Genomic DNA, 72,089 nt, shown 5'->3' on the forward strand with positions numbered 1-72,089 from the left:
TATAATAACATTTGGGAAATATTAAATATTTTATGTAATTTAAAATACATGAAATACATGAAATCTATTTTATTTTTCTATACAAAATTAACCATCCACAGCATTGTAAAAATGAAACCGCATTTAATAAAGTGGCGCTTTAATCGTTACCACAGTGTGTGACTGTATTGTTCTATTTATTATAAAAGAGTTGCAATATTTTTGAGAGATTATAGAAAATTAAGAAAATATTTTTGAATTTTTTTTTTTGCTTTTTTGTTATTTTGGAATTGTCATTGTTTTGTTTTTTTTTTTTTGCTTTACTTTTTCTTTTAGAATTTTTCTCTTGCATTTGTTTATTTTAAGAGTGACATTTCTTTTTAGGGATCACATATGACAATATTAAATTTTTTGTTGTTCTTTTTGTTTCTGGTTCTTCTTTTCTTTTTTTTTAAATAGAAGGGTGACACGGATTTATTGAATATCGGATGGATGATTGCTGCAACTCTGTGGATATGAAAAATTTTGTATACATAAAAGCAAAAATTTTTCCCATATTTTCTTATTTTTTGTTGTTATTTTATTATTATTGTTTTTATTATTTTGCACTTTTATTTTCATAATTATATTGCTGTCGATCATTAAATATTTGTAATTCACTGTGAGTGGACGTGTACTAAAAGCGCGTATTATTCGTGTTGTTCGTCAACTTTTATTTTAGACAATTTGACATTTATAATATTCGTTCTATTATATTGCAAATATTCGCGTAATTATTTAAAGAATTTTATAATTTAAATAATTTTTATTTAGTAGCTATATTTTAAAAAAATTTGAAGTCATAGGGGCGCTTTCAAATAATAATCATAAATTTAAAAAGTCATAATATTTTTATATAAGAAAAATAAAATAAAAACGCGGTAACAAGTGTTACCAAAATCACAAGAAAAATTTCATTGCTTTTTTTTCTTTAATTTCATGAAATTTTTGTTGTAAAGTTACGGTAACAAATTTTATTTTAAAATTATCACTATAATTAAAAGTTAATAAATTGAGAAAATTAAGAAATGTTTAATAATAAAAGAATTATTAATCTTGTATAATAAAAATTTATATGGGATTTCTAATAATAAATTTAACATAAAAAACAAGTGATATGAAAATTTTAATGAAAAATAATGAAAATAAATTTTTAATATTAAAAATAACATTATGAATTTATTATTGAAAATAATATTTTACTATTAAATACAATTTTATTTTAATTTAATAATTATTATAAATTTTGTGGCAAAAATTTATGAATTTTATTTGCTCTTCTAAATTTTAATATTCAATGAGATTGGCTAAAAAACATCAGAAATCTCTGAAATAAAAAAATAATAATTTCTTTACAAAACTCAAGGAGATATACAAATTTTTATTTATAACAAAAATGTTAGAATTTTATCCCGTCCCAACAAGTTTAAATAGTAATGGCCTTATGCATCATCAACAAACACCACTTAATGGTACAATTAATATTGGATCCATAAAAACATTAGATTCAAATAATGGTAAAACTGGTATGTTTCTTAAAAATATTTGCAATTTATTTTTTTTAAATTATTAAAATTTTTTTAAAGCTGTTTGCTTAACGTCGAACGTTGTTTACTATGATTTGATTTAATAAGAATTAAATAGTTAAAATATCCGTGATTCTTTATCAATTATATTATTAATTGAATTACATTTGGTATATTATATAAAAGAAATTTGGTACATTTGGCAAGAGTAATTTCATTGAATTCGAAAAGCTGATTCTAAAAATTACACTACGATTATTATTCAGAGTTGAAAATTAACATGGATTGAGGAGAAATGGGAAATTTTGTTTGAAATAAAGAGTTTTGTATCCAAACAATTTGCTTTTCATCAATAGTATTGAAACAACGAAACAACCTTGGCTTGTAATACAAAATTATTTTTTTATCCCTGTTTTCAATTACATAATTGAATTGAAAAATTCAAACTATTCACTAAATTAGAAGTAAAATTTAACATTATTTAAAATCAAGCTTTGTTTATAAAAATGAAAATTAAATTTCAAATATTGTTATGATATTCTTTAAGATTCATCGCATGATTTAATAGAATATATTTAATTGAAAGAGATTACAGTTTTCTAAACAAAACCAATTTTTAACTACTTCGTCTTAGAATAGGTTCAAAATAACACAACACAACATCGTGGGACAACTTTAATCACATGTTAATTTGAAAAAATATAGATTTTCCATAATCCATATAGAATTTCGGCTTAGTGTACTATTTTAGACTTCGAATAACATATAAAAAAATCGTGTTGCCCTTTTTATAAATTTTTCAGATAACGTGTCTCTGTTACGATTAATTTTACATTGGAAAACATCTGAAAATTGTTGAACGAAAATAAAAGTAAATTAAAATTTTTCTTAATAAGCGAAATTTTAATTGTTAAAAGAAGTCTAACTGAAATGTGGAAGAATATTCGAATTCGCACAAACTAGGATTTCAACAAAGTTATACGATTTGGTATAGAGTAAATATTAGATTTGATTTATTAAAACAAATATTTGATGAAGGAAAGAAACACACCCAATTGTCAATTGACATAACAACCCTACTAGGGTCTTCTACTCTTGGGGTTTCAATATTTAAAGAGGTTTATAAATTATTATTTTATAAGAAACATTAATAGTTTGACTTTGGAAGATGAAATCCGACAAGTTGTTACAGAGACGAAACCCAAATAATTATTAATGTGCTGTTAATTGAGTTTGATTTTAGATTATGGTTAATTTTTCTCAAATCCTGGTAGACTTTATTAGATTAACTCTCAAATTAAAAGCACATTCAAATTAAAAGAAAAACTAGAAAGCATACCAAGAATTCTATTTGATCCTTGACAATTCTTGTTGCACTTAAATCAACAAGAATTTTTTGTTGTTCTTCAATCCTTACACTTGAACTTTTGTAGCTAGTTCGAGTTTATTAAAAAGAAAAGTATTACTAGCTTGCTATGCCATTGCCTTTAATTTATCAAATCGTTAATCTCTATAAAAATACTAAAATACAAACATATATACACATACAACTAAATATATATAGAAATATTTCCATTAAATTTGCGAATTTCTAATAAGAATTTTCAACTTCACAATCATCTTCTAACATTTTCCTTTTAAAAACGTTTTCCTTGAATATTAAAAAATAAATTTTTTATGTTTTTCTCGTTTTTAAAAAAAAAAAACAAAAACTTTGAGAACGCAGACATGAAAAAATTTTAATAATTTTTTTTTAATGAATTAAAGTAAAAGTATTAAACCTTGGCCTACATTTTTTCAATATTCATAATTAAAATGGAACGAAGAATTTGAAATTTTTAATAAGTAAAATTTCGAAATTTTCAACTTCATGTTCAATATATTTTAGTCTCACTCTGCATTCATATTAATAGATTTATGGAAAATCATTGAAATTGAAACAAAATTACTTTTGGTATTAATAAAGGATTTTTTTCCTATCTATATTACATATTTTATTTATTAAATAAAATCAGAGGGATTTGGAACTCTTTGAAAACTATTGATGATACTTTCGGCAACTAATATATAAATTAAAACCCTGATGAAGTTGTCGAACAAATCACCATACCATATACATATTTTTCCGAAATATTTTAGTCCAATGTTTAAATGGTCTGACAGTTTTGGTCTAATGCTTAAATGGTCTGACAACGTTTTGAGTTTTAGTGCAACAAAAACTTTTTCAATAAGTTGATTAAATAAAAATGAAACCTTAAAAGAAAGATTACAACTTAAGAACTAATATTAATTAAAATTATTTGTTTTCGATAGAATTCAACGTGCGTCAAATTTTGTAAGAGTTTGTCGAATTAAATTCGAGTTACTATTTATTTTGAAAACCATAACTTTTTGATAGTGAAACAAAATTAAAAACAAAAGAAAATATGAATCAGTCTTCCGAGCTTAACAAGTTGCTCGGGTTCACCAGGACGGTGGGTCAGGGGCGAGTGCTGTAGAACTTGACCCACACTTATGGGGGGAGAGCCACAATAAATCCTTATACATTCTATACAAATATATGAACAATCTGCTAATGCAAATTTTCAGAAAATTTAATTGCCCAAAACTGAAGTCTATTGTTGATCATTTTATTACTCAAAGTAAATTTCTGATTCCTTAACTCTTGAAATGGAAAAATGAAACACACAGAGTTTATAAAATATTTTTACTTTTTCAAATTAAATCTTAATCTTAAAATCTTCTCACTCCTACTTATTATCCGTTGTGCTTTTAAAGTACGTTGAATTCCAAACTATGATATTGGTTGGAAAGCATTTAGTTGAACTTCAAATATTGAACAGAAAATCAAACCAATGATTTTAGAAATTGGATATTGCTCAGTTCTCTTCAACAATTAAAGTCAGAAATTAACATTTTAATGAAATAATAAAATTAACATGCAGTGATATTTGACATGTTTTGTCAAATTATTTTACTACATTTTTTTGTGAAATATTTTGATAGAAGAGTTATAAAGAAAATGGACAAATGGTGATAGATTAAAATCTTCTTCAAGAAAAATGATTTCTTTGTTGACCTTACCGGCTTGTATAAGATTTGAAATTTCTACCTCTCTAGAGAGGGGGTGAGAAATTTAAAATGAAAAGCACACTTTCTTGTTACTTTTCTTGTTAAATGTTCTACTAAAAGCCAAAAATATTTATTTGTATTTGATAAACTAAATGGATTTGAATGAAATATCCAAGGAAAATCTTGAAACACTTTACACTTTCTTTAATTTAATATTGACTTTATTATATAGACTTTATTATACCTTTAAGAAATTTAAACAAAACAATTTTCAACTATTTAAAATTTTTTATAAAAGTTGTACAAAGAAAAAAAAAATTAATTGTAAAAATTTTATCATCTCCTCCTTTGCCTTTACGTATAGTCAGTAAACACAGTATCAGTACGAATGTATGTACGCATGTTCATAAATTTAATATACTTATACTTTCACTTCATTTGAATTTATTTTTTATACTAAAATAAAATTATTTTGAAAATCTTACCCAATTTTTAATACAAGTTTACTCTTTTTTTTTACCTTTAAAGCATAAAACCATTCGTTCTTTAACCTCTAATTGACCACATCAATTTGCAATTATCTTGATACATATATATATATGTATATATTATATGATATTTGAAGTACAATTTGAATAAATCTACACATACATATACACACAGTAGAATTCTGTTGAGTTAAATAGAAAGCGAGGACTCCATACTTCAAGATAAACGAGAATTGTTTCATTTTCAATTTTTTTCAGAAATTTTCAATTTAAATACGATGATGCTTTGATTCAACTTCAGAGAGCATCTTTTCATCAACTGTAATTGATATCGCGTTCTCTTTTGATGTTCACCTTTTCTTAATCCAACATTTTTTTTAAAACTTTATACTTTTTTGAAATTTATGGAAATTTTTGAAATTTTTCATTAATAAGTTGTGATAATTTTCACAATGATTTTTATAATTTGCAAATTTTCTCTAATATTCAGAACAGTTCCATTTGATTTTAACAGTTGCTAGAATTTTAACAGTTGCTAGAACAGTTTTTATGGCCTTACTTTACTTTAGACAAACAAATGACAGTTTGGCATTCTCATGTTCCGACCACTATATCATAATGTAATTTTTAATTTATAAAATATTAATTATAAATTTAAAAAGTATGTTAGAGTAAAAACCTTATAACACCAACTGATTTTAAAACCTTAACCGAACAAAATTTTCATAAATTTTATTACTTGTACTAGAACAAGTATAGTACCGCAAAAATATGTTTGTAATAAAATATCTACCGTATTAAGAAATAAAGCGAATTAAAACGAAATGCAACAATTTGAAAAACCCAATCACAAGTACATGTTATTTTTTTTTCCTTACTCCACTTGGACGCATTAAAGTCTTTAACTTAAATTTATATTTAAACTTTAGTTTCAAAAATTATTGAGTTATAACTAGATGGTTATCAGCCCGCCGTAGTTTTTTTCTAATATCTTAAATATTGAAGGCTATTAATAGTAATAGTGGTATTGTTGTTTATATTTAATACCCAATCTTACGGATATATGGGGTTGATCACTTTTATATTAACATTTTACTATATTTTATTGTATATTTATCTATAATAATATCATAAGTTTGTTTTTATAGTAGCCTAACCAGGTTTTAAACCTCGAGATCTCTTGGTAAAGGGTCAGTGCCTTAACCATTCGTCAGATACCATGTGGATGTTCATTTGCAAATGAGTGTGAATACAAGAAAAATCTCAACTCCAAACTATTTATTCAATTGTGACTGTTGAAAACCTCAATTTTTATTTAAAAATAAGTTCAATCTAACACAACATTCGTTAGACTCTACACTGCTTATTTACATTAATATATAACTATATAAGAATTATATAAATTAAATTTTATTTTTATTTATTTTTTTCTTATAAAATATATTTTCTCAATAATATATTTGTTATCCTATATAATATTATCCTTCAATAAATAAATACATTATTTTTTATATTTTAATATAATCATAACTAAAGTACTTACATAATATACTTATATTAAGTTGTTACTTATATAAAATTAAATTATTGTATATAGAATAAAATTGTTGTAGGCACATTAAACTATAAACAATCCAGCCAGGTTCAAATACATTTTATGCACACCTATAATAACAATTATTTATTATTATGTCATTATTTTCCTTATAAACATAAATGCATATACAAACATCTCTATATTCTTATACATTTATAATATAGGCTCATATACATTTATATTTTATAATAAAATACTAAAAAACAAATAAAAAATACACGTTGTTGTCCTTAATTTGTTATTCTAAAGTTTTATTTTTATTTTTATGTTTTATTTATTTTTTTTTTTTGTATTTATATTTTTATTATCCTTATAAGTTCATTGCACACACAATTATTGCCATTTTCTTTTTATGTCTGAATTCTCATTTCATTTTTTATGATGTTTTTAAAGTTTATATTATGAAGAAGCAAAAATGAGAACAATAAAAAATAAAAAAATAAGAATTTAAAACAGAAAAAAACCACAATTTTTTTTAAGGGAGAAAAATTTAAACTATAAAAATTATACTTTTAAATTATCCTACTAATACAGAATACGAAATTGAAGAAAAAAAAAAAACAAAAATCTTCTTAATATAAAAATTTTAGACTCAACCTTACTCTTTGACATCCTTACATAGGTATACGTAGGTTCGTATTGTTTATAATCCCCTTATTTTTTTTCGATTACTACAAACAATTCACGTTAAACCTATAAAATTCACCCCATATAATTATGTACTAAACACACATCTGCAAACATTACTGTATAGACTGGTATATTTTCTACTACTATGGGCTTACTTTACTTATATACTTATATTATTTATATTACATTCTTATTGTATATGTATATGTATGTATGCAAAATATTATAAAAATAAAAATAAACTCAGTTTTTTGTTATAGAAAAACCTAATATTCAGATTGAATTTCCAGCTGGAAATCATTATACGACCTTTCGTATATATTTGGTTGATTTGGTATAAAACGCTCGCTTGTTATTATTTTTTTTGTACCTGTAGTTTTGATAAAGTTATGATGGCGTCGTCGTCCTTTATTCCTCATAATGCTTTTTTTTTGTTTTTATCAATTTCTTACTTTCCTTTTTGCTTTTTTTTTCTTATTTTGTCTTTAAAACGCCATGTTTTCAAAAAGTCTACACGAAAAGCATTTTATATACGAAAAGAACTTTAAAAAATAAAAAACTTTTCCCAACTTTTTCTTTTTTGTTTTCCTATTTCTTTTTGTTTCTTTAACTGTACTTATTGCCCATAATATAAAGTTTGAAAAAAAAACCATAAAAGAAAAAGCCGAAGAAAAAGTTTCAAACTGTGCGAAAAGAAAATCGATCGATAAAAAAATTAAACTTAAGAAAAAATCAAGAAAAGAAAATGAAATTATTTAAAATTCAATATTATAATCATACATACATACATATGTGTATATCAGATAAGAGGTGTCCTAGTTATAATAGCAAAATTATATAATTAATCCTTTTAAATTAAAATATTAAAATTTTAACAATTTATCGTAATTTTATTATCGTAATTTAATTATATTGTTGGTGTTCAAAAGAATTTTGTCTCTATAATTATGGAAAACACTATAACTTTTCAATTTTGTCATTCGCTACTTTAAAAATCTGAAATTAAATATTTATTTTATAATTTAAAATTTTAGTTCATATTGGTGGTTCTGCGATTAAAATCAGATGGCAACGATTGCATTGCACTTTTTTCAAACAATTCGAGAAATAGAAATTATTCGAGAAATAGAAGTTCCATTCTGTATATCTTTGAATATATTATATTCTATTGAATTATATTGTGTATTTTTTATGAACTCTTTAAAAATCGGAAAAAAATTTAAATTAAAGAGAGTAAATTAGAAACAGTGTTCCTACTCAATAAAAACAAAATGTATCCAATTTCAAGAAATAAATGTATCCAAAATGTATCCAGCCTCCTAAAGTAGAATTATTATACTAAGCTATCTTATTTTATACAAATAAACTAATAAATAATATTAATTTGCTTTATTCAACAATGTGAGTTTCGTTATTTATAGTAAATTCTTTAAGAAATCACACGCAATTTCTATTACATTTTGAAAGTTAAGGTCAGAAAATATAATATGTTCTGTAGCTGTTGAATTATGCGATAAAATCGATTCACCATGAAAACGGACAATTTTTTTTTAGTCAGCAAATAACATTTTTTTGAAGATAAATCAATTTTGCGATTTAATATTAGTAGCACTTCAAAAGTTTTGTAACATTTATTTAGTGTTCGAGAAAGAAACGTATCCATATTTCAGTAAAATTTTAAAATGTAGCCAATTTCGACATTTAGACAGATTAGAGAATCTTTGTATCCAAGCTAAATTTTAAAGCAAAAATGTATCTAAATCGATATAATTGTATTCATGTGGAAACGCTGCTTAGAAATAAAAGGACTGAGAACGTGCTCGGTGTCAAGTGGTATTTTCAACAGAACTTTTTGTGTTTCATATCACTTTCAACGTTATTTATTAAATTGGTCTTTGTTTAACGTGTGAACATCGTAAATTTTCGTTGTTTGTTAGTTGAGGAATTATGTATGAGGTTGTTAGTTGAGGTAAAAAAATTTATGTAAAATGACAGTTTAATAAAATCTACATGCATACAATATAGTACTTTGCGCGTTATAATGACACAAAAAACAATTCGACAAAAGAATAGAGAAAATTAATTTTAATTTAATTTGTAATTACTTTCAATTTTACACATCAAAGGCGCCGTCAATAAACAAAGAAAAGTTATTATGGCACGAAGTAAAAATATATAATTCTATGTCTGAAACTCTCTAAATGTCAGAAAAAAGTTTGAGAAATACTTGGAGTTAGATGGATTCTAATTGTAGGTTTCTCTAATCATTTCAAAATTCTAAATGAACAGAAATACGACCAAATAAAGAAAATTTTTTCTTATATAGACACTTCGAGATAAAATTTTTTAGATCTTAATCAAATTTTACTATTTCTGAGTATACGGAAAATGTAACGCTTGTCTTAACTTATGCATATACGACTTACGTGCATAAGTTACTAGATCGTGTCGATTTGAATTTTATGAAACTAAGAACAGCCATTATCTACAGTAACTTTATAATATGCTGATGGAAATGAAACCGTCTGAATAAAAGATTCTTCCGTCCCAACTTCTCTCTCATAAGATAAAGCTTCGGTAATTAAGTGTTAATTTAAATTTTTTTTTTGTTTTTGAATTTTTTATAAGAAAATTTTAAATTTTTGATGTAGGCACGCGTCTAAACTCAAACTAAGAAAGTTAATAAATCCCTGTAAACTGTTTACTACAAAATTAAATAAATTTCACTTAAATTTAGAATTAATTTCGTTATACCAGGTCTACATGCTACATTTTCCTTTAATTCTTAATAGAAAAGAAAATCAATAAGAGAGTTAGTATACTTTCCACTTAAATTAATAAAATCATTGACTGATTGGATGCAACTAAACAACAAAATGTTATTTCTACATCTAAACGGGACATCTTATATGAATAGGAACAATAAGAAAAACAGTTTATATGCAATACACATATATATGTGTGTACATACATGCATTATACTTTTGTTTGTAAATTGAATTTTCTGAACTTTAAAAAGAAAAAAATGGTTTTTCTTGAAAAAGTTTTTGAATATTGTTGTCGGAAAAAGGAAATTTTCAGGTTTCCTCTTGACATTAACCACCCCTTTACCTATATATAATATTGAATATACTTACCTATCTACCAATTAAGCTACTTACCTGCTTATTTAATATTTAAAGCTGAGTAGATTTGAACATTAACTTTTTTATATTAAATTTGATTCATAGTGTGATCCTAGCGTATATAAAAATCTTAAGCTTCTTTTTCACTGAATATTTGGCGGCTGTGATAACCTAATGATTTTTTTAGTTTTATAAATTGTTGGCATATACACTATAAACATATAGCTTTATATGTAAAATGATTATCACGATATACATATAATGAGGAATAAATATGGAGGACTATCTTTTTCATACGAACGATTTTATGCCTTTTTATGTTTAAATAGACCTTAAATGTTTTTATCAAAAAGAGTATTTTTATGGTTTTTCATTTCAATCATATTGCAACAAACATAGGGAAAGATGAGAAATTTATTTAAGTTTTTAAAATATAAAATTGAAAGGATCCTTTTTTGCAATAATAATATTATTAGTAATTAGTTGGTGAATTCAAATTTACTTCAAACGAATACAAAAAGACTTCAAGTTAAAATGAAACCAACAAAAAATATTAATTGTCAAATTGAATGTCAACTATATTATTACAGAAATGATTTTTTTTACTTAAGGTTTTTGACATATTGAACTAACATTCTTAAGCTGAGTGTGTTTGCGACCGATCTGGCATAAAAATTGAACTGGAATGGTACAGAAAAAATAAAATGATTAAACAATAAATTATACATTTTTTGGTAGTTTTCAACATAAAATCGAAATATATGAACATTTTCGAAAAACCTTTGAAATTTCTTAATAAAAACTTTAAGCAGCTTAATTATGCTTTAAAAATGGAAAAATAATTCGATTTAAAAAAATTCTGGAAAATTTATTTACCTAACGTTTAGGAAAAGAAATTTCCAAATCTTTCCAAATTTATTACGTTAGTTGATCTACATGAACCTAAGTAGCTTTTAAAAAAGGAGGGAGATACAATGCAAAAAAGTAGAAATATCACAGATTTTGTGCACGGCAACTGTTGTGTATTAACCAGCACCTGACATCTACTTTTAAATAAGAGATTTACGCAGTTCTGACTCGCTTAAAAATTGTGTTCTTTACAAAATCACCCTGTAGATTTAAATTAAAGTCAAAAGAATTTTGTGCTAAAAATTAGAAAACTACTGGCAGCATGTTGTTTTCTTTGTGCTATGTGCTTCTCACAATCTATCACGGGTCACGAATTATGTATATGGGCGTTTATATTTCTTGAAACGTAATTGCTTTCATATTGCTACCTCATGGCGCCAAAAATTTTTTTATTGTTAATCATAACACTCATAGTCTCAATTAATAGAAACTGAGTTCTTTTGAAATAAATGTTTCATGTAAGAACCAGTCTCTGGCTAGGTAACTATTTATTAAAAATTTTTTTTTTTAATTATTATCCACTTGTATTAAAAACTAATTATTGATTGACATTTTTGTCATTTTATCAGTTTGTTTGTTATTTCCTTATCTAAAGCACTTATCAAATGTTTTCTAATCAAATATTAACAAGGAAAATAAAAAAAGAAAGGCAAAAACAATTGATACACTCAACTTATAAGAATTTACATAAACCACAAACATATTTCCGTACATACTTACAAACAATAATTTATTATGTATGTATGTTAATCAAACAATGATTTCCCTTAAAATAAACACGAAAATCTCCTACAAACAGCGAAAAAAAAAAACAACGCGAATAAACATTAATATGTGATTTTCTTTTTATGATAAGGACAATAACAACCAATTTATATGGTGAAAGTTGAAGTCCTATTTTGAAATTTTGAAATGCAAATGTATAAGAAATTGTAAAACCGAGGAGTGGTGCGAAGAAGAGTGTGGTTACAGAAACGATAATATTTTTTTTTTTCTATATTGATTGGAAAATTATTTGTACATTTGTGTTTGAATGTGCTAATTTGGAAATTTTTATGTATAATAACACTTACACTTTAATATTATAAATAGATAATAAAATTTATAACAGGGTGATTGCAATGTCGAGAATACAACATCAATGTTCCATCGATAAAAATTTGTTTTAAGAGAAAACTAGGCCATTTCCGAGATAAATAGTTTTAAAGAAAATTTCAGGAACAATATTAGGCCTTCATCTGACTGATTTAAAACACAATAATTAATGGTTCGAAGTCATTGCATTATACGACACAGTCGATCTGTATGCGAACACTTGTACCGATTTTTATGAAATTTTTTGTGTATATAAGTTTACTTTGGCTATATCACGGATTGAACAACTTTTATGGTATATCGCACCTCTCATTGATAGAATTTCTTGGAATTTATTGTTTTTTACCGGATTTTGTAATTGACGAACTTTTTAACTAATTTGAATGGCACAAAGCGAAACTCTACTAAGAGCCAAATTTAGATTTTTCTTGGCATTTCAATTAGAAGCTCATTAGCGGCCTTAAACTTTGAAAGAATTGTTTAAAAGCTATTTTTACAATCTTGTGCAACACTTATAAACTGAACAATACACTTGCGGTCGGTTATGTGCTGACCATTTCTAGCTTCCTTTTATCTCGATAATCCTTATTCTTTCAAACTTCTTAGTTTCATAGCTATTTTAAAGAAAACTAAGGATTAGCCGTTGGAATATTAAAATTTTAGGTGTTTTATTCGTTAACGAAGATTTTATTTACTTTAGTACCATAAGCCTAAATCACCCTGTATACATAAATAAATGTGTTTATAAAGAAAACGATATTATCAGAGACTGTTTATTTTTTGATTAGTTTTTTATAACTGGATATCAAAATACACTTGTATGTGTATTATAAATCAATTAGGGGTTTTTTTTAAAGCTTTACCCATTCAAAAAAAAAATGGTAATAAAAAATTATTGATTTTTTTTATTTGATATTCTAGAAAATTTAACAATTCTTTTTTTTTTTTGGAAAATTTCATTATAATATTCTTGGTACGTCGTTTGTAATATCAAAAAGAAAAAACTTATTGCATTAAAAAATACGAGACACAGCAGTTAATAAAATTATAATTTTATATTAACAGACAAACTGACTACGAGTGCAGAGCTAATATCATTCACAATCTACCATCTAATATTATTCACAATTGATTTGTCATGAATTAATTAATTAAGAAAAATTCAAATTCAATTTTGTCAGAATTCAATTTAAAATCTGAATTGGGATTATTTCAATTGTAGAAAAAATTAATTTGAACTGTGCATGTGTGCATGTGGAGGTATGCATTATTAGTTGTATAACTGCAAGTAAAAACTGTTTGAAATGCACTTGGTAGCTCGTAATACTGCTGCAAGTCCGAAATTTGGTCTATATTCCGTCAAAAATTCAGTTGTGTATTTCAATAAATTAGTGTAGAACAACTGATTCAATTGATAATTTATTGATTTCAATAAAAATTCATTTTCTTTTTTAATTTCAAATTAAAGTTCAAAAGTTTGACTTAATAGAAAGATTGTATTTTTTGACTGATGTATGATTTTATTATGTGATAAGTTTAGTAGCAATTATGAGTTTAGTTTAGCATATTCAAATTATATAAAAATCATAAAGTGATGACCATTTTTATTTTAAATTATTCTCTGTTATTTTAAAATAAATTTCTGTGTTTCTTATTTTAATTTATTTCCATGTCAATGGCCATTTTGAGTACAAATAAATTAGTTGCTGTAATCTTACCCATGGTTTTAGGAAAAATTTTAAAATTGTAGAGAACATTTCGTCGGCAATTTCTTCATGCCTCTGTAGCTCAGTTGATAGAGCGTCCGCCTAGAAAGCGGTAGGTCACTGGTTCGAGTCCAGTTCGAGGAGAAAAATTTTTTTAATGAATTTTTCTGCCTTTAACTCGTTCCTTTGATTACGTCATTCATCTGTTCTGCAGTTGCATGAAGAAATTTCCATTAAGATAATTTAAAATTATCCTCAATTTTGAAATTATCTTGAAAAAATTTTCAATGAAAAGAAGTCAAATTGTCATACTCATAAAAATGAAAAAATAAACTCTTTATGAATAAAAGTAAAAAGTTATGAATTAAAAATATTTTGAAACTGAAATTTAAGATTTAATCATATAGTCGTATTGAATTTATTAAATATTTACTGCTTCACCCAAAACATAAATTCCAAGACAAGGCGGAAAATAAGCGCCATTACTTTAGTTTATGTGTAAGAAACACCAATAAAACCCCAATGATAATTTATGTATGTTCATATATGATTTTAATCTCACTTCAATCAGTTTCCGAATTGCAATTTAAATTCTCATAAATTATTGTATGATAACGTTTTCAAAATTTCCACAATATTGAACTCATTTGGACTATAGTCATTAAATCATAATTAAACTGACTTTAATACAATGACACAAATTCAACGAGTTCGGTCTTTGTTGAAAATCCAAATTTTGTTTTTACACACAATGTAGCTGACATTAAATTTCGATTTTTGCTATAGATTCTTTACAATTTAATATATTTTAGATGCTCCTATATATAAGTACATGTAATATCACCATATCGCATGGATGATCAACTTTTATTTTCCAAAAATATCAATAACAAAATTATAGTACATTCTGTAACAATGCCGCTACAAGAATCCTTTGGAAGAAATTGTTGCATTTAAAGAATATCTTATTTAATTGCTAAAGCTGACTTATGTCTCTGTATGTACTACGTATACATAAGATCGTATGAGTTGCTACTTTGTTCGAGTAAATAAAATTTCCAACAAACACCTGTAATATATTTTTTTTTCTTTTGTAACACTGCCTTACTGATGGGACAAGTTCATGTACAATTCCTAGATATTTTGAACGTATTTTGTATATAAAAATGTTTATCCTATTATTTTATACATTAATTTTATTTACCTATAATTTCTAACAATCAATATATAGGAAAATTTTTATTGCAATAATGCCAAAGAGTGCTATAAAATAGAATTTTTTTTTGTTGGCTTATTTTTATTATTTGTTACGCCATATATCATTGGAATTTATAACCGCGCGATATCCAGGACATGTAATAAATATTCCACATGAATATTTATGTTTTTTTTTCCTCCTTTTTCTTTGTGATCCATTTTTAGTTCAGCCAAGATTTCAAATCTCACAATATATTTATTCATAATACATAATATATTATAATTTATTTAACATAACTGTAAGTAAGTAGTGAGTAAGTAAGTATATGTCAACTTGTATATGTGGTATTACGATTAAAGTATGTTGGTATAAAAATCACCTTATCGAATTACGAATTAAAGTAGTCCAAATATAGATGAATTTTTGGTTAAAAATTTTTTTCATTATTAATGTGTTAGTTAACATGATAAAGCCTTTAGACTTATGCAGTAATATATTGATATTCGGATATGTAAATACACGCCATTTAATTTTAAAAACATGTAAATGAACTTTTCGAGAAATCCTGCTAATTTTACAAATTTTTGCTCAAACACCTATTATGCAAATCAGAAAAAATTCACACAAAAGATGCGAAAAAATTGAAATCAGTCAATTGGTTATTTGCCTACACACTATATTAATGGCAACTAGAAATAGAAGAAAATGAAACTTGTAGACTTTCAAATTGGTTGTTTTTGAAATGGACCTCTTAACCACACAATTTGACGATCTCAAGTAGATTAATGGCGCTTCTTAAATCTAAGTACATTAAAAGCGCGCTACAAAAAACACTCCAACAATTTACATTCTTAAAATGGTTTGATTCAGGTTCTTACTTTCTAGACCTGTTATTTCTGAGACTTTTGCAACTAATTTGCGATTCACATAAAAATGAAGATTAGAATATCATCTTTCTCTTCTCGTAAAAATGAATAGTAAAATTTAGTGCAACAGGTAAATAACGATTAGAACAAAAATGTTTGATTTTTTTTAATTTTAATTTTGCAAAACGAGAAATTTGTTGCCGCCAATGATACGCCAAATTTATTTTAACTGTCCTTTTTCCCGACTTATAAGAAAAATGTAAATATTGGAACAAAGACATCAACTTTAAGACTTAATAAATTGAGATAGAAAAGATCTATAAGACTTTTATACATAAGTCTGGACAAATTCTATACCTCCTCTCTATATCAGAAGTATAATCAAGTCTCGCACACCCCGTACAATGTATTACAAAAAAGAACAGTATAATCTTTTAGATAATTTTTTCATTTTCCCAAAAATTAGTTAAAATGACTTGGGCGTTTTAAAATTGGCGTGCCAGTATTTAAAGATACATACACGCAAATAGCTACATTATGTATGTATGTAGTATATACATAGATTTTATAAAAAAAAATAAAAAAATTAATATCAAAATCTACTATGATTTTTCTGTTTTTTCTATAATTTTTGGAACAATATAAAAAATTTTTGGAGGACAGAAAAAAAAAAACATGAACTTTATTGAGTTGGTAATAAAAATATTAAAATATTTTTTATGGTAGATTAGACTAAAGTTTATTATATAACGTTCACGTTTATAATAAAAATTAATACCTATTTAATTTATAACTGTACATATCATACCTTTAAATACCCGTGTATATTTTGATATAGTACACTGAGTGTGAAAAACGATTAAAAGAGATTTATGATGAGGATCCGAGGGATGTTTTATTTTCGAATTTATCACATTTATATTTAGTTTAGTATTTTCGTTTCTAGAACTAGATAATTGATAAAAGTATTAAAAATTATATAGTATTTAAAAAAAATACTAGGTTTAACTATTGGTATATCAACAGACTTCAAGTTGAAACACTTAAATTTTGTAAATTATTTTGTTTATTTTTACAGTTCGTTTGAAATTTTATTTTTCATAAATAACAATTCTATGGCTTAGAAAATAATATATTTTTATTCTAGTGACAAAATTAGGGCTAATATAAAAATATTTAAATTTTTTCTTCTTCTCCCGAAAATTTTAAATTTTTCGACTTACTTGGTTTTCCATTTGAAATCATTTATTTTCCGTGAAAATTTTTAAATTCCATTGCATACTTTTAGAGTGTGCTCATATACAAATTGAGAATTTTTAATTTAACCTTTAATTGAGAATTTTTTGCACACATCGTTTAAAGAATGCAGAAGATGTCTCTTAAAATTTGAATTATGGTTGCCGCTTTAACATACTTCTTCTTTTGAACACAAAATTTTATAGCATTTACGTTTGCATCTTCATTTATATTTCGCATTAACAAAATGAGAGTCAAAATGAAAAACAACTAAAACGAGAAATGAAAAAATGGCAGAATACTTATTGAAATAATACGTCTGCATTAGTGTGACAACATCTAGAAGCAGATCAAACTCTGTATTCAAAAAGGATTCATAAAACCAAGAAGGAGAATAAAAGAGTAAAGTTTTTTGCAGTGTTTTCATTGTTATTTTCCGTTTATAAAAACACCATTAGTCTTTATATTGTCTTGTTCTTTTTAAAAATTTGATTTGAACTTAGACATTTTTTATACGCAAATACATAAATATGTATCTAAACATACTACAAAAAAATACATACATAGTTGGCATGTCCTTCAATATTTAAAAAAAAAAAAATCAAGTAATTTTAAAATATTATTGCTCTTTAATAAAATTATGACAAACAATAATCCAATTATTCTAAGAATATCAAATATTCTAAGGCGAAATCGAAAATCCTCAATTAATTGCAGTGCTGAACTGAAAGTTTATGGCAAAATAAAAACCTAAAATTTGATATCGTAAAAGTGGTACTACTCAGACAAGATTTAGATATCAGGAACTTTTTACATTTTCCGTGAAACAAGAATCACGAACACATTAGATTTTTATCAAAATTTAATCGAATCGGACAAGTTGCATGAAAAATGTTTGATTTGTACACTCTGACTCCAAATTATTTGTACACTTGGATCCAAATACTCTTATATATTAAAAAATTTCAAACTTTTACGTGTGTGATCGAATTTAATTTTAAACTATTGTGAATATTATTGACTAATTTTTCAATTTTGTATTATTTCAGAAGTTGGTACCATAAAATGTGAAAAGAATTATGAAATATGCGAAGGCTGTGGACTTAAAATACAAGATAGATACCTCATGAAAATTGCTGACGTTAGTTGGCATGAAAGTTGTTTAAGATGTACATACTGTGGAATACAATTAAATCATACATGCTATGTTAGAGATTCAAAAATTTTATGTAAAATGGACTATGATAAGTAAGTATCGAATCTTAACCTTAAATTTAAAACTAAAATCTAGATTAATAATTACATTATCCTCTAATTTAATTTTTTTGTTAAACTATAGATTCTTTAGTATAAAATGCACAAGATGTTGTGGTCGAATTTTACCAAATGATATGGTTATGAGACCAAATCTTCATTATATATTTCATTTACAATGTTTTACATGTTGCATATGTTGTCAACCATTACAAAAAGGTGAACAATTTTTAATGCGTGGCGGACAATTGATATGTCGTCATGATTTTGAAAAAGAATTATATTTAGTACAAAATTGTGATGATGATTATTATGATGATGGATTATTACATCCACATCATCATCACCATCATCATCATCATCATCATCGTTCGCGTGATGGTAGACGTGGTCCAAAAAGACCAAGAACAATATTAACAGCAGTACAACGTAAACAATTTAAAGCATCATTTGAATCATCACCAAAACCATGTCGTAAAGTTCGTGAAGCATTAGCTAAAGATACTGGTTTATCAGTAAGAGTTGTACAAGTCTGGTTTCAAAATCAACGTGCAAAAATGAAAAAAATTCAAAGGAAAGCAAATAAAGATGGTAGTAAAAATTCTGATGGTTCTGATAAAGATAAAGATGATAAAAGTATAAAACAAGAATCACCAAATAGCGAACATGGAAATTATTTAGGTTTAGATGGTTCATATTCATCAAATCAACCCTTAAATCCAAATTTACCATATTCACCAGATGGTAATTTTTAAAATTTTTAATATTTTTTAATTTCAAAATAATTATTTAATTTTTTTGGTTTTTAGATTTTCCTACAAATTCAAATGATAGTTTTTGTAGTTCAGATTTATCTTTGGATGGCAGTAATTTTGATTTAAATGATGAAGGAACATCAGATACAATATCATTAAAAAATTTAGATCTTAATAGTAATGGTAATGGTGGTCACAATAATTCTGCACATGATGCATTTAACAATTTAAACAATAATAATAATAATAATGGTCATCATGGTCATAGTAATAGCAGTGGCCCAAACAGTATAAATCCAATTGATAAATTATATTTAATGCAAAATTCTTATTTTAATAATAATGAAATTTAAAAAGAGTAAAAAATTTTAATTGAAAATAAATTTGTATTTGTAAATAATTTATGTATTTGAACAGTCAAGTTCAAATCTGTCATGTAACTATCATAATTATCAGGATTATCAGTCATAACTTATTTTAAAAATCATAGCTAAAATCACAGTATGTTTAAATTTTTCAAAAAATCTTTTCTTTTTTTTATTAAAGTAAATGTAAATTGTAATATTTAAAATCAACAAAAAAGACGAATTTATTAGATTTAAAAAAAAAAAAAACAAATATTGTAAAAAAATATTAAAAGAGTAAAATTGGAAATTTGAAAGCAATAACAAGTTATACAAAAATATGCGACATTCTGCAGATATGGCAACTTTTTATATTCCATTTTTAGTTTTCTGACAATTAAGTCTTATTAAATATGTTTAATTTCTGAGAACTAAGAGAACAAATCGATTGCTTGTTGCAACACTGACTTTATTCAAAATTTGCATATTTTAGAAAATCAAATTTTTGGAAAGTTTAGGAGAAAATATGTTTTTAAGGTTTAAGTATTTTACAATTTATTGTAAACAAATTAATTGTATAATTTTGGAGCTGGAGAACAACAATTTCTGCACATAATAAGATTATTTTAAATGCTTATTCCTGTATAAATAACTTAGAAATCGTATTTTTTGAGTTATGTCATTGTTGCAATAAATGGGCAACAATAACAAATTCGGCTTCACATTAAATTTTAAAGTGAAGTTTAGAATTTCTCTTCCAATCACATAAACAAAAGTGGTTTTAAGCTCAGATCACTTCTTAATATATCTAAAAGAATATTCTCTAGTATTCTCCATCAGCAAAGAAGAATTAACAATAATTGTGTATATTTTTGTAATCGATGCAAATTATAATTAGTTTCACTCTCCGTCCGTCCGACCGCCCGTCCGTGGACATGTTATAGAAGTTATTTTCAGTTTTGGAAATACAAATAGCCTTAATATTAATAAAAATATGAGACAGGTACGAAATTAATTTGAAATTATTGTCAGAAATAAAAAAATATGGAAAGTAATAATTGGAAAAGGCATTTTAAATCTTTAAAAAAAAGAGGCGAAATTGTCTTATTGAATTGAAAAGTCGCTTATAAAAATAATAAAGAAAATGTGATTTAAAAAATTATATACCTACATACATAACATTTATATGTAAATATATTAATATGTGTAAAATAATTTATTCTTTTGTAATTTTAAGAAATCTAGTCATATGTACTTGTACATTGTATTCGGTAATAACAAAATCAGACTTTTAACATCAGATTTTTTTTAGCCATAGTAAATTTTTTTATTTCTTATATGTCATTGTATATTAGTTAAGTGTTCATCCATTAAGTTCAATTTGTATGAAGTTATGTATTTCAAAATCTGAAGTTTGGCGCTGGTGTTTTGACAACACACAATATTATTCATTACCATTTTTGAAAACTTTGGTATTAGTTTTGAAGAATTCGATTTCTTTTTCGTAGCAGTCTTGCCTCTAAGCCCTAAGCAAACCAGCTAAAACATTCTATTTCTATAGTCCAAAGCTTCTATGTGTAGGTTTTATTTTAGAATATTTTTTTATTTTGTTTTAAAATTCTTATAAAATCTATTTTTTTGAAAATTTAAGAAATTAGTGTTATAAACCGTAAGTCTCTTCAAGTTCCTTTATGTGGGATTCTTCCGATTAAAAATCAGTCTCGTTCTTTAACATTTCAATCTTATTGATTATATTTAATAATTTCCAAAATTTGAACAAAACGCTGACCATTTTAAAATAATAAAAAATTACCTCGTCCCCATGAGCACAAAATGACATTCAACTATTTTAGATGACATTCAACTCTTTTAGAGTAGGTATACAAATTCACTAATTGTTTTAAAAAACTTGAACATTAAAGTGACAACATTTGAATTGATTATCAATCAAAAATTCATCAAATAATGAACATTAGGAGTTTACAAGAGCCAAATTATTAGACGAACTTTTTAAAATAGTTTCAAATCCAGAATGTTATAAAAAAAAATACAGATTGTTACAAGTACACAAGGAACTTAATTAACAATGTTTCATTAATTTTTTAATTGATTTACGAATATATCAAAGAATTTAATAATTAAAACCAAATTCACAAATGAATATGAAATCTGAAACACTTTCTCTTTTCTACATTAATTTTACGTTTATAATACACTTTTGCATTTATTTTCTACATTGTATGCTCATACGAAATTTTTGAAATAATATGTAAATGCGTCGAACTCCAAATTTTCAACCATAACTTCATACAAATTAAACTAACTTACATTACAGATTAGAAATTACAAGTAGCCTTTTATCTATTCATATAAGTTGATATTTAAAAATAATTTGCGGGTTTTCGTTTATGCACACTGCATACATTAGAACTAAAATTTCTAAATTGCAGCGTTAAACAGTATGCAAAAACTTTAGCTAAGCTTTTTTTGTTTACGCAGTTTACAAATTCTGAAATTTCTAAATAATCTATCGTTCGAATATAACAGAAATGACATTGTTTATGAAATTGTATCCCAATACTTTTCGCCACCCAATTCGCTGCAAAATAAGGCAATTTTAACAAGATTTGAAAACTTAAAGAAAACTTACTTTAATAACCCTTCAATACCTGAATATATGACATTTTGAAATTTAAAATTTTTTTTGAATTTTTAAATTTAAAAAAACAAATTCGATGAAGCAGCGACAAAATTAATACTAGAGGTCTGCCCTACATTTCTAACATTTCTTTATTGCAGATTGAATTTCCGAATGCACTTTATTGCAGTCAGTAATTTCTGAACGATCTATATTTTCAGTGTATGTAGCATGAATTTTCGAACGTACTACAAGTTAGAATTATTCTAGAACTGAATAAACGAAAACCCTCTTAATTTTCAATATTATTTGATATATTTATGTTCAATAAACAATGAACGAGGAGAAGTAGAAATCTATACGATAATGTTAAATTTAATTTAATCAATTAACAACAGCGTCTGATACATTTCAAATTGTAACTGGAGCTTGTAAAATCCGAAATTTTTATTCTTAAATAAGTAAAATATATACAATATGTTAAATCTCGGATTTCTCATTTTCTTTTAAATTTATTAAAGTGGAAAACTAATTGCAGAAAAATTAAGTATATAACAAGAAAGTAATGATTTGTAATTTCAGTTTTCTAATTGCTAAGTCTCGCCTCAATTTCAATATTTCTTTATAATTTAATATTTAAATAAAAAAATTCAAAAACCTACTTTATAACATTCATAGCTATTGTTGAATTAAACATATTTTAAATTATATATATTTAATTATTTAATTTTTTAATATTATGAGAGAAAATTATTATTTTTTTTAATTTATTCACAAAACAAAAAAAGTCAATTAAATTTAAGTCCAATTTTATGAAAAAATTTAATTGTAAATACAAAAAAAAAAGAAGAAAAATAGAAGATTGTTTAAAAGGTCGTAATTTTAACGAAAAACCAAAACAAAACTATAAAATTATGTAATATTATACAATTTAAAAAAAAACAAGAAATAAATGTACCTTATAATTAATTTAAAAAATTAAATTAGTGCAATTTTTTATTAGGGAGCAAAAAACGAATTGAGGCCGAACTCCAAAATATGACCGTACTGCAACAATATTCGAACACATTCTATTGATGTAAATTGAAAATAAGAGGCCAAGAAGCATAAGTGTTTTTCTGAAAATTTTGAACACACCGTTTGTTTTGGCTTGGCAAAAATGCAGTTCTATATTTATTCTAAATTAAAGTTTTCATTATTCTAGCATGTGCTTTATATATTTGCCAAATATGGCAGCGGATATTGAATTCAATTACGTACTATCCTGTAAATACCTAAAATTTTGGAAAACTTATTTTTGCAGAAAATAAGAAAAGAAAATACTGAGGCTAGTAGACATCCGCAATGTCGCCATCTGTATTGAATTGATCTTTTTACATAGTTTTCGTAAATAAGGAACAAAAATGCGATGTTCGATTTATCTTAAGTGCTTTGCAAATACCTAAGTTTTTCTAATTTTTTTACTTTGTACCATGATTTTTTCTTATAATGGATGAGTTAGAGAAGCAATGAATTTCCCCATTTCCGATTCTTTTTGGTAGTCATGTAAACCAAAATACAAGTATACTTAACTAGCTTTCCCGATATTTTTTCAATTTAAATGTAAGTTTTTATCTAGTAATGCAGTCTAGGCTCTTAATATTTTGACCTGAGTGTAATTCTCCTCTTTGTTACTTTTTTCTGGACATTATTTATTTTTATGCCTTTTTAAATTTTTAAAGCGTTATTCATTACAGATGATACACTCCTTTATAATTAACGTGATTCTTATTAAATACTGCATACATTTTACAATTTTCAAGAGCACCTATATTATTATAAGACTACAGGACACTATGATTTCAATTATGGACGTTGATTTTGTACTAAATCGAAATATTTCATTTGTAAATTGTGACTGAAAGAAACAACTTTCAGAATAAAAGTGGATGATCATAGATGATTAGACTTTTTAAAATTTCATGTTATACAAATTTATACAAATGAAATATTTTAATTTAGCACAAATCGACTTCTATAATTGAATCCTAATAGTTTTTCAAAATGTAAGACATTTTATATCCTTCATTTCTTATGCATTTCAATGTTAACTTAGAAAACCACTTACAATCACTTAAAAGCAATCCAATTCAAAACATACTTTATTCTTACTACAATTTCCAATTAAAATTTATATTATTGACCGCATCACATTTACATTAGATCTGTACTTTGGTAAAATAATAAAATTGCCTTGTTTTTATGTTAGTAGCTATCTATTTTAACTTTTAATTGTACGGAGGGTAATTATTTAATAAAGCCATCGATATAATTTTTAATTGTATGAGCACGAAACAATTTATAATAGACACAATGAATATCTAACTCCAATATCTAACATTATTTTGATCTTATGAACTCGCATAAAAAACTGATATTTCAAAACCAATATTTATTTTAGGTTTAGGTTTCATCTCTAACACTTGAATAATTTTTTTAGCCCGTCGCAAAAAAATTTAATATCTGCTAACATAAGCATTAATGAAAATTCGATTTCCAAAAATTTAAAAAAATTAATTTTAATTGTGAAATTATGAAGCAAATTGCGGATTAATAATCAGTTTATGAACAATATAATAAAGGGAGAAATAAGGGTTATTTGGTTGTGATAACGCAATTAATATTGAATACTATTAACAACAATTCTACCTAAGAAACAACAATAAATAAAGCATTAAATTAAAAAACTTACAGTCACATAACTAATGAAATAATTGTTTAAAAAAATGATACTAAAGTTTCACCATCTTGAAATCTATAATCAATATTATGATCAGTTCCATAAGCATGAATAATTTCAAAATGTGCTGCCATAGTTCCAATTAAAAATATTATATAAAATAAAATTAAAAATATTCCTAATGAACGTCTTGCTGTAAAATTTGTTAATGACAAAGCGATTATTGTTGAACTCAATGAAATAATTAAAAATGTTGAACAATTAGAACTTAAAGATCCAACAGGAATCTAAAATGATAAAATCATATTCAGTAAGGTGCTTTCGAAAAAAACCAAAGCATTCATTTTACCTTATAGGCATTCTTTTCACTCATATAACTCTTGTATATCAAATCAATGCTTAAAGTTATTAAAATATCTAAATTTGTTTATTATTGAGTTAAGAGGTTTCTTAAGAAATCTTTAAGAATTAAAAATAATAGCATATTTTAAACTAGTGCTTACAAAATAGTTGTACATAATTTACTTTAAAAAGGATACTAAACATTGGACTACCGAATGTTGCTGAATAAGCCATTTCTTGATATCCACGTTTAGATAATGCTATATCAGCCATTAAATCACCAACACAATTACCCCATGATAATAATGTACATCCAATAAAAGCTGGACTTAATCTAAATACTATTGCTAATAATGCAATAATATTTAAAATTTCATGAGCAATTGCCCAAATAACATAAACTGATCCAATTATTGAGTAAATTATGAGAAACTAAAAAAGAAAAAAAAAAATATAAAATTTAGAGAAAAAATTTTGTGTATATTAATAATTTTGCGTTGATTATACCTTGTGATATTTAGGAGCTTCCCTTATAGTAGTCGAAAAAAATACAATTAAGCTTAAACCAAATAATATTGGAAGAAGAAACCATAATAAATTCACTTTAAAAATATATTTGGGATGAACTGAAATAAAATTGTGAAAATTATAGTGAATTGTAAGTAAAATAATAAATTTAGTCCTGAATTGATACATTCAGACACATTCAAGTTCCAAAACATTTCTCTGACATGCATCTTTTATATGGTGAGTTTTCTTGTTATTTACTTACAGAAAAACAAATATAATACAAGTGGCAAAATTGATATCTGGATCGAATTTAATAGATGACACCATCCACTTTTTAATTGATCATGATCGACAATTGGAATAAATAATTTCAGAACAAAAGTAGATGGCATACTCAAAATAATTAAGCATCTTCCAAACAATCCAGACTTTTTCCAATCTTCAATTTTAAAAACTTTTAAATTACAAATGAAATCCAAGAAAATATTTTTACAGCTTTCTAAAAAATACAAAAGGCTTAGACATTACTAACTATTTTAAAATTAAAATTTCAGCAACCTTCAACGGTATAAACAATATTTTGACTTGAAAATTTCATTTCCAATGCTTCACCTATATAAAATGTAGATAAGTTGTGAAATGAAATTATTATTAAATAATGGTAGCAATATTAAACTCACCTGATCTCTTTGCATAATGTTGGTCCATGAATACAACTATGATATAAATAAAATATATCAATGGTATAACTGTAAAAATTATCAATTATTAAAATTTAATTTTTTAACATCGCTTTTAATCAAATTATATACACTTACACATACATTCTCTAATTGTTATAACATAATCAGGTTGTAAAAATATTTCAAGTAATAATATTGATATTAGTAAGAATAAAGAATCTCTCAAAAAAATCATTGGATTTAATTTGAATGGTTTAATACAAATGATAATACCACCAATTAATGTGGTTACAAAAAGTCCACCACCAATTATTTGTGAAAATAATATTGGATTTTCATGATTAAGTGTTGTAAAACAAGATAAAAAATCAGGTGATGAATTTCCTAAAGCTAATAAAGTTAAACCAGCAATATTTTCATTTAATTTCAATAATTTTCCTAATGTCGACAATGCTGGGCAAAAACTAAAAAATGTATACTTTTAATATTTGTGTTAATTTTTGGTAAAATATTTGTAATTACAATTTGTCAGCAGCTACAGCTAATATTAAAAAGTAATACACACATATTATTAAATTTAAAATATACGATATTATTTGACGAATTCCAGAGGATGTTGGATTGAATATACAAAATTGAAGATAAATGTAATTAATAAATTGAGTATGAGAATCACATAATCCACTATTTTTCACAAAATTACATCGATCTTCGAATGGTAAACCTTCAACATTACCACATGATGGCTGAAATAATTTTAAAAATTATAATTTATTTAAGAAGTTGCACAAGTTTTGAATTTTGCAATATTACGAGTATTAATATACAACCTTTTCTATAGGACCAACAAAACTTTCATGGTATAAAAAAATTGGTATTGTCTGATTTGTTGTATTGAAATTTTCATATAACACCATCTTTATAAAACAAAATTTGAAAATTTTCCGTAAAAATTCAAAATAATTGACGTTAAATAAATTTAAATTTTTGATAATTGTTATTTATGACAATTATTCAATTAAAAAAATTTTCTTTTCCAACGAGTTCTCATTCAACTTAATTGAAATTGAAATTCACAGATGTAGAATCACTGGTTTATTTTCATACGATATACAGTAGTTAATAAACTTTTAGTAGACCGTAATTAAATATCTTTATCGTTGGTTGGTGTCTATGTAAAATTTAATAATTAAAACCGATGAGGTTTGTGATTTTCCAAAAATTTTCGCCGGCTTTTCAAAAATAACGTCATCTAATATAACATTTATCGTAATAAATTAAAATAAATTATCATAGACACAAACCAAGTGTAGTTCGCTTTTTTAAAAATTTATCATGCTCCTTGCGATCCTTCATGCTTCTTGTGTTGTGGATTTAAATAATTATTCACAATATTCACAAATTAACATTTTTCCCGTTAAATATAATTACGTTACGACAAAATGATTATGCAAAACTACTAGATACGAGTATTTATATAAAATTTATTTCTTGAGCAATGTAAGTTTTTTGATACACTTATAGATATTTATGTTTAAAGTTAATTCTGAAATTTATGCTTAATCTAAACCGGATTTAAAACCAGTGTTAGTATGTCAGTATTTGTTTTAATAGCATAAATTTTCTTAATTTAACTATTTCAATGAAAATCCGACAAATAAGTATAAAATTTCAACAATAATATAATTTTTGACATTTCAAAAATTATATGTATTTTAACGTCTCAAAATTTCCCTTTCAAAATTCAAAAATTCATTTGGAAGTAAAATGTTTTTGTTTTTATGTAAGTTCTTCGATTCAATTGACTGTTTGGAAATAAGCCATCAAAATATCATCAAAAGTATTAGAATAAGATTTGGGTATTGAATCAATAAGAATTCGAACCGGAAATTCACCAAATTGATAAAAATAGTCAATTTTTTTTTTTGAATTATAACATTTCAGGAAGAATAAGAATATTAGATGGAAATGCAATTTTGAACCTGAAAACTGCAGAAGTTGAGCATATCATTTTTTATAAAACAAGCTTCCCAATTTAAATCTCATAGTTTTATTTTTATTTATGCGCTTCACATACTGAGTTTTCCAATACACAATGTTATATTAAAATTCTTTCGATAAAGAAAATGTGAAGTGTGAAGCTTTAAAATTCGCTCTTAGCTATTTATCATTTTAAATTTTAAACGTTTTGAATCATTTTAGTCTTGAAATGAACTTTATGAAATTATATGAAAAAAATTTTTTTTCAACATATTATTTAAACTTTACATATTATTTGACGTTTAAAAACTTAAAAACTTTGATACATTGTATAATTTAATTTCACTGCTTACTAATAAGCAAACTTTATGTTTTAATTTATTTTGGTTTTACAATTTTTTATTATTTAGCAAAAACTGGGAAGTATACTTAGCTTACAGCATTAACAAAAACATTAACCAACTGAAATAAAACATGAATCGAAAAAATTTTGGGTACATCAAAACAGATATTTCACCGGTGATACGACGTATACGTTAGGTATAAGGTCTGTCTGGTATAAAGCTTGAAAATAACTTTAAAAAGAGAAAAAAAGTGACGTCTTTTCTCGCAAAAAAAAGTCTGATTTAAAAAGAATAAGCCAAACTGAATAGTTGAAAAAACTTTGAAAACTTTATGAAATAGGTTATTAACTTCAAATTTTAAAATATTTATCAAATATAAACAGTTCATAAAGAAAGAAGAACATATTAATATGTTTTGACAGATTTTGTGAATTCAAAAATTTTTAAAACACTAAATTTTACTTTACAATAAACTTGAAAAAACTTTAAACATTGAGAAAGCGATGACAACATCATTTTCTCTCAATTTTGTTAAAAAAGTATTGCACCAGACGCTTTGCATCTTAAAGTTTATAAAGTTTTACAAATTTTTTAATAACTTTTTTATACCAAAAGAAACCTATTACTGTTGTTGTTGAACAAGGCATGATTATTGTAGTAGTCGCAGACGTGATAATTAAAAGTGGAACCAATCTTGATGTGATGGCAGATGTCAAAATCATTTTTGCGAAACTTTTCACACGACATGATAGTCATTTTTTATCACCTCAATATTTGCATTCGATGGACCATCACGTTAGGGTTTTCCAAGGTTAAATTCATAAATAAAATGAAAAAATCCAGGAAATTAGGAATTACAAAAATTATGTATGTATTTAATTAACAATATAGCAAAAATTTAATTCTACTAATTTTTATATTTATAATTGTTGTTTTTGTATTTTAGAAAATAAAAAGAATATCAAGAATGAGCAATTTTCCAATCCTAATACAGCCAAAGGTTTTTTTGGATACTCAAATAAGCATTAGCAAGTTATGTTTAAGTTTCTTAAGTAAAAATTTTAAAGTTTTTCCGAAATTTTGAAGTATTTTGAAAATATAAAAATTTACGTTTGTTTTATTTTATTATTTAAATATAATACAACATGTTTTTGAAATGCTATGGAAAGTTTCAAAGGATTCAAAAAATCGCTAGCAAATGCTTTAAAACTTTCTTTGTTTTTGTTTATCTGCAAATAACCAAAATATTTTGCACTTAATTCAATCTTAAATTTTACTGTGACATCATGTCAGCTGTAAATGCTATCAACTTAAAAATATTTTTTATCGCGTCTACTGACACGATCACCAGAAAGACATATTTTTAGTGATGTGAGTTTTTGTTACGTCAGTGACACAATTAGCAATATGTGGGTGAAGGTCTAATTTTTTTAGTTTTATTTTGAAAGTTTTTATTTTGCCATTCAAATTTTGTTACACTGATTATTTTATCTTAAAGGTGGCGTTTAGTTAAGTGTGTCATTTTATGTCACTACATTTGAATTCAATTTTTAATATTTCAGTCAGTGTTAAAGTCTATTTCTTAAAATCATCAACACATTTGAATTTTTTCTCATTATTTAAAATTTATTTCAAATATATTTTTTTTTCATTTTGTATTTTATTTTATAATTAATATTTTTAGGTCGGACGTCTCTAAAATTTTATTTAATTTTATATTTTAATTTAAAATAAATCTTATTAAATTACGTAATGTACAATGTATGTAGGCATTTTTCTTTTTTTTTTTTTTTTTGTATAATGTCTTAAAATTTTTACTAAATTTTTTGTGTATTTTCAAATTTTTTATTTTTGTGTTTTATTAAAAATAAAAATAATTTTTTACGTTATTTTATGTATGTATGTATGTGAAATTAAAAATAGTTTATATTTTCTAATAATTTTTAATAATTTTAATTATACAATATAGTTTTTTAAATGGAAAAAAAATTCATATTATCGAAACCTTTGGTACAATATTGTGAGTTAAAAAAAATGGAATAATGTACGTAAGTGCTAATAAATAAAGAAGATAAAATAAAATACAAATGCTTTTATAATAAACAGTATTAAAATATAGTTAAGAAATAAAATACATTAAAAATTTCTGAATGTTTCGTAAAACATTAGGAAGAAAAAATTATAATGATTCAAATATGAAATTTGAAATAAAAAATTGCATTACTTCACATTAATTTTGTAATATAAACCCGCGGAATGAATATTGAGTGCCGTAAACTGGCATAAATAATAAATATGTAAGTATGTACTTTTAAAATAATACAAAGATTGAAATAAATTTTAATTTATTTTAGTGAAAAACCATTTACACGGCGAAGTTTGTGCCATTTTCTTAAATTTTTTCAAATACATTTTGTAGGGAAATTTAAATATTAGAATTTTTATAAGTTCATAAAAATATATACGGAAAATTTGTAAAATTTATTTAATTTTGAATTTAATTTTATATTTTAGAAAAATATTCAATGAAATGTGTAAAATATTTAAGATTACACCTACACTTTGCGACCAATTGTTCTATTATTATTTTTATAATTTAATTTTTATTATGTTTTTCTATTAATATTGGAAGTATTGACAAAGTCTTTTCTACTATATTTTTTTCATCTTTTCCAAATATTTAATAATGTGAAAAGAAAAAATGCAATTTTTCAACAAACTTTTTCATTTCATTTTAAATCATATAAAATAATACAGGTCTGCTTTTATGTATAATATTCAAATTCAAATTAATTTTTTTTTTTTGAATAAATATTTAAATTAAGTAGGTATATATGTATATATATTTAAAAAAAAATCTTCTTTAGAATATAATTAATAATATAAATAAAACTTAACATATTAAATATAAATTATGTATATAACATAAATATATATATATTTACATGACTAATAAAGGCAAGTTTTCTAAAACTAAGCATCTACATTTAAACTGGTTACATAAAATATGAAAATTTTGCGCTTCAAAATCAAATATTAAAAATTATAAAAATCAAATGATTTAATAGTTATGTTTTATACAAGAAATTTATATTTTATAAATAAATGTTTCAAAAAATGATTAAAATAAAAACAAAAATAATATTTTAAATAATTTTTTGTGAAATTTATAGCTAAATATATTATAAAGACAAATAACAATTTAACTTATAACATTTGCAACAACATTTTTTTTTTTTTTTCAAATTACTTTTAGGAACTCTAGCAAAAGAAGATTAAATTTCGTTATTTTTTTTTTCGATTTTAATTAAATTTTTATTTTAATATTTCTACAGTCACAACAATATTACAATTTATATACTAGAGAAAAACTAGAGTAAAATTAAAAAAAGAAACAGATTTAATAGTGTTAAAGTAAAACTTTAATTTATAATTTTATTTATTTTTGATTTTAATTGATTAAAGGAATTTTAGATTATAAATATAATATTAAATAAAATTGTGATTCTTTAATGAATTTTGTGTCAATACTATTTTAAAATGTTTAAGTATTTTTAAAAAAAAAATAATTTTGTTGGGTTACATTTTCTTCTAAAAGAAAAATTTAAAAACTAGAATTTAGAAATTTAGAAAACTAAATTTAGAATAAATATTTATTGTATTCATTAATAATTATAATAAAAAATGTTTTTTTAGTCAATTAGTTTACGTCGATTTATTGTTAATTCAATTCGATTTAAATTCGCAAAAATTCAAGTAAAATTTTTATTATAAAATTTTTCTTGAATTATATATTTCTTTTTCTATTTTTAAACAATTATTTAAATTATTTTTTATCATACAGAAAAAATCTTAAATAAATGTATAAAATTATTTACAATTCTATTCGTGTAAATATTAATTGTTATATAAAATAACAACAATTTATATATATAATAAAATTAATATTAAAGTTAATAAAATAACAATAAGGTTAATATTAAATATATCGAAATTTATTTTAATTTGAATTTAGTATTCGAAGAATTAAGGATTCTAGATTTTTATATGATGGTTGAATGTTTGCCTAAAATCACATACGACTAGATTTTGATTAAAATGAAAAAGTTAAATATTTTAGAAATCTATTAAAAAATTAATAAATTATTCATATTAATTTAAACTAATTTAGGAATATAATTAAAAGAACATAAAAAATTTAGAAATTTATTTCAATAATATTTTAATTAAAAAATGTAAATTTTTAAGAACATGCAATAGAAAAAAAGCTTCAAATAAAAGGCTTATAAAAACTATAAAATGCATCAGCTTTAATAGCATTTGATATTTTAATAAAGCTGGTAAATATAAAATTTCAATATTTTTGCTTGAACTTTTAATATTTTTTTTTTTATCCTACTTCGCTCCTAGGAAGAGCATAGGGCTGGTGTATGATTATTGTATATAATCATGAACCAGTTTCTGACGTCATTTGGTTTACTAGGTAGGTAACGAACCTACCGTAGTATATAATTAAAGTATTTTAAAATTTTATTTAATTAACATTAATTTTAATACAGATTGTTTATTTTTAGACATCGAATTTAGACATAGCATTTGAACTACATTTAAAGAAATAGTTCTCTAAAGCTGTATTTCAATAAAACAAGAAAAGCACTCTAAAGAAATTTATTTTTTTTAATTCAAAAGTTTAATCAATTAGAATGAATAATGCTCTAAATAATTTATCTATTATTGCATCTTCTACTTTATACAATTCAAAAATGCAATTTATTTCCAAAATTATAAATTAAATTTTTTGTTACATTTTATTATAATATAGTGCTATAAAATTGGACTAAATAATCTACAAAATATTATAATAAGTGACAAACAATCAAAAGAATGATTTAAATTGATAAAAGAATTTTAACAAGTTTTGAAAATATTGAAAAGATAGTTACAAAAATATTGATTATTTTATAATCTAAAATTCCTTTCTGTTTTTTTTTTTAATTATTATTTATGTCAGAAATATTATCTAAATTTGTCTAAGTCTATTATAATAATAATTAATAAAAATATTTAAAACTTATTTTTTTATATCTACATACAACAGTAACAATAAAAAAAAAATAGGTAAAAATAAAAATATTAAATTTATTTTATTTTTTACAAGCATAGTTGTACATAAATTAATAATTATTTTACTTTAAGAATTTTACCATAATATGTTAATTAAGTAATAAATACAATATAATATAATTAGTTAAGTAGTAAGTAATTAATAGTAGTAGTAGTCATAATAGTATATAAAGAAGTAGCAGTTGTTTTAGTAATCTTAATATGGCAATCCAATATTAAATTTTTTTGATAAGAGAATAAAATATTCGTCTTCATCATATTTAATATTTTGACTATATATTCTCGGTTTCCGATTTACAATCATCATCCGGTGTATCATTATTTTTTGCATTGATATTATTATTATCATTATTATTATTATTATCATTATTATTATTATTGTTATTATTATTATCATCGTTATTATTATTATCATTATAATTATTATCAATATCATTAGTATCATTATTAATAATATTAATATTATTATTACTAATATTAACGTCATTATCATTATTAGTTGATGTTGTCATTAATGTTGTTGTCATTGTAGTTCCTGTTGTCGTTGTTGTTGTTGTATCATAATGATCTAAATTAATATAATTATTTATATTTGTTTCATCAGTACAACTAAAATAATTTGATGATGAATTACTTTCATCCATATTATTAGTATTAAATGTATATGCATTTAATTTTCTACTACATCCACTAAGTCCAAGTCCAATTCCACCACTTAATCCTAAACCTGATTCTGTTGTTTTACATATAATTGGTAGATTACTATATGCTGCTGTATTAAAATTCATTTCTTCTAATTCTTTTTGTAATTGTCTTAATTCTGGATAATCTTCAACTAAATCACGTAAATTATATAATATGTCTAAAGCACGATCAATTGCATCATATTGCCTTTTTGATTCTTTTATTAATATTTCTTGTTGATTATAATCCATAATATCATGCTCGTGATCATGATCATGTTCATCATTACTAGTATGATCTAAATCTACATCAATATCATTAAGATGTTTATATGTACAGAAATGTCGTTTTTCCATTCCAATAAATAGCTTCTGCTGAAATAATAAACTCTATAATATAAAATAAAACATATGAATAAATAATTTTAAATAAAATTAATTAATTTGCAATTTTTTAAAATAATAAATTAATAATTTTGATAAGTAATTTACCTCTTGACATATTTGTATTAAATAATTAATAATATCCGATTCCTCTAAATAGCCCTGTGAATTCCAATCCTGCAGATATCTTATAATTTCATCTTTATAGAATTGCTTTTTTGTACCACTACAATCCATATCCGTTATAATTGTAGTTGGTATACTTTTAATATCTGTCGCTGTAGTATAATTTTGTCCATTAGTTAATTTTGATTGCTGCTCTTGGTTTAATAATTGACTTAAATTGCATATATCTTCATTTAGACGCTGTTTTCGAAATTATTTTGTTTTCAACAAATTTGTAGATGGTTGTAAATTCATAAATAATAAATTTTAAAGAATAATTTATATTTGAGAATTGTATTTCTATACTTATTTATTTAAATATATGTACATAAATTATAGAACCTAATTTGTTAAATTTTGAAAAGAAAAAAATTCTCGTATTCACAAGAAATAAGAATTTTACAATGATAAAATGATTTTGTAAAATATTATTATGATTTTTTAAATGAAAATTATACTTTAAACAATTTATTTTATGATCGTTGAATTAGTTGATGGGTGCAAATTAAAATTAAAATTAAATTTTACAATAAATTTAAAAAAGTTTTTTTTTAAAGGTACCCTGTTTCCAAAATTAAACAATTGTTTTTTTATAATAATGATTTTTCAAAAACTACTATTATAATATACCTCTTGCTTTCTTTTTTAGTTAACTTTAATGATGAAATGATGAGCTTGCTTTGTATTTTTACCTTTGATGATTCATTTACACTTATACACAATGTTTTTTTTATACATGAATTTGAAACATAAATAACTTTTATTTAAATTTGAAAACAATTTTCCAAAATGAATATTTTAATATGGAGGTGTTAAATGTTTTACCATATCGCCATTACAATCTCTAAGTTGTTTCAATAAAAATTAGATGTGTAAATTAGTTCATGATGAGAACATTCTTATAATTAACAAAAATAAAATACCAAATTTTCTGCAACAATGTTATATTGAAAAAGTTAGGAGAAGAATATGTTTTCACATTATAGTTGGAACACGAGCTCTTGTAAATTAAAAATAAATGAATTGTGGTAATTTATAATTAACAAAAAAAAATCTACCCTATCTAATCTATAAATGCTATTTCAAAAATATTGGTACTATCTTTCTACAATTAAATGTTAAAATATTGAATTTATTTATACCGTCTAAAGTGTTTAAATAAAAGATAAAAATTTTTATTTTAAAACTCATATAAAACCATCGTAAATTAAATTTATAAAATTTGAAATTATTCAAAACGAAATACAAAAATATTTATTAAAACGAAAATTAATTGAATGTTGATAAAGTTTTGAATTTATTAGCAAATAGCATAATTTAGCATTGAGGTTTTTTTAGATATCAAATAAATTAATACATTCGTGCTTAATTTTTTATACAACGCGATCCATTGAAAAAATAAATCAAAAATAATCCCAAAATGAAAAAAAAATATAATATATATAAATTTATATATTCCATATTTATTTTCCTAACAAAATCAAATCCAATTAATAAATAACCAATTTCTTGTTTTATTTAGTAAATTTTATTTACATTTTATAATAAATTTTATTATTTAAATTCAAAGTTAAACTTCTGTTTGTATTCATTTAATCTTTGAATTTGTACCTATGTACATTGTAAATTATAATTTTTAAACCTTCATATAAATATCAAACAATAATAAATTTTTATACATAATTTAAGCTAGCAACAAACAGCGTTGCAGAAATAGTTTTGAAATTATTTTAGTTAAAACTTTATCGTTTACTATAATAATATTCTGTTATTTTCCCTGCTATACTAAATATTTGAATAAAAATGTAAAGGAAAAAATAATTAAAAAGTATGATGAACGTGAAAAACAAAATAAGAACAAATTTTTTGTTGAAAAACCAACACCACAAAAAAAAACATTACTACTTAACATTTTGATTACCATTATGTTTTCTAGCATTAGAGATATTAAGTATGTACATTACTTAATTTTCAGTGCGATTCAAAATTGCTAATTGTTTCAAATAAGGTCATTTAAGATTATAAGAAAAATTATGATTTTTCATTATCTTCAAATGTTCTTTAAAAATTAGACTTTTGCATATTTCATTAATAAAATTAAATCTGTAAATTATTATAAAATTTCGGACTATTAGACTATTTAGAACAAAGACAATATTAAATATTTCACCAAATCGTATTTAGCCCTCTATATCAAAAGCATACGAAGAATAATGGAATTTGGTAATCAAAATATTAAAATTTTCTTATAAATTATAATTAAAATAATATTATGCAATTTTTTTCCCAAATAAAAAGCGATTTTTATTCAAATAAATTATTTTTATAAATTCTTTTTTTAAAGTTGTCTTCCAAAATTCTTTTTGATTTTACTGTTTTGAAATGAACGTGACACTTTCAAATACCTTAAATTTAAAACTTAAAATAGAAATTAGTATTATATAAATAATTATAATAAGAGTAAATTCATTATTTTAAAGAATATTTGAAAATTCAAAATTAATAAGTAAGTAAAACAAAAAAAAAAATTTCTTATTTATGGAGGAAATGCTTTTATATTTTATTTTTTTAACAAAATTAATTTTATATAATTAATAGTTGATTATTAGAATTATTAGAAAATTAAGTCTTGACTTGAATTTTAAATTTACTTGGAAATTTTGAAAATACATAATAATATTAAATAATAAATTTTGACTTTGGCAAATATTTTAAAAATATATGTACATAAAAAAAGCAATTTTATTCAAACTAAGGGAGATTCTTTTCTATCCGGATCCGACTAAACATTTTTCGTAATTTATATTAATTGAAAATAAAATTCCCTACACGCATTTTTAATAGTTTTTTTTTTAATATCGAGTAAATGGTAAATAAAACTCGAAACTTATACTTGTTACTTTTACTTACAAAAAAAAAAAATATCAAACATAATATTTCATAAAACTGATTTCAAGTGATGCAACTGAATGGTGCAACAGGGTAGGATATTAGGAACTTTTACATAACACTTGATACGTTAAAATTTCATAAAATCATAATGATTAAAATGTAAAATGACATTTTATACTAAAATGTAGAAGCAAGAATATAATTGCAGATTTGGGTGTGAAACAATTCAAAACCATGAATAAAAAGTGAATTTCAAGGAAATGATATTATAATTTTGTAAATATAAAAATTAAATATTACAATTTTAATTAATCTTTGGTTTTATTTTATTATAAATATAAAAGGTAAAAATAATCTCATATTCTTTTTTTGCTTTTTAAGTTTATATATAATGTAATTGAAGATGCTTTTGAATATACAGTAAAAGAAAATTAAATCAACAACTATTTGTGAAAGCAAACACCATTTTGAAATTGTATTTGAATTTCAGATTGTTGTTAAATATTACGCATATATACTATATACTTTTATGGAAAAGCTGCAACAGACTTGTTTCCAATAAATTCACTTGGAAGTTTAGATATTATGATTAATAAAAATATTATAAAAAAACCTCAAATAAAAAAAAAGTGATATTTAAATTAATAATCAAAATTTGTAGAAGAATTCGATTCCAGAGAAACTTTAAATTCCGAAAACAAATCATGCTTTCCTTAAAGATGTTACAACGCCTAATTCACATTCACATTGGCACATGATTTATCAAAATAATAAAGTTTTTGAAAAAAAAAAAATTATAACATTTCGAATAAAATCAATATTAAGTATCTCTTAATTAAGATTAATGTTATCAAAATTTTGACTGATTATGTAGATGCAAGTATATTTTATATAAATTTTTATTAATACGATTTTATTTGTAATTGATTTATGGATTCAACTCTAACCGCAACGAACACTGATTTCAGAAAAGAATTCTGAAATTTCTTTCTAATATTTAAAAAAGAAATTAGCATTATTAAATTTTCATACATTTAACGTATATACCAAATTAATAACGTACATAATTAGTTTCAAAATACATAATTATTAAACTATATTAAAAATAATAATTATTGTTAATGGTTTACCATAAAAAAGAAAATTATAATTAAAACTGAACTAGACTAACACCACTTTAAAACAGGAATATATAAAATTTTTAAACCTTAAATTAAAAGATTTTTGTTTTTGAGAAAAGAAAAAAATTTGCCTGTTTTAATAAGTTATATAAATTATAAATATGTATGTATGTACATAATTATCTATAAATTTTATTATGTAACTGAGAATACTCTATTTATTTACAAGGTTCCCTTCTACATTTGCTTTGTTTTAATAATTAATAAAAAATTTTATGATTTACAAATAAAAATATTAATTTGTAAATTTACAAAATATTAAGTTAAAAATTCCTTCTAACAAAATACATACAATACAAAATAAAAAAAAAATATAAAAAAAAAATTAAGCATGAAGTGAAATTGTTAAGATGAAAAAACAAAATGTTTCTCTTTAATTTAATAATAATTGCAAATTTTCTAAGAATTTTGAATAAATTTCATCTAAATGCGCATAATATGTTCAAATTACTATTTTTAAATATGTTATGAATGTATAATTAAATTTATTTTTTTTCTATTTTTTTTTTAATATAAATGATCAAATTTTTTAGTAACATTTTTCTTATTTTTCAATGTAATGAACAATTTTTTTTGATTTTTCAGCTTTTCTTTTTTTGTTTGTAATAATGATAAACTATATTAATAATTATAAATCTTAATTATAAATTAAAAATGTGTACAATTTAATATTTAATGGTGGCCGATTTTTTTAATGCTTTTTCATTACTATTTTCTAAACTACTAAATTTAAATTTTTTTGATTTTATCTTTTTTTTTTTGTTTTTCAAATATATCATTTTGTGTTTTTCTTTTGCAATATTATTGTTATTTTTTTTTGTTTTTGGTATTTTTTTTTAATTAAAATCTTACATCGATTTCATTACGATGTCTTTGTATTTCAGCCTTACTAGTTGAGAGATCATTTCCTTGCATCATTAACTCTTGTGTTGCATCCATTAATTCATCACGTAATTTAATATTCATGTCTTCAATATCTTTCATTTTTTCTAACATTTCTTCTTTATTTAATTGTAATTTATTTCTAAAAAACAAAAAAATAAATTAAAAAATTGTTATATAAAAGATTTGTAATATATTAAAATGATTGCAAAATTTTATCTTACTTATCAGTTATTAATTGTTGTATACAATTATCATTATCCATTTGTATCAGTCTTAAAACTTTGAGTAATTTTGTAACTAAATTATCAACTTCAATGACTTGATCAACTAGCGCTTGTGCTGAACAATATTCACTAATTGAGGGCATTTCAGCTACAGAATCATGACAACTCATATCTTCTGACATACTATGATCTGGTTGATGCCTAAAATTTAAATTAAAGAATTAAAATATCGTATCGAAATTAATGCCCCAAGAAATTCATTTAAATTTAAACAAGATTTTATACATTACAGATGCTGTAGTTAAAACTAAATTATATTTTAATGAGTTTTCGTTTTTGAAAGATTACTATTAAAAGATAATCCTATATTAAACCTTAATTATTTTCATTTATATTCTTATTATTCAGTTTTACTTACTTGCATTGATTTAGTTTTTGTGCTGCCATTGCAGTATTTATTTGCATTTCAATTTGTTGCCTGTTTGTAATTGCTTGTGATAAATTTTGTAAAGATTCATCACCATGCATAATATCGGAGGGTAAATCCATTTGTGATATCATTACATTTTGTGATGATACCATATTATGTGAATGTGAATCAGGCATTGTAACATCTTCGAGGACGTTATCCATCATAAGGCATGGTTCGGTTTCGGAATCTAACATTTCTGTTGAATCGGATTCTTCTACAAATGATAAAATTAGAAATTAAAAATTAAAATAAGAAAATGATTGAAAAATAATTAAAATAAAAATTATTTACCTCCATTTTGGGTGTTATCAGTATTTAATTTATTTTGTTTATTATTCCTATGAAATTTTTTATTATTAGATGACATAGTTGCACTTCTAATGGCACTTATAACTGCAGCAATAAATGATTGATTTCTTTGTGGTGACAAAGATCCATCATTTTGATCAACTGATAATTGTTGTTGATATTGTTGATTGTGTTGTTGATATTGTTGTTGCGATTTACCATTTATTTCATAATTTATACTTGAATTTAAACTTCCATTCATATTAATATTACCATTACAACCATTTTTATTTATTTCAGATTCTGGACTGCCATCAAAACTGCTACCACTATTTGGATATGCTTCATTATGAAAAACGACGTCCTAAAATTGAACAAAATATAAGCACATTAATACTTTAAAAATGAAGAGACCAATTGAAAATAAATTTAATCAATCATTAATTATGTAAGTATTATGTTAATTTATATATGTATATATGTATGTATGTATGTGTGTATTATTTAATCTAAATAATTAGCTATATTAAGAGAAATATTATAATTTTCTAAATGTAATAAATAACAAATTAACCTAAAATTATGGTATAATAATGTGAATGTCGCCATTATTAATAAGCTTCGTTGATTACAAATATAAAAACTAAATTAGGGATCTCCTAAGGATATTTTTCATGAATTTTTAATTTTTAGTTTTTTATTTTACATGGTGAATCATTTAAATAGGCAATTAATAGCTACAGAAATCGCGAGAAACTACAAAATATATCGACTTTTGTTTCTGTACTTTTTAAAGTTTCTTCGACTTTTGTTTCTGTAGCGACGTTTAATTGAGCGCAATAAAAAAGTATTTTATCCGAAAAGATCAAGACTAATATCTGCATTTTGGATACTTCCATTAATCACTGCAGTATATTTCACCGCCATTGTTGTTATAACCAACAAAGATGGATTTACATTCATTGACCTTGTTAAATCATTGTTGTTTTGTGTATCAGGAAAACTTTTTTTACAAAATCCTGAAGTAAACGGAAATTTTTATGTTTCTCACACTTTTATAATGATTCACCCTGTAAATTTTACTATTTTCTAAAAATGGTATACTATAAATAAATGGATAAAATGTTTTCTTTAAACCCATGTTTCTGCATTCTACACAAATATTTAAACTTAAAGCTACATGATACACAATTATTTATCTATTCTCAAATTCAAAATAAATGCAAAAAGGAAAAAAAATTTATGCTAAAAAGTTAGAAAAAAAAGAGTTCGAAATTAAAAAAAAACGGGGGGAGGTAGGGAGAACCGCCAGGATTAAAAGCAACATGAGAAAAAATTTTTTTGCAGCATTTCTTGTTTTGCTTTCAACAAACTGTTTTTGATTTTGTTTTTCCATGCTTGTTTTTTTATCTTTTTTATAATGAAAGTATTTTTTTTTTTTTGATTTGCTTGTTACATGTTCACAATTTTTCTAATTTTTTGCATCATCATCATCAATATCTTTATCATCATCATCATCATTATACATGAAAGATGTTGATTTCGATCAACTTACCCACCATTTCATCAACATTATCATCATCATCACCATCATCGCCATCATTATCATCATGATTATCATCAACATTTTCATCCAGATGATCCATACTACCATTTAAATAATAGTCAACTTCATCTGGCAGTAATCCAAGACACTGAATTGATTGAAAGATTTTCTTTTTTTTTTGTATTTTATTCTGCTTTTATTTTAATTATATTTTGTTTATAGTGAATATGTGTTGGTGTATGAATGTGCATACATATACATATATACATATGTACATTTGAGTTTTATGGTAATGATTTATGTTAAGAAAACTTTTTTTTTTATCTTAATTTTTATTATTTTTTTATTATTTTAAAAGGATTGTGGTGCATAGGATGCGATGATGGACAAAATTATAAATTGCAAATTTTAAAATTTACACTCTTACAAAATTTATTTTTTTATAAATGTATATTTTGACCTTTCAACTCTAAGTAAACAAATTTAAACACAAAATCATAAAAAGGTGTTTGATTTATATAATGGTGCTTTAAGAATTTTTGAATATCTAAACTAAATCAATAGGATTCATTTATTCACATATATGATTACTAAACACTCATTTAGCCATCGATATATCAACAATTTTTCAATATCATATTTTGATAGTAACGGTATTAAAACTTAGGAGTGTGAATGCTTTCCATAATTATTAATACTATTAAAAGTTAATGAAGACAGAACTAAACAGAACTATGGTACATTTCAATTTTGGATAAGGCTTTATTAAATGTTTAGATACGAAACTTTTAAATCAGGTGACAATTATTGGGATATTTGAGCACAAATGTACATATTTTAACGAATTCAGAATATGTATAAAAACTAAAAAATTTTAAGACATTAACGTATCTATACGGCCTACCCGTTCTCGATACTTCCACATACATAACATTATAGGTACATCACGTTCGCTTAATGGGTTATTAAATTTTAAATAATATGTTCGTCACATTTTTCAAAAGTTCCGTAAGAAATCTTTCTGAATCTCTTATAGTAAACATTTATTTGAGCATTCAAGCACTATAAAAGCACGATTTAAATTATATTTATGTTTTAAAATATTAGAAAAATTTTAAATTTTGAAATTCTTAGATACTTAACTGGCCTAACCAAATAAAATTCTTGATAGACCACCGGCAATAGATTAACTATAAATTATTAATAAATTTTTGTCTCCAAGTATAAAAATTAGTTTTTATTTAAAAAAAAAATCTATAATTAAATCAAAAGACTCACAATTACAGACTTTCTTACCTCTAAATCTTGTTCTGAAATATTATAGGATGATATTAATTGTTCAACAAGACTGTCTAAACGTGAATTAAGACCACTCAATGCCATCGACGCTCCTGATACTGCAGAATTTTTTTGTGACGATAACTCTTTGGTACGAATTTCTAAAGCTGTGTATTTTGACTGCATTGTTTTATTTTCTTGCCTAAAAAAAATTCAAATATTATTTAAGCTCAGGAAAATTAAATTTCATTAAAATAAATAAATTATTATTTTTAAAATTCATACCGTCTTTGTTCATTTAATCGAACTAAATGCCTACATTCATCTCTTAAAACTTTAACTTCTTCCTCTTTATCTTCTAAACGTTTTTTAAGTGCGTGCAAATCATTTTCAGCCTCTTTAAGTGCATCACATAATGAAACTTTTTCATTTTGTAAAAATTCCTGTAACTCATTTGATTCCCTCTCTAAAGTGATTTTTTCATTCATTAGACATTCTTGAGCCGACAATGAACGATGAACTTCATTCTGCAATGTCCTACAAACACGTCTTAATTTATTAATTTCTTCTTGCTTTTCATGCAATTCATGACCTGACATTTGTATTTGTGACTCAAGCATCAATAGACTATCATAACCTTGTTCTTCAGTTGGAGTTCCACGAGCTAATTCTAACATACCAACAACACGTTCTGTATTTATGTTTAATTCCTTTTGAATAGCCAATTTTTCTTCACGTTCTTTATTCAATTGAATTTCCATACTAATTAATTTTTTTGTTTTATCTTCTAAACGTGTTTGTAGGTCATTTTTAGTTTGAGTTGTTTGTTGTAATTTTTCTTTAAGAGCTTGAATCTCTTTATCACGTATATCAGATTGAGTTCCTGCAAAATTTTTAAAAATATGAAATATAAGTTACGATTTTAAATTGTGTGATAAAGTCTATTAAACAATTTCATGCTGCTTACCTTTTGTTTTCATTTCGGCTGCATCAACTTTAATTAATTTTACGTTGCTATTGCCAGAAAGGGCATTTTCAAGATCTTGACCAGTAACTACAGTTTGAGAACTTGTTTCATGATAAATTTTTGTTTTCATTGTTTGTTTACGAGACCTTGAAGATGGATGTGGTGGAAGAATTTTTGATGGAGTTGTTTCCCTGTAACTTTGTGATTGTGGTAATTGTTGTAAGGATGTTTTCTTTCCTGGAATAATAACTGAACTAGACATTTTATCTCTTGTTGCTGAATTACTTCTAGAACCTCTACCATTCGAATTTGATGTTAAATCCTCTACTGATTTTAACTTTTTACGACGAGGTAATGTTGCATAAATATTAGACGAACCTGATGCATATGATTTTAAATTATCCATAGTCATTAAACTGACTCTTGCTTTAATTGATGCAAAATCTGGATTCGCTGAACCGCTACGGCTTTGACATTGTGGTATTTTATTTAAATTAGAAATTGAAACACCAGTTCGTCCACCAACTGATGGCCAACGTCCATCATCTGATGGTGTTCCCGGTGTTCTCGAATTTCTAGTTAATGATGGTGTTCTTTGTACAAAACGATTTAAGCTTGGTGATGTAGACATTAATGTACCTGGCAATGAATCTGGCTTTGGTGGACGACTCCTTACTGGTGTCGTTTTAATTGGCGGTGTTGCTGCTTTACTTGATGAACTGGAAGCGCCAGCTGATGATCCTTTTTCACGAGATCTGGCACGTTCACGGGTTTGTAAAACTGGCATATTCGGACGTGTTAAAGATTGTGTTCTATGTATTGATGATGAACGTTTTGATGCTGATGATGTTGGTGTTGATGTTGATATTAGTTTATTATTCAACTGACCAGCAGCTGATGATGTACCCGATAATAATTGTTGATTTAATAATGTTTGTTCTGTTGTCAATTTTTTTGCTAATAATGATCTTGGAACATGTGATTCAATTGTTACTGTTACTTTCTTTCGTATACCACTTTGTTTACTACGTTGAGTTGTAGGTGCACCAGTAACCGAGGAACTTTCACTACCATTTTCACTATTACATTCATAGTTTGTAGCATTTGTTCCGGGAGCAGCTGCATTTGGTGATTTTGGAGGAATATCGCCAACATCAGAACTATAACTAATCATACTAGAATTACATGATAAATTTCCATTAAGGCCATTTGGTTCATCAAGACCACCGTTACTACTGGCATAACCTCCACTATTGCTGCTTAATGCACGTTGTAAACCAATTGATAAACAATTTGCAATATCAACACCACTATCACTACCATCACCACCATATCCATGAGTCAATTTCTCTTTACTATCATTTAATTCTATAGCTGCCATTTTGTTGCCAAGTACTTCTTGAACTACGATTTCAGCATTGTTTATAATTGTTGTTGATGGACTTAAACTTTTTTGTTCCGGTACAGATTCATCATTATAAGTACCATTCATTGTATCGTGTCGGATACCATTTAAAGTTGATTCAACTTTAACTGGTTTAGCCATTTTAGATGACATTTTGGCCAAATTTTATGTTTTAAACTGGACTGCATAACATTAAACTGAAATAAGTAAATAAAAAAAAAATCTAATTAATTTCTGGTTTAATTATTAAATAATTTACTTTTTGCGGTTTTAAATTAGTAATCAATTTAATTGAATTTAGCTAATTAATAAGTTTAATTGTAATTTGATTTTAAATTTAAATAAAAATTATCAGATAATATGTACAGATGTTATTATTTGTCGCCATTAATAAACAAAAAAAAATTATAAACTACAGAGAATATTGGAAACTTATATTAAAATAAATTATTTGAGCTAGAAACATTTTCCAAATTTCTGAATTTATTACTGACATTGGATCTGATTTTAAAATTCATAGCACTGAAGATTAAATGTAAAGCTTCAAGTTTTTGATTTCTTATTCTTTCGCCCCTGAAACACATTAAACCAGAATAAGAGCATTCACTTACGAATTCATAACACAATTACTTTTTTCTTCAACAAATAACAGTTGACAAAATCTAATGAACTTAGACCCAAAATTCTAATTTCATTTAAATGTAACATCAAAATATAATGAACTACATATTTAAAAATTCTATTTGCTGGCTTACGTTATCTCCCAATATTAAATGAATTTTTATTTTAATCAGGGTAAGTAAACAAATTTTCTTAAATAAATTAGATTTTCATTCCGAACCAACCTACCTAAATTCAACGTTTTTATTAAATCGGCTGTTCAAAGAAAAAAAAACTCTTCCAATTTTTCTTCTCACTTTTACTTTTTTTTCTGCTCTCTGTTTCTATCAGATGAAAATTTTCATTCGAAACAATTTTCACTTTTTCTACAACCATAACAAAAAAAAAAGTAAAACAAACAATAGAAAAAAGTAAAAGAAAAACCCTCCAAAGAAAAACATTTTTTTAAAAACATCTGTGCCTCTAAATTTGGACATTTTTAACAACCATTTAAACGGAAAATAAAGAAAAACTTGACAACAAAAAAGAATTTAAACCTTTAAATTTTTTTTTCTGTTTTCTATTCGGTCGATGAAATTTTACTGGAAATTTTACAAAATAAAAACACACACCAAAAAGATAAAAATACCATGAAAAAAAAAAGTTCCCTACCCATTTCCAATTTTTTCTTCGTCACCAGGCTGAAAATCGTTTTTCTTTATTATGAAAAAAAAAGAAAAAATTAAATGAAAAAAAGTCACCTTCTGACCCACAAAATCAAATTGTTGCTGATTATTGCATATAAAAAAAGAAATTCATAATGCATATGGGAAAAATAAAAAACTGACGACGTTGTTGATAAAAAAAAATTGAATTTCTTGTAAAAACGACAACACCGGCATTTCAAATGTGTATTATGAACGATCAACTAGGGGCGCTCCTTGCAAATTTTTGTGCATATATTGAAAATCTGCACGAAAAATTGAAAAAATTACAATAAAAAATTATTTTAATTAGTGTAAAGGTGAATTTTAAGCATTTTTATTTTACGATAAAATAAAAAATTTAAAATTAATAAATTAAAAGAAATTTTATATAGCCTTTGTTTGATTTATACAAGGTAAGGAAAGGAACAGCATTTAGTCTATCTCTAAGAAATAAATTGAAAAATGCCTTTCAATGTTAAAGGCGCATTTTGGATCTAACATCTTAATTTAAAATAATAAAAATAAAGTATTAATAATTTTTATAACCTTTTTATGTAAACTCCTTCACTATACACAAATATTATTCACAGCTAATATTTTAAAGTTTATTTTAAAATATTCTCAAACTAAATTTACGCTAGATATTAACACAAAAATTCAAAATGTTAAAGTAACTTAAATGACTAATAATTATGGCTCTTATAAATAAAAATTTTAACCTCTAATAAAAAGACAAATACACTTGACATTTTCTGAAATTTTTTTATACCCTGCACTTCGCGAAGAGTATATTCACTTTGGTATGGAGTTTGTAACCACTTGAAAGAGTCGTCTCCGGTATGGACATATATATATATATATATATTCTTGTTCAGCGTAAAATTCTGCGTTGAATTAGACATATGTCCGTTCGTCTGTCCGTCCGATCACACGATAACTCAAAAACGAATAATGCAATCAATACCAAACTTATACAAGTTTTTTCTTTTAAATTTTTGGAAAAAAAAATAATTTTAAATATTTGGAAAATTAATAAAGCTAGATTCATGAAACTCAATCTCCGTGTGATCAGACGTAGTATCCGTGAAGTTTCTATTGAATGGTTTGGCAGGTTCAAGTAATTGTTATTTTAGCAATTAAAGTTATTTCTAAATATTTCAAAAATAAATTTTTAAACTCAAATTGTCAAAGTGCAGGGTATCATTAAGTCGGTTTATACTGACTGAAACGCTTCTACTTGTTTTAGATTTACATTAATTATTTGATTTTTCCTCGGAAAATTTTGATTTTTAGGACACAAAAAATAAGGGACCGAAGAAACAAGTGTATAGAGTGCATATTTTGCCTTTTTAATTTGATATACAATACTACACTAAATTAAAAATAATTAAGCGAGGTAGAGGGGTAAAGGAAATGTTTACTTTAAAAAAAAAACCTGTTATAAGTATTTTTGAATAACCCGTTATATGACAGTAACTGTACTCATACTAAAGACAAATTTCTAATCTTTCATTTGACCTTCGGTTGACCTTTAAAACTTCTTGAATCGAGAAGATTTAAGCTTTGAAAGGTTGTATAAAATTTTATCTTTGAAGGTCTTTTTTGGTCTCTTGCAGTGCTTATCGTCATATAATTGATTGGTACTATAGGCAAAAAAAATTCTTGTCTAACCATAGAACAAACCATAAGAATACATGCAGAATTAACAGTCTAACCAATTCTTGTCTAAACAGTTACAAATTATTCATTGTCATATTTTTTGAATAAGATCTGGTTTGATTTTAATTATACATACTTATGTATGTTGTATCAAATACGACATACATTGTATGTTATATGTCTGGATGTATAACATTCTTTTCGAAGCAATCTTTAACCTCGTATGGTGCATAGTCAAAACTTATAACATTTTAAAGCTTTTTTTTTTACAATCCTCAGCTCTAATGTAGACTGCAAAATTAATATTGTCATTAAAAGTATACACATGTATAAATTGTTAAGTACACAAAATTGAAAAAAGTTTGTGTATGATTCAAAAGATACAGACATAAATTCTAGACAAAATTCATAATAAATTTCGGTGAAATTTTATAACGTAGCCAAAATTTTTATAAAATAATATTTTGTGAACTTGAATAAATTCGATCGATATTATGATTTTTAAAAACAAAGGTTTTAGAAAAAAAAAAAGAGAAAAAATTAATTTCGTCATAAATCAAAATAGGGATATATATGTATGTGATTGTGTATATTAAGTTGCATATAATATATGTTTGAATGCATGTATACATATTTGTTTGAAAATGTATGTGTGTTTTATACAGGTTGTTAAGTGTGAGCTGAAATTCATATTATTAATTTTTTTGGTGTTGTGTAAAAATTCCCCAGTTGTCATCTACATATGTACATATTTTTTTAATTTTACTGCTTTTTAGAATTGAGAGATATGGAGGAGTTATTGAAGGCAGATATAAACAAAATAAATCATTTCTAAGATTCTGAATTTAAGAAATTCAAATGTTACCGTTTGTAAATTATGAAATTTTTATCTGATCTTCGAACTCCTCAAGAACTAAAACATTGTTACAAAATAAAAGAACGAGAAAACAGAGACGATGCAAAAATGCTATTTTAAATTTCATTCTTTCATCTGCTTTCAGTTGAAAACAGAAAAAGAAAAGTAATTTTCCGCGGCGAAATGTTACACATCATTTAGTATACACATATATGAATGGAATTGCTCACAATAAAGCGAAATTACCTTCGCAAAAGTTACCAATGGCGGCAAAATAACCTTAATACCTATTATATGAAAAATACTGAACTGTTAATTTTGCCTTTCCGCTATTGTTCTATTTTTGCAATATTAAACGAATTCATTGCAATTTATTAAAAAATTTTCATTTTTCATTTTAAAACAGTCCAATTTTTGTCTATCATCAAACAATTGTGTATTTCAGCAATTTTTCAGCAATTATGATAAGCACGTAGTCAAGACTTTCTGAATCAAGTCAAGTTGAGCTGTTTTTGATAAAAAGCGTATACATTTTTTAGAACAACTACATATGTTGTACCTACTTTATTTTAGCACACTCTGTACATTTATTTTAAAATTTTAACTATATTTTATATAAAAAATAAAAATTCCATATATAAAAATATAAAGAACCGCTTGACTCATCTAAAAATTATTTTATTGACTCTTCATTTTATTTTTATTGTCATTATTTTGACTTAAAGGCAAGAATTCTATTATTTTCTTTTTCATTCTTTACAAAAGGATAAAATATAGATTTTCTTTCATCATCTATTTTTACAAAATACACTAGGCGAATTATCTTGTTTGCCATCTATATAGCAGCTATGTAGTGTTTGATTGTAAAAAAGGATAATAGTTTATTTCTGTTTCAGAAAAAACAAAATCGAAAAAGGAAAAAAAATTCATAATTTAGGTGGTTGACATTTATTCATAAAAATGAAATGTTGAATTAACTTTTATCTCGACTAAAAGGACAAAAAAGGAAAAAAAAATTAATTTAATTTTTTTTTTAATTTAGATAAAAATCATAAAGTGTAAGAGATTCTGTTATTATTGTATTACAAAAAGCTCATTATTTCTGGTCAACTTTTAGTAATTATTAAGAGAAATTTATAAAAATGTAGTTTTTGCTAAATTTTCTAACTTTAAGCCCGTTAGGTTAGCAAAACTAACAAATATGTAAATGAATTTGGAAACCAATGAAATTAAAATCGGTAAACCAGTTAAGCGACAACTTAGGTTACACTAACAATTAAATTTTCTTGTACTTAAATTTATTATAGCATTACTGAATATTGTTCGATACAACTATTAACGGATATATTGATAAGGTTTGGCGTCTCATAAATTGAACATTTAAAAGGTGTAGTTTGAAGAGTTCCTACTTTAAGAGTTATTTTAAAATATGTATTTAACAATATGAGGGAATGATTTCTCTCCTATTGAAAACTTGATAAAATATTTATTTCAATAAAATACTTAATCTGCTTTTATTTGAGCCCAATTACAAGTTTTTGCCTATAATGCAAGCGGTGTACGAATGAAATTTGAAAAAAATTTGTGAAACACCCTTCTGGAAAATGCCATTTTCAATTTACCATATGGAAAAATGGATGAAGAGAATTTTTAATTTTAGATTTTTTAATTTTTTTTTTATTAAATGAAATTTTTGCTAACAAATTTTCTGTTCTTCAAAAATATTTGTGTTTTATATAACAAAAGTTTTGTTGTCCACAAAAGTTAATTAAAAAAAAAAAATTTACTTTTTCCTTATTTTTTTTGTGTTCTTTTTCTCATTTATTTACATAAATAAATCATAAATTAATAACTAAAGATTTTTTGTATAGGAAGAAAACAAAGTAAACAAAATCATAAATTACACAGCATAAAAATTATTAAAGTAAAAATGCCTTCAAGTTATTTAAGGAAATTTTTAGATGACGCAGCAAGAATTTTACAAAAGGATCTCAAAACACTTACATTTCACTAAATATACAAATGGAATCTGATTTGTAATTGGAAGAAAATCGATTTACTTCGAATTTTCATATTTTATTCGTGAAATTTTATGTTTCACATTATATTCATATGGTACCTATAAAATTTATTAAGATCCAATGCTTCTAGTAATAAGGTTTTTGAAATCTACATTGAATTAAAATTCTGAATGAAAACTAGAATTACACTTTATATATATTAATAATAAATGTTGATTTATGAAAAGTTTTTACTGATTGAAATTATCACAATGTCTTAACTTAGGAAATTTTGTCTCATCAACTACTTTAGTACAACAAACTAATAGTTAATATTTTTTTGTGTTTTTTCTATTCTTTTATTCCTATTCCTTGTTTGAGTAACCCTTATTCATTCACTGTCTTTTGAATATTATTTATTAGTACATGAAAATATAATAAATATAGAGTCTCGCTCTTAACGTGAAATCTATATTTCCAAGTAATTCAAGTTCATTAATTCAAAGTAATTCAATCCAGCATCTTGGAAACCAATTCCTACATTACTAATATTTTAGCTTTAAATATAGATTTTGTCCTTGTAATACATAGTTATTTAAATTTTTTTTTAAAATAATACTTTTGAATTCCAATTCAATTTTATGTCTTTCACTGCACCTCTTAAACGCATAACTAGTTTTAAAATCAAGTAAGTAATAAAAAGTAAAATTAACTGAAATTACCATCAAATTTTTTGTATGAAGTTTACCAATAATCATATGAATCTATAGTGAAACAATTTCTGTTGGAATAGTAATAAAATCGGATTGAATTTTTTTCTTTTAAGGGTAAAACGAACTAAAACTATTTCTTTGGGATTTTCTCTGAAGTCTATCTTATTATTTAAATCAAATAATGATTAAGTAAAATAATTTCAAATACTCGTAATGATTTAATGAAATGCAAAAACATAATTTGAATACAATTTTGCAGCTATGAAATTTTTTGACTCAAATTTTTCTGCACAAGTACGCACACGTATATAAAAATAACCTTCTGCACAAATTTTAAGGTATACAGGCACTGTTCCTTTTAAATTTTACAATAATATCATATGATCAATATTAAATTAATAAGGCTAACAATTTTTCAAAAATTTTCTGTGAATTTTTCACAATGCCAATAAACTTTATCATTCGGAAGTTCACGCTAAAATGCAAAATACGAATTATTCCATTTCTATAAAGAAAAATTCACCTAAGTTCATAACACTTTAAAGCATTCAAATTAATTATTTAAGAAATAAAAAAATATTATAGTTATGTACATGTAGTCCCAATTAATTTGCGGAAGATTTAACCAGAATCAGAGAAAAGAAGACAATTTAAAGAAAAAAAAAAAATAAAAATGTAAAATGAAGGTCAGAAAATATTTTACCGCCTACATTAACAAAAAAAAATTTTATAATTCCTCTTTCTAAAAGCACGTACGTCATTCAAAACTGTATAGTATTCATTTTTTTTAATCTAAATTTTGAAATCTTAATCACATACAAGCTATTTTACATGTTATTTTTTTGGAAAAGCATAATTCAAATTTTTTTTTCTCAAGTAAAATTTTTTACATATGTTAAAACTACACTTAAATTTTTTTCTCTTCTTTTGCCGTCGTAGTCAGTTAACATCACCCACTAATTTTTAAAACACTATAGTTAAAATTAAATTGGAACTTGTAAATCTTAAACAAATGAGAATTTACACATAAAATTGAACATTGTTACAAAAATTATTATTTAATGCTTATCACGTAAATATTTAAATGGATCATTTTAATGGTTAAAAAAATATAAGTAAACCAAAAAAAAAATGAAATTTTAATGAAAATAAAAAAAGGGTCACCGTACCGCACATTGTAATGTGCTAAACATCGGCAGCGGAACGTCTTTTATTCATGAAATTAAAAGAAAAGAAAAACAAACGATTCTCTAAATTATTTTTTGTTTCACTCTTCGGGTTCAAGTTGTATAAAAGAAAAGTACTTTCAAAATTTAAAAGTGCTCCGAACAAAAACAAGTTTAAATTTTTTCAAAAAAAAAAAAAAATTAATTACCACATTCTACTATACACCAAGTTCAATGTTTATTCTAGGAAAAAAAATCAAGAGCACACAAATGGATTGAGAACGGCAAAAGTTATTTTGTATTCAAATCAGAAAAATATGGACAAAATTCTTCTCTCAGCAAATAAATATTATACAATTTAATACTATGGCTAAAAATCACATGGAATACATACTACAAGACAAACTTAACACATTAATTGTAGTAACAAAAAAAAAATTTAAAATTCAAGTCAAACATTTACAGCCGCATTAAGAATAAGAATGCTTCTTTTATATTGGAAAGATTTAAGAAATTTTTAATAACTTAACTTTAATAGTGTCCATTTCTCAGTTAGTTAAGCATCTTTATTATTCACAAATAGTGCATTCCTTTCTATTTAAGGAGAAACGCGAAAGCTATAAATTTTTGTATGGTATTAAATTTGTTACTCCCGTTTGCAACGCTAAGCAATTGACGACAGATATATCGATATATCTGAATCGCCTCTTATTTCATTGACATTAAAGAAAAGCAATTGAATTGGATTCAACAAAGTTTGACAAATTACTTAAAATAATTTCAGTTCAAGTAACTTTATTGAAATATATAAAGATGCTGCATAAATCACTTGTACGGTCAATCCTATCTGCATTTGTGTTGAAATAAAATTCCACACTCATTGATCGTTACTAAACTGATGAAAATACATTAAAAGTAGAGCTTCTATTCAAGTCACTCATTGTAAAGACAATTACGATTTGACAAACATTTTATTTGATTGTGTAGATTTTACTTTTTACATCTCAAATCCTCTGTATTGCAAATAAAAGTCAACACTATTTATGCACGTGCCCTTGAAATCATTTAACCTAAATATCGGCTAAATCAATTTTCATAAAAAGTTTTATATTTGACATTTGTGTATATATTACTCAACTGCGTACATATATTTTGACGTCATGCAGCTTGTCTTTAATAACAATTAAATTAAATAATATTGCATACTTTTAGGTTAAAGTTTTTTTTTAAAATGAAAAAAAAGTAAGTTGCACTCAATTTTTTCTTTGTTACAATGCCAATAAGATCGAAAATTTTACAAAAAATTTTAGAGAAAATAAAAAGCTTATAGTTTTTGTTGCAATTTAGTTTTGAAACTGCAAGGAAGGAAAAGTATCCATTCCAATGGTGTACCAAAATTCAAATACCAAAAATTCTTGTTTGTTTTACAAAGCATACTTAATTCGAGAGAAATTTTACATTTATTTTTATCTTGTTTTAAAATTGCTAAAGTTAGTAGTTAAAAACTATTTTACACCAAGAAATATTAACTGGCTAAGTATAATCAAATGAGTGGATCTTTTCTTGAGTTTTGTGTGAGTTGCCCTCAATATTTATAATTTTTATTTTATAATCCACACCTATATCTAATCAAAATATAAATGAGAACCATAAACTCTTTTAAAATTACATATACGACCCTGCAATAATAGCAGTATAGTATTATTAACCACTACAGTAACTTAACAAATCCATCAAAGGTATTCAAAATGCAAAAAAATTCGATTTCCTATTGTTGTTCCTAAGAAAACCCATTACATAGCTACGGTATTTTTTAGTAATTTTTAATAGATAAAAAATTATTTTTGGTTAACAAATTTATATGGCCTACAGACAAATTGAAATATTCATAGCAAATTTTCAACTAAATTTTAAAATTTATTTAATAGATTTTTGTTGATTTTTTTCTTGTAACCTGCTCCATTATTGTATAGGGAAATAATAAAAAGTAACAACTTAATGAATAACTGGCATTGAATAGTAAAAATTACTTTCTAATTGAATTATATTTGAATTTATTTAAAATGCATAGTGTGGAGTGAAATTTTTCACTATTAATCTTTTCACCATTTAAATAATTTTTCAATTTTTGAAAATTGTTTAAACACAAAATCATAATTTATTCATTTATTTTTCTTCTTTTTATTTTTGTCACTTGAACGTCATTTTCAATTTAATTCAGAATAATAAAAATAAAAGAAAAAGTTATTTTCATCTCTTTCTCTTTTTAACTTTTTTAAGATATTAGGTTACTAGTTTTTATTTTTTCATTTTCAAATTGCTACCTTAAAATAATCTATTCAATAGAATTGCACATGACTGTAAGCGATAAACTTTCATACTAACTTTCTTTAATGGAAATTGAAGTGAATACCTTAAAGAAATCACCCATAAAAAAGTTTTTTAATGATATTTGTACGATAAATGAAATCAAGTTAGAAAGAGATTTAGAACAAAATATAAATATTTAAAAGTTATAAAGAATGCATTAAAATTCTTTTAAAATTAGGAATTCATCAAACATTTAAGAATGATCTAATAAAAATGAGTACATAATATGAATATTAACTTTTACAGAATACGAAAATCTTAGCCGAATTTCAACTGAGGATACGATATTCAAACTGCAATAATTATAATAATTGTAAACTTGTAATAAGCTGTTGCTCCAAGAATTATTAAAAGTGTTTTGATATCAGTTCTTCGGAATACAAAATAAATACATAAATTATTAAATGACTTCCAATAGTTTCTCGAATATTATGGTTCCAACTCAAACTTTAAATTAAAGGAAAATTGTATAAAATCTCAATATGAAGAGCAAACCACATAACAAGCATCTTTCTTTTTTAATTTAAGTAAAGATACTCTTTATTAAGAAATATATCTGTTATAAGGAATAGATAATGCGATTTTTTGTATTGGTTATATACAAACACCAAAACTCATCTCAGTTCGTATTGTAAAACTAGTTTGAAACGGGAGGTAAACATTTAAAGTGGCTTCCAATATATCTGCATCTATAATACATATCAAGCCTTCATAGTGAAATAAAGGATGAGTTGAGATCCCTGTTCTATACGATTACAAAATTTGCATCGCTGCTAGTTTTATATACAGCTTATAAAATAAATATGAGTTATAGGATTCATGGTCTGTGATAAACCATGGCAGAGAAATCAAAGTTTTTTTGTTTCAGAAGTATTTGAATGCCTTCTGCTTATATACTGTGGCAACCAATTGTGGAAACAACAAAACTTCTAGAAACACAAAAAACTATACACAATTCTAAGGTACTCTTTACATATACGACAAAATTTAACATTTAGTCTGAGTTTGATGAAGGTCTGATAATGTAATGTCTGATAACTGTTTGACATCAGACTTTGTGTGATGGTAAACAATAGTAGATAATTCTCATCACATTTACTGTCAAAATTTTTTAACGACAATTAATTGTTTGTAAAAATTTGGGACAGTAAGCTGATTTTTATTTTGGTTTTAATTTTAACATAAAGTCTGAGCTGGCATTAGATTTTATCTATATAGGTTTGATCTTTGTCGTATACAAACGACAGTCAAAACCATATTCAGAAAATTTTTTAAATTTTGTCGTCTTCAATATAAATTTCGACTTGTCTCGTTGGAATCGTGTATTTCAATTTACAAAATATAAATTGAATTAATTTTAATGTTTGTTAATCATGTTTATTTTATTGAATATTTAAACAAGTTTTACTATTGAACTTAAAATTGATAATATTAAAACGAGTAGTGTTTTATGTATGTAAATAATGATGCCGCAGGAAAATTGATTAATTTTAGTTTTTCCGCAATTCAAATAAGTATTTAAAAGTTATGGATAAAAATCATGAGCAGAGTATAAAAGAAATATTAATTTCAAAATAGAGAGACAAGAAAAGTTAAGAAAAAAAAAATATTTAAATTCGAAAGAGAAAATTTACATTATTTGAATAATAAATCAGTTTGGATTTCAATGCTCTCTTCTTTTCTTTCAATTTTCCACCAAATTTTATTGCCCATATTTTTAATAATTTCATATATCTCTTTTCATACATAAGTATAATATAAAAGATGTTTACGAGTATCATATGTCTAATAATTAATTTATTATCCTTTTAATTTAATTAATAAAAATAAATTAATGATAGTAATGAAAATGATTTCTTTTTTTCATCTACAAAAAAATGTACGATATTTGCTAGTTATTTTAAGAGAAAAAAATTATTGATGGTGCTGCCACCACCGTCGCCGACGACTGTAAATGTCATTAATAATACAAAACATAATAAATATTTCACTTTCTTTCTCCTCGTTTTCATTGATGTTTAATTCAAATAATTCAGAGAAAGAATTAATATGTGAATTATTAAAAGGAAAAATTAATTTAATTAACAGCTATAAACATGATATTGGGATAATAGAGATATGGGTTTATTAGGCATAAACGATTACATTTGTATCACATGAGTATATTCAACTCTATTAACACTTTTTGAGAAAATTATTTTGAATTAAATATTAAAAATCATACAATGAGACTCTTATATTTGTTTCATTATTTTTTATAACAATGCATAATTTAATAGCCGAATTATTATATTCAGTTTTCCCTATATATAAGTATATATATGCATATACTTAGTCATGAATGCAGTCCAACATTACAACAGATTGAACATAAACAGTTACAAGTTTAAATGTGGTAGTAAAAGATTTGACATTTTAAATTAATTTAATTTTGCTTTTCTGTAAGAAAATTTTGTAAGGTTCTATTAAAAATTTATTATTTTCTTTGATACTATTTTTTTTTGAAAAATAAAGAAAGTAAACAGCTTCACCCCTACCAATATTTCAAAAGTGAGATGAAAGATATAATTTTGAAGAAGATAAAGAGGAAGAGTGAGAAAAGCTGTTACTCGGCTTTTATAAGTAACGAATAGCTCAAGTGGCCCCAGGGGTGGTGTTTTCTTGCAACCATTCGACTTCCTTGGAAAATTTCCGTGACCAAAAGAATACTGGTCAATCCGCATTAATATCAGCAAAAATTTCTGTAGGACAGATCAGTTAAAAATATTTTATATTAACCGTTGTTTTACTTATTGGAATTGTAGCATCTCATGCACTAACCTCTAAATTTTAACAATGTTATGTGTTTTTTCTAACGTCAAAGAACTCTTCCCTTCGTACTAATAATTTTTTCTGTATAATCTGAGAGAAATTTGCAATAACTTTTCCCAATCATGGCAATACTTTTCATGCTATGTAGTATTTAGTAATCTGAAAGTATTCCAAAGTAAAGCATTCATTCTTAGAGAATGCTATTAAATAATTTGAATTGTACAATAATTTTCTGAATTATATAATGTTATATATTGGATTTTCTAATTTTATTCTTATAATCTGTATAAAAAAAAGAGACAGAAAGCAATTAATATCAATAATTCTATTTGTGGATCGTTAGTCTCCATTCCCAAACCACTCTACTTCCCAAAATTATCAATAAAAAAAAAACAGTTCCAAATTGCCTACACAGAAAATTTAAATACGTGTTATAAAAAAGCGCACACAAACGTACCTGTTACATAGTTTTCTTGATTCTAATCGTTGTTTACTCTAGAAGGCCTAGAAATTCATTTTATCAACACATTTTTCCACAAATATTACATGTTCCTTGTTAATTGTAAAATAAAATTAATTTTAATTTTCTATAATTTTCCACATTTAAGTACATGACTTTTTGAACTTTTTTTAGAAAACATTAATTTATTAGAAAATAAATTTTAATGCCTACTTAAAATAAATTTTTATAACAACATACGAGTAAGACCTATTCAACTATGTACGAGTGTTTCCTTTTTGTAATATTCAATAAAAATCAGTTCTAGATATAACCACGAATTCACTTTTAATATCTTTTATAACCATTACATTATTTCAAGCCATTATAATACTATGATTGACCTTCAAACCCTATATACATATAGTTATTACAGTGAGAAATTAAGGGTTCAGGGTTGAACGTACAAAAATTTTTATATATTTTTATGAACTTAAATTATTTCATGGTCAAAGTAAATTCATTTATGAAAATTCAATTTCGATGCACTACCATTGAACATTAGATTTTATTTTGTAACAAAAAAAAATTTATTAACTACTTTCATTATTTCGAAAAATTGCAATAAAATTTTACTCATAATTTATAATTAAATTAATTTTCACCAAAACTATAAGGTTATAGTGAATTATTTTTTCAATTTAAAATTAAATCACAAAATATGATTAATCGATAATATAAAAATCTTTGGGAAATCAAAATAATGACAAATGATTTTTACAAGATTTTTTCACCTGCTGTCAATTTAAGCGCATATAGATAACAAAAAAATGATAATAAAAACAAAAAATTCCTTAATCTAATCATCAAAGCATAAAAATATGTCTGAAATCTGGTCAACAAATTACTACCAACTTTTTGTTTTTTTTAAATTTCACCCATAAGATTTTGTGAGAAAGCCAAAAATTGGAATCACGAAAAATTATTCGATACAAAATAGAAAAAAAAAAACATGAATTCGATTATGCGATTATTATGAACTCTGGATATTAGAGGCAATTTAATTTATCAGAAAATTATGATTTGAAAAGATAGGATCATACACACGCATATACACATTAACATACTTACTTATAATTTTATCTATCATTCAAAATTTATTATTAAGACGATGTTAATATATTTTTCGATTCTGTTCCAGCTCTAACACAAAAATTCCATTAAATTTTTTTCTTCTTCTTTTTACCTAATTAACTTGATACACTCTGAAATAATCACTTGAAAATATTAGTATTCACCTGTATTTCACTTTTATTTATTTATTTTTTTTTATACTAAAAGCTGCTGTTTTAAAGAAATTTATAACAGATCAATCTTTATCTCTATATTATAATATGTATTGGAGCATTATTCATTTCTTCCGATTCAAATATCGAATATTAAAATCGTATAAAACAGAATTTCTAAAACGTTTGCTAGTAAACATTAAAGATGTCGAGAACAATAGAATTTCACTTAAAATTGCAGAATATTTTAAGAATCTGTTAAAGGTTTAAATTGAAATCGTAACTAAGAGTTCAAATAGATTAATTATTTTATTATTTAAATTTTTAAATTTAATAATTAAGCATGAAAGCATATTTCGGTTCAGTATAAATAATAGTTTCCAAAGGTTATTTTTGAGACTTGTAAAGTAAATGTCTACAAGAAGATTCTTACATTTGTACGGTATTTGTAGTTCATACAATAGGACTTTATTCCCTACAATAGAACTTTATTGTATAAACTTCTTTTGAGGGTATATTACCACATAAATAATTCATAAAAAAACTAGTCCCTTCATGACGGAATTGATGTGCATAGTTATAATCCCAAAGGATTGCTTCTTAATATAAGCCTTGAATATTGCAATTAGTATGACTGTGAAACGTGGAAATAAATTTAATGATTGTTATGCTCTCTAAAATAAAAGATATTAGAAAAGTTTTCGAATTCTTAAACTACATAAAAAAGCTTTTTATTTTGTGCATTCTTTGCAAATTTTTTGTGGATTTACTGGCTTAGTCACGGCGCACAGCCATTCATACTGTAAGTATTTATGTATATACTAATTTATTTTTCGTTATGCAGGGGGTCGACGCCCCTAAGCCCTTCTCAAGTCGACCTATATGATCTTGTGCGATTTTTACCCCCATCTACGTTAACACTCTATCTAAGCTCATCACAAATTACAGTATTGCAGCCAACCCGAATCGCGAGACTTCTGTCGGGCTTACAAAACTCCTTCTGAAACATTCCAGAAGGCCCATCGAGAAGCAGTGTGCAGTTAGTACACTCACCAGTAGCCTTAATTCTTACACACTAGTTCCTAATACATTTACTTTGAAAAACTTTAAATTTAAACGAACAATGCGAACATCAAAACGAAATAATATCGGGAAACACTTCACAAGTCTGAAAATGCTACTAATATAAAAATTTTTTTAAAGAGATTAGTTATGTAGACAAACTCTGTTGAGAAACTCTGTTTTACAGAAGTATGTAAAACCTAATAATTCAAACATATTACATATAACATATAAGTATATACAAACCAAAAAAATATCATAATCAAGATAAACGTCATAACGTCATATAATGTGCGCCAATGTATCAAAATACAAAAAAAAAACAACATTAAACTTGAACGAAAGGGAAGCACCTTTAATTTTTTTTACATGTTTGACAGCTAATCATAAATATGAAAAGAAATTTTAGGAAAAAAAAAAATTTGTTTTTATGGCAGTCGATTATATTTTTCCTTACAAAAATAAAATTAATTCACAATGATTTTCAACATTTTAGGTTATTATATTAAAATTCGACCGACAACAACACAAGCATTTGAAAATTTAATAAAAAAAAATTATAAAGTAAATTAAAAAAGTAAAAGAATATAATGAAAACTTGATGTGAGATCAATAGATAGAAAATCGATTGATTTATAATTTCGATTAACAAAGAAAAAAAAAATTATAATAACTACAAACAAGAAATAAATCACAAATCGACATACCAGATTCGACCTATCACCACACTTTTATTATCGGAATAGAAATTGTAAGTGCGCGCACTTACAACGCAAGTGTTTTACAATAGTGTAAAAGAACTTACGCCATCTATACAAATCGATACACAAACTCTTACGTATTGTTCGTAACAATTGACTACTTAATTTTTTTTTCCGTCTTTACAAAAATTATAAATTTTTTTATTAATAGGACCACACTGTTTTTGTGCAATTCGCAACTTAATTAGTTTATGAACTAAAAATTTAAACATAATAAGAAAACAAAAAAGAAAAAGTAATTTTTTCTTAAAATAAAAAAATTTTTATTATTAAAAGTAGATAAAAATATTATGTATGGGCATATAAATTTGTATGTATGAGTGTGTTTATAGTTTTTATTTTAAAATTACATCAATAATTTATTGATGAAAAAGAAATAATAAAATAAAATCGACTACATAAATCTAGTCGATTTCTGAAATTATTTTCAAATAAATTAACTTTATTTCATTACCGATGTGAAAAAATTTAAAATTAGAGTTAGAACCACTTCAAATATTGCAATGTAATAGCAAGGGAAGATATCAAAATAAATTTTACAAAGTTTTATAAGTAGTGTAACATTCGCCCAATGGCAATTTTAGAAAAAACATGAAATTATTTCTGCGGTAATAAGAGACAAAAACTTCTGATCCACAATCACTAGTTCAGAGTAAATCAGCTTTTATGAATATTCTTTTTAAACATATGTAACCGTATTTTGGAAATTAAAGTATGTTAAGTTTTGTAAAAAGTAATTTGAAAAAAAAAATATTTTAAATGACGGTTTTTTCGTTTTAATTAGAATTATCTACTTTAGAAATAGTTCAAATTGAGGCAAATTTGGTTAAAATATAGATTTGAAAATTCAGAAATCAAGTTTTCTATAAGTACATAGTTAAACATAATTTGGTTTTGCTTTAATTTAACATAGATGTTTCTGGTGCATTCTATGTGTATAAATGGATAAAAGTTTAGATGATAGATTTATTTTTGCACGCCAGATTTATTTTGTAAGTTCAGATTTATCTTTGAATATGATTATTTAAAGTGTTCAGTAACAAAAAATGTAAACAGAGCTGTGAACTATTAAAAAAATTCTGAATTTTAAAATTATTCAATTGATTTTACAATTCCCTCGTGTAGACCTTTCGTAATTTTTAATAAATTTGGCATAACTCGAAATTTTGATTTTATAACGTTCTCGCGAGTGGTTTCCGAAAAAAATTAAGTGTATGATAAATAAAATTATTATTTTGATCTTAAATAAGACTTTATACCTTTGAAACACTTAAATGACGTTAAACCTTTCCTTTACATAGAAACAATATATCCCAAAAGAAAATTAAAATATTGTGGCGGATAAAGTTTATAAGTGATTTGCGCTTTTCAAAACCTCGACGGTAGCAAAATGTTCTAAAAACAGACTTTGTTTAAAAATTAATTAACAATGTTTTAAATTTTAAGTAAAATTAAATGATTTTAATGACATTTAAAATACGTATCACTTTTGATACAAAATATTGAAAATAAAAGTGAATACTCCCTATTTGAAAATAGAAACCGCACTAACATAAAAACATTGGAAACAAACCACCTAATAATTTTTTTTATTTTAACCCAATTTTTCTTTTAATTTTTTTTATTCAGATCCCTTCTTTTCCAAATATAAAAAATACTTCCAATCAAGCAAGTGAATATTGCATTATATTCGTACTTTACAAAAAAAAAAACACAAAATTATGTACTCATTAAGAAAAAACGAAATTCCAAACTATTGGACCGTCAATTAAATACCAAGAAGAAGAAGAAGAAAAACTAAATGCTATTTTTTAGTTGAAAATAAATAAAAAAAAAACAAAATTTTTGTTGGTGTTGCAAGAGAATGACAATAAAATAACATGCAATTTTTTGGTGATAATTATGGTGTGGAATTGCCTGCTATTTTTTTTATTTTATTTTAATACCCACACACTTCAATTGAAAACTCCGCAATGAAAATTGTAAAAAAACAAAAAATTGGTAATGAAAAACAGGAAAATTAAAATAATTTTTTTTTGTTAATTTTAAAATTTTTGTATTAAATTTAGGTCGTCGCCGTTCAATTAAATGAATAATAAATATAAATTAAATCAATAATGAATTTATAAACGTTGCGTTGCGTACACTATTTTGTAATCAAAATTAAACTTACGAATGGCATTATTGTGATAAATTGCAATAAAAAGAAATTAATTTTCGGATATTTCTTTTCTTATTTTCCATTGATTGAAGTCAAAGTTTTGAAATATTGATGAAATAATAAAGGGTTAAATAATTTGGAAATTGATAATAAATTAAATAATTAAATTAATTGAAAAAGTTGAGTATAATATTTTAAATCAAAAAAATAGTAGATAAATTATAAGTTAAATTCCCAAATATAATTGAAGGAATATAATTAAAATATAAAAATTTCCCAATTTATTAAAATATTGGGACCCAATTAAATACTATATAAAAATTTAATAGGGTTAAAAATTAAAGAAAATACTAATACGATACATTGAAGATAATGAAAATTTTGAAAATAGAAAATAATTACTTATATGAACATTTTGAATTCAAGCTTTTAAAGTACATTTTGATTAGTTTTTAGCACTCTTCTAAAAAATTTTTGAAAAAAAGTGCTTATTAGTTCCACTCTGTCCGTCCGTCCGTCCGTCCGTCCGTGTGTCTGTTTACAAAACTTCTACACCCTTGAAGATAGAAAGCTGAAATTTTGTACGTACATAGATCTTTACTAGAAACTTATTTCCGTAGAACAAAATTTTTACCTATCTTCCCCCCCCCCCCCTCTAGAAGTTTTACCCCCCCCCCCCCCAAAACCCTAAAAATGGCCTTATTTAACTATTTGTTGCAATGAAACCATAAGCATTTTTGAAATTTTGCAAACGCATAAAGACAGCGGCTTGCTTCCCCTAGCGCAGTATACTATAGTTAAACTTTAGAAAAACAAAATGGCCGTTCAAATTTACCGTTATCTAAAGTCCTTTTTTTCCAAATTTTTGATGTCGTTTTTCTTCTAGACCCCATACTCTAGAACTTTGAAATTTTAGGGGCTTTTAGACATTAACAAATAGTTCATTTCGTTAGAAGAAAATTTTTTTTCATCTCCACCCCCTCTCAAGTTATCACCTCTTGAAATTCGCAAAAGTTGAATTTTTGACACCTTATATTTCCGAAACCGCAAGCTTTTCCAAATTTTTATAAACTCAAAAAGCTAACGGTAAATTCCATGAAATTAAAAAATATAATTATTTTTCTTAACTCACACAATTAACCCTTAAAATCGAGCATTATGTTAACCCCTTTTTATGTTAATTTTTGCTTTATTTCAAAGACTGCATATATGCTTCATCCTAAATATATGCAATCCTAGAAATAGTTTTGTATATGAATGAAAATAATTTTAATAGTGTGGTGGATATACATAGACTGTATTTAAAAGCAGAATTTTCACTTGAAAGGGAAAAGTGCTATAATACAAACCATTGGTTTGATCCAACTTTATTTTTATATAATTAATTTTCAAATATATGTAGTTTTTCTATATAAGTTATATGTTACGCAGAAAGTCTGGCCCATAAGCAAAGATATATAGGAGTTTGGGTATATTTTGGAAGAACTAAATTGTCTGATTTTTTCATTTTCAGAACTCCAAATCGCTTTTTTGCTAACACCTATCTTTTTAGAATTTTAAAATTTTTTAATTAATTTCGAATAAGACAATTATTTGAAGTTTGATTTCTTCATTCCGCCCGTATGACGATTGTCTGCCATTTTTTGTAGATTTTACTGTTTTTAATAGAAATTCTTTTATTTATTTAAGTAATGAAAGCAATGTGTGTTTTTTATATATGCAAAAAATAAAATTTTTAAACTCAGATAAAAACGTGTTATCTATAAATTCTAATTTAGTTTATTGACACTAACGTACAATTCTAAAGTAATTTTTTTTATAATTATAGAAATTCGTTAGATGAAACATGTTAGTATTGACTGTAATAATTGCTTACATGGATTTTGAAACATTCCTTTTCCAGAAGTTCTAAATTTTAAATTGACACCATGTTCAATAGCAGATTTAATTCATCTTTTAAACGCGAAAACAATAACACCATGCTTTCCTGGCATTAATCATAAATTTCAAGTTTCATGTAAAAAGGAATAACTTTTATTTTTCAAAAAAAAATATTTGTCAACACCAATTATAAGTATTTTAACTATAGTCATAGTCAGTTTTTTAAACATTCATTGTATAAGCACTTTAACTATAATCATGCCAGCAATATGCTGGCAAACAATCATAAAGTATTTTTTAACGCAAGTGCCATACAAATAGTTTTTATTCTTCAATCTTCTCTATTATTTTGTTATTCAAATAATTTTATTTGTATTTTAAATACACAATTCTTCAAATACCAATAAAATACACAATAATTTTTATGTAAAATTGAAAATAAAAGCACGTGCTTTAGTGATTTCATTTGTTCACTTAAATCTTTTGAAAAAATAAAATTATTATTTTTTTAAACACGAGAAAATAAGCGTATATATTTTGAACAACCCAATGTATTTAACCGTAATTTAAATAACAATAAAAGAATTGAATTTTTTTTATAATGGACAAATTAACATAAGAATTTCTTTTATAAAATTAATTTTGGAATTAATTTAATTATGGTAATTTTGGAAATATGTAATTGAATAATAAAAATAATTTTGATTTACATTTCAAATCACAAATTGAATAAATCCGACATTTAAATGAATAATAGTAAGGTAATTAATTAATGAAACTTAGTGAAATTTTGGAATAAATGATTTTTATTTAATTCTTAAATCGTTTACTTCAGGCAGATTGTCACAGTTCATTGATATACTGTAGATAAAGAGGAAATTAATTAAACAATACGTACACTTCGAAAACGTAATTATTAAGGCCTTTGCTAAATACGCTGATTGGAAAATGTTTGATTCAATTAATGCCGAAACATAAATAAATAATTTTGCTAACTAAAAATTCTTTCCACTGAAAAAAAAAAACACAAATCAATTAGAAATAAAATCAAACCAATAAAGCATAAATTACTTTCATAAAGGTAACCAAATATATTGACTTATTGCATATATTTAGGATGAGAGAAAAAAAATGACAAAAGCTTCAAAATATTTTTTGAATTCAGGGCTTAATTGCGTGAGTTAAGAAAAGTAATTATTTTTTTTTATGATATAGAATTTGGTAGAAAAACATTTTGTTCTAACGAAATAAACTGTTAACGTCTTTAAAACTACACGATGACTTTAAATAGTGTCTAAAGACTGCTAAAATTTCAGTAATTTTAAATTAAACTGTTTTTGATTTCAAAAGTCTAATTTAAAATTATATGTTTCCTTGAGTTTTATAATGTAGAAATACCATCAGAAATTTATTCCTGGCATTTAAAGTGTACTCATACTACACAATTAAGCATAGTTAACAATTTGAATACTATGCTGAATTCGACAACAATTTAATATTATACTGCATATTGAAAGTCAGAGTGCATTTTAAATTGAATTAGAACTTCATGTCGCCAGGATAAATCCTATAAAAAAATTGTATTACTGTAAATCGTAATTTGAAAATGTGTCTATGTACATATATAATTGTTGTGATATAGCAACTAAGTTTATTGAAATGAATTTGGTTTCACTACCCCGTCACATACAATATTAGCAGCAATACTTTCTATCAAAAACAAAAATTATTGAGTGAAAAACATAAAGTAATTTTACAGTAACATTAATTTGAATTTTTGATACTTCCTTGTTTTTAGGCCTGTTTGATCTCCTTTGAGTAAGAATGTGAAGAGTACTATATATTATGCACATATTTATTTTTGAATAAAATTATAGGAACATTCAATGACTTCAGGGACTTCAATGATTTTCTAATCAGCAATAAGTATAATTGTAATGCTTATACTATGAGATTTGATATTTACTCATGGTGTGACATGACATGCTCCGTCAACTGTAATTTAATTGCAATTTTTTATTTTAATATAAAGTAATCAATACTTTTTTAATTACACTATAAATATTTGTAATAGTAAACGTCTATTTTAAAAGACTAGACCAGATATTTTGTAACACAGTTCTTATGATTTACTTATAAGTAAAAATAAACACTTGTGACAGGTCATTGAATTTTAATTTTTGTATATTAAATAACAGAAAAATAATATAATTTTTAAAATTATTACATAAGATCCATATTACGCGGTAATAGAAGTGTAATTAAGTTGAACATTTTTCATATGATTCTAGAATTATTTTTAAATCCGAAATTGCAATAATATGGTATCAGTACACAATCAATCTTTTATTTATATAAGTTCTACTGCAATTAGAAGCAATAGTACAATTTTTAGAATAGTGACATTAATTTCCATAAAATCCAAACTTGACTGCTGTCAAAATTTATTCAACACACAATTCCTGAATATTCTTTTAAAACAAAGAATATGAAAACAATTACTGTTAACATTTATGCGTAATAAATCACACACATACATTAATTGTATCTTGCAGTAAAAAATGTTGCAATTCGAATAAAACTACCGTAAAACCACAAATGCAATTTATAGTACAACATTGTTTTTAAAAGGTCTTTTAAATGTAAGTAAAAAAAAACAAGTTTAAATTTTAAAATTTACTGTCACCAAGGTCAAGACAAATAATTAAAGAACAAAACGATCTTGACCTCTGCCTTACTTCATTTAAAATTTTGTTTTTCTCATTTACTTCAAGTTTGCAGAACAAAAAAAGCAAAAACATAATATTTTTTACAACCTTTTTACTGACGTCATACAAATTAATTTTGTTTTCTTAGTACAAACACACAGTCATTCCCATTTTTATTTTTCTAAGTAACTTAATTTTAAGGCTCTAATTTTAATACTGTGCATTTAATGCATGTAACCGTGAAGAATGAAAACAATAACAAAAAAAATATTATACGAAAAAATTACAAGAATATCAAATGTCAGTGACTACCCGCGTCAATTCAAACTTAAAGTCAGAAAATTACAGTATGTTGTGGTCATGCAAGAAGTTGAAAAAAAAAACCTCATATTTTGTATGACTGCAAAAAATGTTACATTGTAAAAAAAAATTTCGAAAAAAAACAATTATTAATGCATTTTAATGTTATTTGCTGCATACTATAGGATAATTAAAAATTTTGAATAAAATTTTATACAAATTTTTTTACGTGTGAAATTTTATTCTATAGCTCGTGAACTGTTGCAGAATAGTAAGCAAAATTAAATCGAACATGATGATATTATGTTAAAATTAAAATAATCTTAATCCTTGGCAATCGAATTAAATGAGTTAGAAGTCAAAAATTCGGACTCGAAAAAGACAACACTGAATTTTCTTTAAAAAGCGAGGTTTAACACAAATTATTGCCTAATCAAATTTTAGTTTTAACAAGATTTCATCGAATTTTGGTTTAAACAAGATTATGTTTTGTTTTCAGTGTAAAATGTTTTGTTTTTGTAAATTTGTTTAATTTAGTTTTGCTTATAAAGTATTGCTGTACTTAATTTCATAGTTGAAATTCATTTAAAGAAAGCTTCTAAGAAAAAGTTATTCGAAATCCAAACTTTATCGTAAATAAATCTAGTATATCATAAATCACTGTTTTATTAATAACCTTCGAAATAATAAATTGTTTGTTTGTCTCCATGACAATTGGCTAACAGCATTAACTGAATCAATTTTTAACTTCTCACTCTTTAGTATTGCATTAAGAACGAATATTCAAATTTATCATACTTTGAAAAAATGTCTCCTAAGTGTATATACGTTTATGCAGATAATATACATACATATATATGTAAGCAATCAAAGGTTTTCGAGAGCATTGGTAAGCTGCAATAGAACCACAAAAAAACTCATTTTATTTTGAAGGTGCATGCCACTAAATGTCTTAAATGTTTTTATTTCTGTTTTTCTTCTCTCCTTCTCTCTTTTTTCTCATAGTTTTTACCTTTTTGTGATATTATTACAATTTTTACAATTGAATGAACAACAAAAAACCAGTTACTTTTAAATTTAAAAGAAACAAAAATAACAAAATGCCAAATGTAATAAGTTTTTCAAAAAAAAACTAAATGTGCAACACACACAAACATATTGTGCACTGAAAGAGACCAAAACGATTACAATAAAAGCATGAATATGGAAACGAAGAGAATTTAATATTATAATGACGTTTAAGTGACACCTGTTGATTTATTTGAAGAAATGGAAAAATTTGAAAGAGAAAAGAGGAAATCAAGATTCAGTACAGGTAAAAATAAAAAAACAATAAAGAATGAGAAAGTTAAAGAAGAAAACAAGAAAAAGGTGGTCACATTCACATTCGATCTCAGATAAATGTGTAGTGTCTTCAACTTTTGTATATGTCAAATTGTCAAATGGTCTTCAGTTTCGCACGATTAATTTTGTTTATCTGCGCAAATGAAAGACTTAAAAAGATTTTCTTTTGAGTATGTATTTAAAAAGAAAAAAAAGTAATTGTAGAGTAAAATTATTAAGCTCTTTAACTACGAAAAAAAACTTTCAAAATTAGGTTTAGTTATTACCATATGAATTCCACTTCATCCACTTGTCTATTCCTACATACTAAACTTCATATTTTGAGACCAGAAACTAGAATTTTTGGAAAAATAAATTCTTCAATATTCAACAGCACACGGTCAACAATAACTTAAAAGTATGTACTAAATGGAATTCAATGGAAATTTAAAATAAGCAAATCTACTGGACTACAAAAAAAAAATCATTATCCATGGTGACTGATTTTTATATTGCAAACAAAATATGAGTAAGAATATTTTAATAATGTGACGTCAATCTGCTAAAAAATATTTTCCTTTCTTCACAATTTTTATCGCACTGCTAACCAATAATTATTGATTTTTTTCTTTATTAAAACTTAAATTAGTGCCATATAATTTTGAATACGTTCATAAAAGGAGTTTTCAACTTTTAAAATGAATCGGAATTTTGGATAAAATTCAAAAAATGTTTGCAGTTCTTTGTTATCGTTCTA

The 72,089-nt window shown here is 24.3% G+C and overlaps 3 protein-coding genes across 8 annotated transcripts; 1 reads left to right on the forward strand and 2 right to left on the reverse strand.

The window, feature by feature from the left end:
- The first annotated feature begins 1,368 nt into the window (after positions 1 to 1,368).
- On the forward strand, positions 1,369 to 19,891 carry LOC129609217 (LIM homeobox transcription factor 1-beta). Its single transcript, XM_055521145.1, has 4 exons — positions 1,369 to 1,544; positions 18,516 to 18,714; positions 18,806 to 19,464; positions 19,530 to 19,891. Exons 1-4 carry the CDS (start codon positions 1,415 to 1,417, stop codon positions 19,826 to 19,828), a joined length of 1,287 nt encoding a protein of 428 aa, XP_055377120.1. The 5' UTR covers positions 1,369 to 1,414; the 3' UTR covers positions 19,829 to 19,891.
- Positions 19,892 to 25,214: 5,323 nt separating this feature from the next.
- On the reverse strand, positions 25,215 to 29,682 carry LOC129609251 (putative sodium/calcium exchanger 7). The gene is made up of 8 exons (XM_055521182.1): positions 29,662 to 29,682; positions 27,234 to 27,457; positions 26,847 to 27,175; positions 26,709 to 26,744; positions 26,587 to 26,640; positions 26,310 to 26,467; positions 25,702 to 25,950; positions 25,215 to 25,463 (listed from the first exon to the last, which is right to left on the reverse strand). Exons 1-8 carry the CDS (start codon positions 29,680 to 29,682, stop codon positions 25,215 to 25,217), a joined length of 1,320 nt encoding a protein of 439 aa, XP_055377157.1.
- A 4,527-nt stretch (positions 29,683 to 34,209) lies between these two features.
- Positions 34,210 to 46,722, reverse strand: LOC129609039 (putative leucine-rich repeat-containing protein DDB_G0290503). 6 transcript variants are annotated; one of them, XM_055520891.1, is made up of 10 exons: positions 45,425 to 46,722; positions 45,125 to 45,361; positions 44,443 to 45,040; positions 44,176 to 44,359; positions 41,337 to 41,697; positions 40,992 to 41,259; positions 40,571 to 40,774; positions 40,317 to 40,488; positions 35,335 to 35,592; positions 34,210 to 35,232 (listed from the first exon to the last, which is right to left on the reverse strand). In XM_055520891.1, the coding sequence occupies exons 1-10, from the start codon at positions 46,680 to 46,682 to the stop codon at positions 34,432 to 34,434; spliced, it is 4,341 nt and encodes a 1,446-aa protein (XP_055376866.1). In that variant the 5' UTR covers positions 46,683 to 46,722; the 3' UTR covers positions 34,210 to 34,431. The 6 variants fall into 6 exon arrangements, with proteins under 6 accessions (XP_055376866.1, XP_055376865.1, XP_055376867.1 ...); XM_055520890.1 differs by having other exon boundaries at positions 45,125 to 45,373; XM_055520892.1 differs by having other exon boundaries at positions 34,210 to 34,727; positions 34,794 to 35,232; positions 45,125 to 46,722.
- Between the last annotated feature and the right edge of the window lie 25,367 nt (positions 46,723 to 72,089).

Source organism: Condylostylus longicornis, unplaced genomic scaffold (genome assembly GCF_029603195.1).
Source record: "Condylostylus longicornis isolate FDR11 unplaced genomic scaffold, ASM2960319v2 ptg000038l, whole genome shotgun sequence".
In the NCBI taxonomy this organism is placed as follows: Eukaryota; Metazoa; Arthropoda; class Insecta; order Diptera; family Dolichopodidae; genus Condylostylus; species Condylostylus longicornis.

Coding starts and splice junctions, on each gene's coding strand:
- LOC129609039 (XM_055520887.1), bottom strand. CDS start 46,682: ATGTCATCTAAAATGGCTAAACCAGTTAAAGTTGAATCAACTTTAAAT. Junction 41,260..41,336: donor TGATAACACCCAAAATGGAG/GTAAATAATTTT, acceptor TATCATTTGTAG/AAGAATCCGATTCAACAGAA. Junction 35,593..40,316: donor GACATCGTAATGAAATCGAT/GTAAGATTTTAA, acceptor TTTCGAAAACAG/CGTCTAAATGAAGATATATG.
- LOC129609251 (XM_055521182.1), bottom strand. CDS start 29,682: ATGCCTTGTTCAACAACAACA. Junction 27,458..29,661: donor TGCCTTGTTCAACAACAACA/GTAATAGGTTTC, acceptor AAATTATTTCAG/CCATCATGTGGTAATGTTGA. Junction 26,745..26,846: donor AACAATTAGAGAATGTATGT/GTAAGTGTATAT, acceptor TTTATATCATAG/TTGTATTCATGGACCAACAT.
- LOC129609217 (XM_055521145.1), top strand. CDS start 1,415: ATGTTAGAATTTTATCCCGTCCCAACAAGTTTAAATAGTAATGGCCTT. Junction 1,545..18,515: donor TTCAAATAATGGTAAAACTG/GTATGTTTCTTA, acceptor GTATTATTTCAG/AAGTTGGTACCATAAAATGT. Junction 19,465..19,529: donor TTTACCATATTCACCAGATG/GTAATTTTTAAA, acceptor TTTGGTTTTTAG/ATTTTCCTACAAATTCAAAT.